Source organism: Chenopodium album, chromosome 8 (genome assembly GCF_948465745.1).
Source record: "Chenopodium album chromosome 8, dcCheAlbu1.1, whole genome shotgun sequence".
NCBI classification, from domain to species: Eukaryota; Viridiplantae; Streptophyta; class Magnoliopsida; order Caryophyllales; family Amaranthaceae; genus Chenopodium; species Chenopodium album.
In genome coordinates, this window is record NC_137841.1 from 35919253 (window position 1) to 35991341 (window position 72089).

At 36.9% G+C, this 72089-nt stretch overlaps 1 long non-coding RNA gene and 1 other non-coding gene across 2 annotated transcripts; one reads left to right on the plus strand and one right to left on the minus strand.

Annotated features, from left to right (window-relative positions):
• Positions 1-30763: 30763 nt before the first annotated feature.
• LOC145556029 (uncharacterized) lies at positions 30764-32807 on the plus strand. Its single transcript, XR_014091687.1, has 3 exons — positions 30764-30879; positions 30994-31126; positions 32491-32807. It is a non-coding gene; the product is annotated as an uncharacterized LOC145556029 (long non-coding RNA).
• Positions 32808-36571: 3764 nt separating this feature from the next.
• Positions 36572-36678, minus strand: LOC145557141 (small nucleolar RNA R71). Its single transcript, XR_014092197.1, has one exon. It is a non-coding gene; the product is annotated as a small nucleolar RNA R71 (small nucleolar RNA).
• Between the last annotated feature and the right edge of the window lie 35411 nt (positions 36679-72089).

The window sequence follows — 72089 nt, forward strand, 5'->3', positions numbered from 1 at the left end:
TTCCATTCGGTGGGTGGTGCCTTGGTGGAGGCTTACTAGAATGGTTGGCACTAATGATACTCCGTATCTTCACATTCCTAGTATTTCAAGGCTGACTTTTTATTATCCTTCTCGGTTGATGCGACAATATGGAATTGAACAAGTAGTTCCACGCTATAACTATAATCCTCGTAAAGTACCGTTGCATGAAAGTAATGTTTACAAGTACAAGGCTTATTGGATTGGAAGACCTTTGTGGACCGATTCTGCAAGTAACCAAGCTCCTCCTCCCTTATCTACTGCATACAAGGCATGGTTGAATCCTAGAAGTAGAATGGATCGAATTAGATCACGCAACTTTGATGTGAAGGGCCGTCTTGGAAGTAAGAAAGCGCCTCCTAAAGATCGTCTAGGTCCGAGAACACATGGGATTGAGTTTAAGACTCCTATAATGCCTAAAAAGAAGAATTATGTGAAAGGAAAGGGTAAGGAGAAGATGGTTTATAGAGAGAAGCAACCAAAGAATATTAAGAAAGGTGAAAGGGGTGAAAGTTCGACTAGGGGTGTGACGATTCGGGCTACAAAAGACACATTAATGGTGAAGGCCGACCTAATTGAAAAAGAGAAGGAGGTTCCTAAAGTGAAGAAGGATTAGATCAATATTGTTTTGCTTATATGATTTATAATTTTTATTTTTTTTTTTAAAATAAGGCGCATGATGCCAATAATTGTAGTCACATTTATGTCAATAGTAGCATATTTATTTTCGCCTTACAATGACTGTTTTTTATTTTATATATCCGAGTCAAGAAGTCGGACGTAATGGATAATAACAAACATCGAACAGAATTCGCAAAGTCTGTGCCACAAAGCAATTTGCAAAGTCCACCGTGCCACGGTGGAAGCTGCCGTGACACGGTGGAACTCCCCGTGGCGTGGCAAAAATTTATTTATTTTAATTTTAATTTTTATTTTTTATTTTTTTTTTGCTGCAATTCCACCGTGGCATGGTGGTAGCTGCCGTGACACAGTAGAATACCCTGTGCCACGGTGGACCTTAGATGCTGAACTTGGCGAATATTCTTGATTTTAGCTCTATTTTGTCATGGTGCAATGCTGAACAGGCGCATGTACTTGATCTACTGAGGAAGGATTTTTTTTTTAAAGTGGCAAGGCCCCCTTGAGGGGTTGCCTACGTAGCCTTAAAAAGGAATCAGGCCAAACGTAGCTCTATTTGGTCATGAACCCATGCAACTAGGCATAGAATTTCTTGAGTTGATCCAAGTTGGTTAAATTATGGAAACTGTTACCGTCCATGTCTACCAATTGTGCCGCTTTGCTAGACAAGATGGATTTAACCATGTACGGAACCGGCCAATATGGTCTGAATTTTCCTCTTGGATCCAACACATTTTTACGAAGTGCCTTAAGCACCAAGTCTCCTTCCTTGATGTTCCTAGTCTGGACTTTTTTTATTGAAATGTCGCGCCATACGCCGTTGGTAGGTTTAGACATGATGCAAAGCTGCCAAGCATTTTTCGTCAAGTAAGACTAGTTCATCATATCTTGCTCTAATCAAGTCGACTTCATCTAGTTGGCTTTCCAACGCGATTCGAAGAGAAGGGATTTCGAGCTCTATTTGTTGTACAACTTCAACTCCATAGACCAAAGAGAAAGGGGTAGCCCCCGCTGATGTACGAACAGAGGTTCGATAGCCCCAAAGGGAGAAATGTAGCTTACTTGGACAATATTTGTAATTTTCCGTTTTCGATGATAGTTTTCACATTTTTGTTGGCCGATTCGACCAACCATTTGTGTGTGGCCTGTAAGGTGATGATCTGTGATGCTTGATATGATATTTCTATAATAGTTCCGCGCACTCAGCTTTGAAATGCGTTCCATTATCACTGATCATCTCATGAGGTACCCCATAACGGCATATGATATTTTTCTCAATGAATTGAGCTACATGTTTTGCTCTTAACTTAGCATACGAGGTAGCTTCGACCCATTTGGTGAAATAGTCGATTGCTACGAGGATGAATTCATGTCTCCCTTGTCCTTGTGGCGTTATCTTTCCAATGATGTCGATACCCCAAGTAGAGAAAGGCCATGGAGAAGTATATGTATAGAGAAGCAAAGGTGGAACGTGCTGTATATTTGCATAGACTTGACATTTCATACATTTCTTGACGTCTTTGTGACAATCTCTCTCCATGGTAGTCCAATAATAACCTTGTCGTTGAAACTTTTGGACTAACATCTTAGTATTCATATGCGTTCCACATATGCCTGCATGAAGATTTTCCATGGTTTTGTGGGCTTCTTTCTAGGCTATGCATAAGAGATTTCTCCCTAGTGCAGTCCTCTAATGGAGAGAAATATTTAAGTACATATACATAAAAGACATACCGACTCAACCGTCTCAGTTACGAACGGTATCCCCTTGTCATCCTCGGCCGCTGGAAGGGTCTCACGAATTACCGATCCGACAGGAACGGTATACGTGATCTCCGCTGTAGGAGGCACCCAACCACCTAGCTCGACCCGCTAAAAATACAAGTGACAAAAAATGATAAAAGGGTCCAAATTCCGAAAATTAAATAGAAACACGAAAAAAAAAGAGTTAGAGTACTAACCGGAACAAAGGCTGGAAAAGGAGTCAGCCTGGATGCTATAAAAGCCGGATAAGAAGCATCCAGCAGTACCAGCTGGTCCGCTGGATAACCAAGGAGCGCCTGAGCTCAATCTTCGGTAGACAACAGGTCCGCACGCAGCATCCGGATTGGGGGATCCGCTGGAACCATAGGCTCCTCGGACGAAAGCTGCCAGAGAACACGCTCGCCTAAAAACCAAGCGTCGGTCCTCTAGAACACTGAGAGTCGCGTATAGAGGGCTCGAAAACGGCAACGAACCATGCCAGACCGGATAGCTTCAGGGACTCCGACGATCAAACTCCAAGGATGGAGATCAATCTATAAAACACAACCACATGAAAAATCGTTAGAAAATGAATAAAATAATAAAACAAAAAGAGAACATATAGGTGGAGTACTCACCGACGCACGAGTGGCCGAATGAATCCTCTGGCGAAAGTCGCCGGCAGAAGTAGCTCGTCTCCTCTTAATAGCGACCAATCATTGGCCAATAGGAAAACGAGTAACCCCAAGCACCCTGGGGGCTAAGAAAGGCAGGTACGAGTATCCCTAAGCCTGAAATCGAGAAAAGATAAGCCTTAAGGAAAAAACGAAATTAATAACTGTAAAAAGCTTAAAACACGTACCTCAAGGATACGACCATGCCATGTAAGTGAGATAAGAGGCACCTCAGTACCTGCCGCGGAATCAATGAACCGGGTCACCTTGCCCATAGCCGTAAGCATACGGGCATACGACACCTCCGCCCAATTCAAGTTACCTACTTGCCCCAAATTGCTTAGGCAAATAAGTAACCCAATGGCGAAACGCTCTCCTCGATCACTCAATATGGTGACGGAAAGAATGTGTGCAATGTATATCCGAGCCAGCTTCTCAGGTGTACACTGCTGGTCAAGCTCGTCAGTTGACAACTTGTCGGCAAGAACCGCGTACGGACAAGATTACGTGTACACGTGAAGGGCCGACGCAAGACGGTCCCCCATAAGGTTGTGCAATCTCTCGTCTGACCCCTTAACGAGCTCTATAACTAAAGGCTCCCCTCCGAAAGGAAAACCCATAATCATAGAGAAATCTAAAGGGGTAACTGTCATCTCTCCCCATGGAAAGTGGAAAGTGTTGGTGGAATCCCACCAAAACTCCAGCAATCCACTAAGGAAAGCAAATGATGCAGACTGGATTGATAAATCCCAAAGAGCCGCCAGCTGGGAGTCAATCCCAGAAAGTGCTACAATCTCCTTTGCCACCTCGGACAAACTCTGGAAACGGGCTCACAGGTCACCAGAGCTGCACAAACGCATGATACGCTCACTCTAAATAAAAAGAATAAAAAAAAAGGGGGTAATTGTTTTAAAAGGAGAAGAAACAAAAGAAAAGAGAAAGAAACAAAAGCGCGGAAAACTCACGATGCCGCGCCACCCTCTAATCGAAACGTGGTGGTCTGGATCCCACTTAAGGACCCTAGGGTTCTAGTTGGGAGGAGCCTCCAAACCACCTCCTCCTAGCGACGTCAATCGGACGCGACGTGTCGCTCTCGAACCGCCTCTCGAGGACGGGTCACCCTCTTCCAAGGGTGAACCGCCTTGTCCGGACCAACGAGAACCTCCTCAGCATCGATAAATGGAGGCGAGTCCATGCTATGACGGATAAAATTTCTTTAATAAGTTTATTTTATTTCCTAAACTAAACTAATATACGTATTCAAGACCCATTTCGACAGCATAGCGGCTACCGATAGGGCAAAAAAGGAAAGTCGAATACCACCCATACTTTGGGGCTACGACACCTGCAGCTAAACTCAGTAAATGGGGGCTTTTAACACCCACAAAGCCATCGTATACCAGTTTCAACTAAGCATTTAAGGGATTATATTCCAAAATCTCAAAGATTCAACTAATTTTAGGCGAATAATAGTAATATAATCATAATTATCATCTTCTAAAAAATTTTGAAGTTCTAATATGGCAAAATGAGCAAAGAGTATGTTTCACGCCATTTTTCAACAATTCAAAATTCACAAAAAATGAATTGTGAAAGTTATATTAATTCCATCACTATAATATACTTCATAATCAGCAATTATAAACAAAATGATCAAGAAAAACAAAAAAATCAAGCAAAAATTCGAAAAAAAATAAAGCAAGAACGAACTTGATGAAAGAAATGCTCATACAAGGTTCAATACTAAACCATTTTCCATGAAATTTTAGCAAAATACTCCTTAAATATAGCATAACAACATGGAGCAAACAATTTCAAGAAAAATAAACCGAATAAAAAACCCCCAAATTTAAAATTTGGGGTTTAACGATTCGAAAATCGTTCGAATTCAGCCAAAAAAAAAACAAATTTTAGTAAAAACCTTACATTGGATTACGGAAACTATAAATTGAGGACGAAATTTGCTTCCTGTAGCTTCTAAAATCACAAAAAACTGAGCTTCTTAGAGAGAGAAAGAGTAAAAAATGGCGAAGGAAGGAGAAATGGTGAAGTGAAAAATTGCGTCTGCGATTTTCACTGTACTGACATAAATGTCGCGCGTAACAAAAGATATTGCACATGACATACCAGCGCAACTCATAAAGATGCGCGCGCCTAGCCAGGGCGACCTTTTGAGTTGCGCACGGATACTGGTCAGTTAACGACCGGGATTTTTTATTTTAATCCGTTTGATCATTTTTTGAACGATTTTTTTGCTCGTTATTAGACGTAATTGCGCGCAAATTATCAAAATATTTTAAATTGCTTTGCATATTGTAGTTTGTTTTCTTTTTTGTTAGCGTTTTTGCATCATATTGCATGCACACTGTGCTTTGTGCCTTCCCCAAGCATACGTTTTGAACGTTTTTTGTAAGAGTGCCTTAAGACGTTCCATGGTGGTGCTTTACGTAAAAGCACCCATAGACAGGTTTGTCATTTTACTGTACTGACGTTACAAATGACCGGGTTTTATTCTTTTATCACATCCGAAGCAAAAAGGAAGGTAATTTCATCCAGAGTAAAAATGCAAATGGCGTTTCGTACGACGCAAAATTGTACGGCGTAGGTGTTGTGTAAAATTTTACTCAGCCCAAGCTATGCGAGATCTACCTCTCGGGACTAAAAGGTAGAGAATTATAGTAGGCGTTAGCTCAACGAGTCGACAGGCGCGCCGAACCTACTGGAACAGACACTTTTTGAATAGATACTGTAGTTAGTGCGCTTACTAACTTACCAAACAGTTAGGGTGTCGAATCCACCCCCTCTATAAAGAAGCGACGAGACGATGTCGCGCCCATGTAGTCACGTGCCTCTAGTCCTGAGACACGTGTACTCATCTTGTGGACAAAACTGATGAGAGAGTTGCTAACTTTCTTCCCTCTCACTAAATTTGGATATATGCTTCCAGTCCTGAGACATGTATTTCTATCTTGTGGACTTTTGGCTCGAATAACGGACCATTTTGGCTCTAATACCGAAAACTCTTTTTAATCTTTTACGTTGTTAAAGTCATGCTGAAGTTTCAATGACATATCGAGGGACTTTATACCTACGATGATAAGATTGAGAGGACATCCTCCCCTTTTATCCTTTTAAAACCGATCTCTTCTCATGACCTGACATCAGCCAGAACACTTTTACTTGTAAAAGCGTTCTATAATTGCAAAGGATCAATCTAGATTCTTTAGCGCGTTAAGACTAGGAAGGACTTTTTCTAGCCTTAATAGCTACTTGTTTCAGACACTTAGCGAACCAAGGATTGTTTCGACATCCTTAAACATTACTGAAAGATTCTCTATCCTTAGAGAACTTCGCAGAATGAGTCTCGGGTTTATTACCTTGACTACTTTGATCATCGTCTATTCTATACTCGATCAAAGTGGGGGCTAACTATAAACATCTACTTTTGGCCTCCTGTCCCGACAAGAAGTGCAATAACGTTAAATAAATCCATCTTCATGTTGGATCGAAGTGATGAATACTTATGGATAACTAGTTAAGCCACAAAACACAAAATCTAGCCCAAATTATAGAAAAAAACAAAAACAAAGGTCCAATTAACTAAACCCGATCATAATTAGGCTTAAGCCCATTCTTAAACCCTAATAATGACGGATTTAGGAGCGCTTAGGTTAAAACTTAGTGCTGCCGCAGAAAAAGCCGCGCGCATCTAACAAAGTCGCCCTGGGCTTCCACGCGCAACTAATTCAGTTGCGCGCGACACCCAGCGCAACCTTCAGAGTTGCGCTGTGGAAGATTCATAATTATTTGGAATTATACAGAAAAAATAAAATCGAATCTTACCATAAAGTCGCGCGCAAGACAATTAGTTACGCCGCACATAGCTGCGCAACTCTATAACTTGCGCTGGGATGCCGCGCGCAACTCCATCTGTTGCGCGTGACACCTGCTGCGGTAGAATGCTCGAAACCCTAACCCTAATCATTCCCTATAAATATAAGCTTAAACCGAAATTAAGCTAAAACTCTAGCGAAATAACCTAAAACTCAGGCGAAATAACTTGTGAACTTGTGCAACCTAGCCCTCTTGTCCTAAACACTCACCCTTTTGATACTTTGTTACTACGGTGGAGGTTCCCCAACATGAAGGAGTCCATAAGTGTTCTACACGGAGATCTAGCAAAGAGAAGTGGTAAATTCACGAGCACTTAGATAAATCACCTTTATTTTCTTGTTTAAAAGGACTTTAATTAATTAATTAGTGTTGTTAGATCACCTTTAAAATTATTAATTAATCAATTCCACATAGTATCTTGCGTTAAATAAAGATTAGAATTGAATTAAATGATTGTTGGTTGATCACTTAAGCCAAGGCGAATCTTGTTTATTTTCTTATCCTTTTCACGAATTTAATTAAATAAGAATAACGACATTACGATGTAATTCCTACGTGAATTAATGTTTGTAAATAAAATCAACTAACATAGTTTTAGGTATCACGTTGCATATATTGTTAGGTAATGAAATTGTAAAAAAGGAAGGGCTAGTAGAGGTCGTACTAGGGCTAGGATGACGATTCCCCTCTAAAAGGAACGTTATATTAGTACCCTCGCTCCCGAACACATTTCTGGTTTATAGACCAACTTGGGCATGGGTAAACTTATGATTTGTGCTAATTATTCCATGAACTCCACATGGAAGAAAGGCATGAATGAGGTTTATGAGTTTTCCTAAAACTCATTGGCGACTCCTACTTGTTTCTTACAAAAAAAGTGTGATGAAAGAATCAATTCTAATTCAAGGTCCCCCAAACAGTCATGAATTCAAATCCTACTACACCCTAACAAGTGTAAAGTCCTTGGCTTTTAAGTGGACAAGGGAATTAAAGTAGAGTACCCTTTACGATGGGATCACCCTCCTTACAAAGAGACATTAAGTGACATAGGAAAAGGGCTATACACTAAAAGCTCAATTGTCTGGAAGGACAAGTGGGATATTGAAAGGAATGGTGTCCTTCGAACAAGTGTATTATTCCGATAGGGGTTCGAAATTATTAAAAAGCTAATTATTTAGTGAGGTCTAGTGATCGGAATGCTTGGGTAGAGGCCGCTTCCGATCACTAATATTAATGTATAATTAATATTACAGCTTAATCTTAACTAAACCCTTCGGGTCACATCCATGAAACTCACGAGCCGACGCGGCGATTTAATTTAGAAGGAATTAATGAGTTGCCCGAGTAATTAATATTTAGACGTCGGAAATTCGAGCATGGAGTGTAGAAACCGAGCGTCTGAACAAAATATCAAATTTCGTGCCAAAATTAAGGATTTAGCGAGACGGGAAAAATGCTACAATTAACAAGTAAAACCCTAGCCACGCAAAAGGCTAGGAAAGCGCGCAAAATAGGAGTGTGCCACGTAGCAGCGCACATGGCAGTACACTATGTGGCAGTACACGTGGCATCGCTACATGGTTGCCACGTTGGCAGTCGCCAAGTGGAAGCAGCCACGTTGGCAGCCCCCAAGTGGCATTTTGCCACATTGGCAGCACGCCATGTTGCATCGTGCCACATTGGCAGCACGCCACGGTGGTAGCGACATGTGGAAAACGGGGGGCGGTGGAATCGGGTGATAGGTCATGGACATGGGCCAAAAGGAAGTGGCCGAACCGAACCCAAATTTGGGCTCAAGGTTGGGTGACACATTGTTAGCTCACAATGCATGTGAGGTACCTTGGGGACCAAGTGAGAAAGTGGTCCTTACCTAACCATGTGACACTTGTTACTTGTTCCTTGGTTTATTTACTAAGGGTTGAATTCATCAATCTTTGCATATAAAATCTTTTTGTAAAAAAGTCCCACATTAAAAGATGAGTGGAATTAATAAGAAAGCTTTCCTTATAAATAGACAAGGCATGGCTTGGGATTGTTCACTTGAGTAAGTGTTGAAAAAGGCCCCATAAGTGAAAACCTTTTAACACATTTATTACTCGGGTTTTGGTCGGGTTGTGGGTGGACTTTTGTTGGAGGTCGTCATACTTTTGAGATTTGTTTTTGAAGTAAGAGCCCCTTGAGGTCGGGCGAAGCACGCGTCGAAGGTATAATTATTACCCTAATCTTGTCATTAAGTTAATTATGATTTGTGGTTTTATTTATTGCGAGTGCGGTCTAAGCTCGGGTTTTCTTATGCGGTGATTCGGACTAACCAAACCCCAACAAGTGTTATATTAATTCATATTTTATTTCTTAATCCATTGCATCTATTGCTGTCTACTTGTCTGGTTTTGTTGTTGTGTTGGATCCAGAACTGAATTTTAGAACTGAAAATCATATTTGAAATCAGAGCTGAATTCAAGAACTGAATGTAGAGCTGAAATCCAGAAATGAATTCAGAGCTAAATTTCAGAACTAAATTTAGAGCTGAATTTCAAAACTGAATTCGGATCTGAAGTTCGAAACTGAAAATCAGATTTGAAATCAGAGCTGAAATTCAAAATTCTTGTGTGTGTGTGTGTGTGTGTGTGTGTGTGTGTGTGTGTGTGTATGTGTGTGTGTGTGTGTGAATTCAGAGCTTGTGTGTGTGTGTATAAGCGTCAATTATCCTTTTTATTAGCTTTATCGTTGTTTATCTTTACTTATGTACTTGTTGAACCTCATTTAAATTGTTTTATCTTATGCTGTGATATTTATCATGGTATAATTATGGTGTTTCATTATACTTGGTTGACACAAAGACTTTTATTAGTTTCAATTATGGTTTAATTCTTAATATGCTCTGAAAGTTGTAGTTTTTTCAGCATGTGTATATTCTGGTTTAAATACATTAGTCTTTTCATTATTGTTTAAATACAGCATGTTGAATCTTGAGCCTATATTGTGTAATGTACTAATATATACTTTGTATATTTTTTTTTTTGGAAGATTGGAAAAGGCAATGTAGGTGCAACAAGAGAATAGGCCGGGACACTTGGGCATCAAAACAAACGACTATATTGTCTATAAGGTCATCATCTATCTATTTTGGTTTATAAATTAGTCCTATATTTGTGATGTATTTATTTAGGGACAAGCTAATATAATATGCAACATTTTTTTTAATAATTGTGTTGATGTTTTCTTTTATAAATTTAGTAATTAAATACGTACTCTTATTGTTGTTGGTTAATTATTAATTTTTTTAATCTAGTTAAATAAAATATTTATTTATTTTAATTTTAATGTTATTAATTTAATTTATGATAAATTTAAATTAACTATAATGTATGTATGATGGTAATAATTTAATAAAAGGAAAAAAAACTTAAAAAAAAATTCTAGACGCTTTTTAATGTCTACATATTTTGCACATTTTCATATTTAAAGATTTTCCCGCCATACCATAGGCTGACACGAATAAATGCAAGACAACAAAAAGCGTCGCTAAATTTGAGTACGTAGACATGTAAAAGTGTTGCCAAAATACTACACAAATTAGGGATAATGCGCGAAACAAGTATATTCCGACACTTCGTATATAAGTTAGGACACATGAAAGGGTCGATATTCTTGACGCTTATTTGTGTCCCACAAAATTCTTGACTCACGTATTCTCGACGCATTTTAGCAACGTTGAGAAATATTTTTGAGACGCTTTTTAGCGTCGCAAAAAGGCCTAAAAAGTGTCCAAAAAACACGCTTTTTGTTGTATTGCACGTATTGTTCCTCCTCACTAGGACCTTCAAAAGAACTTATTGATTAATTTCAGGAACCTAGGTTTCCTTGGGTTCCTTGGATTTTGAAGCAATGTTAGATTTTCTGACCCAAACTTGCTTAACATTCTTACTAACAGATTGTTCCTTCTTATAACAAGTATCCACTAAGTGGCCTGTCTATCCACAGAAGGAACATTCTTTGTAACTAGGCAAGTCAACATACTTCTTTTTACCTTTATGTTTAGTTTGAATGAATCCTGGTCCTTCAGTTCTTTTTGTTAGAGCATTCACAATCCACTTAGGTATACCAAGCTGACTAGTGCTTCTTTCTTTTCTGATAGCAAGTTCCTTTTCTAATTTATTGGGTAAACATGTATGATTGATTGTTGAGATTGATTTGGGAATTTGAGTAGTTCTTGTGTTGTAATTAAATTGATTAATAGAGATTTGCATATTATCTAGTTTAATTGGAGTAGCTAACCATGATACTAAACTTGATTTCATGACTGAATTGATTCACATGACCACTTGATATCGATTTCATCATAATTGATTGAGTATTTGATTATGTTTCTTCTTATTTTTTAGCACTAGAGATATCTAGGTTAGAGATTATGAGGACGATTAATTGTATGCCCCTAATTGCTTCTACTATTTGTCTTCACATCGCTTGCATTGCTTGATTCCCTAACTAGCTTGATTATCATGAATGCATGTTGGTTTCCATTCCCTAGTGTTTCATTTGTTTAGTAGTTTTTTAGTGTTACCTCTTTACTCTTTACTACGACCTAGCTTAGGCATTGATTGGAAAATTTTAAACATTACTGTTCCTAGTGGTTCGACCCTTGACTTATGTCTATTCTTGTATTTAGGTTTGTGAAGTGATTATAAATATTTTTGGCTTTACAGAAGATTAGATAACGACCTACTTTTCCCCACGTCAGGTTGATCAACAATTCGCAGGCGCTCCATGAGCCAAATATGGGAAAAAGAAAAAATTCATCTAGAGACATTACAACAGCAGATGGCGCGCGTAAGCCAGTTAGTCGCGTGGCCACCCGTGCGCATCTATTATGATTGCGTTGGGAACCATAAAAAAAAAAGACATACGTTTTAAAGGAGTGGACTTCCGGTGATACCATTCTCGTTTGGATCTCCCCTAAGTCGGTTCAAGTAGAGTATAGTTTCCTTCAAAGCCAATGGAGTGGGAATGAGATCCCTCTATTTGCTCAACTATGGACACTGTCAAATAATCTTCCTAAATAAACAATTGACAATAAAACAAAAACATAAAGCATAAAATTTAAAACTTTGTTTAGTTAAATTGTTTTGAGGAGTAACAAAATGTTCGATAAATTTAATTAAATTCATCCCTTGCCCCGTTTCAATCGTGACTATATAATTGTCATACAAGTAAAAGAATCGCCGAAAAGCAGGTTTTGAATCCGACAAGTTAGGGGCATAAATCGCTGATGGGTGTCATAAATGGCACCCTTTTGATGAGCATTTTTGTTGTTTTTACCTTCTTTTCATAGCTTTTCTTCTTAATAAATGCTTAGTTTTATGCTTTTGCTCTTTGTTTTACCTTTTCCTCTCTTATTTTGTGGTTTTGTGCATTTTGATGGTTTTTCTAGTCTTTTCTCCTTTATTTTCTCTCATTTCGTGGTTGTAGGTATTGTACGAGGTTCGGGTCTTGATATGGATGGATTACTAACGTGGGAGGTGCTTTTGGAGCAAGCTCGTGGCAATAGGATAGCTCAAGATGCAATGAAGTGGGTTCTCCAAGTTCTAGCTCTTGCGTTTTCAAGCCGTGCTCTCATGAAGATGGGGTGTTGAACCTACTATCAAGTGCTTTTTGGGACTGCCACTCTTGGTGTCCATCATCATCATTCGATGCGCCTTTTCGAAGACCATAGCAAAAGCACGAATCTGCAAGAATAATAGAAGAAACCCAGGGGAGCGCTGGTGCGCAACGCTACTGCGCGGGCGCGCCTTCCTGGGTATTCGCCTTGCTTGGTTTCATTTCGCGCCATCTATAATTACTTTTGTAACCCGATTTTTTGGGCATGTTTAGAAGAAGATTTAGATTGAATTGAGATGATAATTTTAGCTTAGTTGAGAGTTTCTCTCTCTAGATTTAGGGTTAGTTTAGGAGTAGATTTTAGAGAGAGAAAGTAAGGAATTTGAATGGTAATTGAGAGATTGAAAATTCAATGGTGAAAATTGTGTTGAAGATCTTCTCTATTATCAATGAGCATTTCTAACTCTATCTCATTTTATTGCCTTCTTTAATATTCTTGTTTGTTTAGATTTATTTTGATGTTTAATACTTGATTAGTGTAGTTATTCTTCATATAATGTTGATTCTTGATTTCCTTAGTTGTTTGTTGATTAGATGATAATGTTAGATAGTTGTTTGGCTAGGGATTGGGTAAAACTTGTATGATTGATTGATTGTGTTTATTTTCGGGATTATGTTGATTAATTGTTGAGATTAAAGTGATTAATGGAAATTGTTCATGTGTGTAATTCGATTAGGCCATGAGAATTATGCTATATTGCATTGTGAGTCTACATTGATACAGACCATTAATTTGGAGTTTACAATTATCGATTGAGTTTGATTAGTGGCGTTCCTAGTTAGTGTCTCTCATAGTTCGCGCTAGTTAGACCATTAGGAGTTAGCTTGTCAAGCTCTTTTGATTTCTCTTACCATTAGTCTTCGCAACCATTGATTTGCATGTTGTTCCCGAATTGCTACAATTGTCATGATTTCTTGTTGATCCCCGCTCCTAGTGCTTTATTTGTTTGGTTTCTATGTTTGTTAGTTGTTAGTGTTCTCCTTTTATCCTTAGACATCGACCTAGCTTAGACACATAATTGAGAGCACTTGAACATTACCATTCATTTGGGTTCGACCCTTGACTTGCCTCTATACTTATATTTAGGTTGGTTATGTGTTTATAAATTTTGGTTGACCCTCGTCAAAATGGCGCCGTTGCCGGGGAACGGTGTCTATGTTTGAGTGTTTTTTATTGCTTGAGTCTAGTTCTTTGTATATAATTTTCTTTTATTTTATTTTCGTTTGCTTTGTAAAAAAATGGCACGTTTTTCTTTTCCTCAATATAATGGTGAGTCTTTTCATGCATATTTCCATAGACTTATAAGGTTTTTGAATTACAATCACTGTAGTCTTTGGGAGGCTTGTGAGATTTGTTATTTTGGTTTGAATGAGAAAACTAGGAATGTAGTTGAATGCATGCACAATGGCGACTTTAGGGCATTGCCAATTGATGATGCTTGGTATTTCTATGCTAGGCTTGCTAGGGATGTCTATAATAGGGGCAATCATGTTTCTAATATTGATGTGCAATGTGTTGATTCTTCTAATACTAGCATGATTTCCCATGATTTGTCACATGATCCCATAGTTGAGCCTTGAACAAATGCTTTCAATTTTATGTCCCCTTTTGTTCATGATAATGAGGTGCATGCTCAATTTTACAAGTCTCATATGATTGATTGTGCCCCCACTTCCCTATTTATTGAAAATGCACATATTTGTAATGATGATGATCCTACCTTTGGTTGTGGATCTTCTTCTACTCTTGATCCTCAAACCTCTTCACCTTTTCATTCTCCAGATTATTCTGATGTGTCTATAATCCCTTATAGCCAAATTGATGAAACTTTGAAGGAGTTAGAGATGAATCCTAACCTAAGGCCCTTGGAGAGACAAATGGATGAAACTTTAAGGTGCCAAATGGAGATGATTAGAGAGCGTGAGGGTATTTTGAATGAAGAATTGAAAAGAAGAGATGAGTTGGAAAGCCAATTGTCATCTTTGATGCTTCTGTATGAAAATTTCAAATCCAATGTGTGTGTTGAAGATGATAATGATAATTTAGAGCAACCAAGAGAGTGTGAGGATCCCTTTGATGAGCATATGAGTGATGGTAAAAGAGTTGAGAATGAAGAGAGAGTTGAATTTGAAAATCCTAACCCTCTTTCCCATCTTGATAAGTCTCAAATGTATGTTTATGACCCTTCAATCTATGAGTATATAGACTCTTTTAAGGAAATGTCCCATTTTTTTTTTTTGAGATTCATATGAGGACTTATAGATTTTTGGATGATTTCATCGAGAACGGTTCTTGGGACTTGTGGGGAATATTTCAAGCGTTAATCCCCTAGCTTGAACCCCACTGTGATCATACACTAAAGTACGGTGGCGTCCAAAGGGAAAGAAGATAGAGCAAAAGAGTCGCCAACCAGTTTTTTAGGAACTTGTAAACCGTTCACGAGGTGAAGGTTACACCCCTTAACGATCCAAGAGTTCGTCAACTCCAATAAGGTCTTGAACCAAATAGGGTTCGGGGATGACGGTACAAATTCAACCTAAAAGAGATTGAACCTGCCCTAATAATAGGCCTTTAATTTATTCTGATCGTATTCATGTGCGCTTTTTGACTAACATGCAATCAATAGGATTATCCCTAAACCTGTTTATCTATGTTGGGTAAGTATTAATGCACAAATAAATCTATTATTGGCGATCACTTGAATTATAATCAAATTAACCCTAATAAACAAGATTATTAAATATCTTATTAAGCGTGATTACAAGTACCAATTCCCTTTAAATATGCATAAAGGCGTGATCAAGCAATAAATAAATATCAAGCAACATAATAATAATCATCATAATAATCATAATCATAATAACAATCATAATAATTAAAAAAATCATGTTAAAGCATAATAATAGCAAGTTCCTAGGCATGATACTAACAAGATTAATAACAAACCCTAGCATGTCACTAAACAATAAAAATCAAAGATTTATCCCTAACATGATACTAACAATCATAAATATTAGGAAGAACATAGGAACCATAATACTTTTAATCATACTTAATTTTAAAGTTACCCTAGACATGATACTAGGAATCAAAATAACAATCTAAGCATGAACTCTACATCATAATATTAAAAAAAATCATTAAAATACTTACTTTGATGCCTCGTACCTCTTTCTAATAACAAAATACACACGTTAGTAACTTCAAGGAAATAATAAACAAAACAATTAAATTAAATAATAATTGAAAGAGAGATTTAGGACCAAACCCTCATAAATTAAACCTTTCACGTCTAGGGCGAAGGGAACTTCGAATATGGCTAGGTGTATCTAGATCTAACGAATGCGGAATTTTGTATGTAAAAGGCTAGTTTAGAAAAAGATAGAGAGAGAGTAATCAAGAGAATCTTGATGAGAGTTAGTGAATGATTATAGAAGAGAATGATAGAGAATTAATGATTGTTGATGAGAATTCATGAAGGAAAACGGAGTTTTTACGACGTTATTTATAAAGAAAATCAGCCAAAAAGATAAAATATCAAAACAGAGTTCTGGCGCAGATAAAATCTGATTAGCGCCAACGCTTGCTATTGGCGCCAGACGCCAACGCTTGCTATTGGCGCCAGACGCCAAGCGTAGCGCCAGGCACTACAGCTGGCGTTTGGCGCAGATCTGGAAATTCACGCTTTTTCTTAAAATCAGATAGAAATTGTCGTACATGAGGATAAAATCTTATCTTTCCTCAAAAAATGCTCTTTGATTTTAATTAAAACTCTAAAAAGTCAACAAAAGTCAATTTAATAATGCTAATTGAATTAAGAATGAAAAGAACCTTCTAGAAAAATCTAGAAGACTAAAACCATTCCTAATTGCATTAGGAATGATAAATCTATATTAGGCCCTCTTCTAGATCATTGGGCCGCATATAAAGCTCAAACCGGGCCAGTTCAGTAAATTAGCCATAACTTCCTCAATATTCATCGGAATTGGGCTTATAATATATCGTTGGAAACCTCTTGTTAAGCCCTATCCAACTACACTGCTATTGGACCCATATCATGGACCAACTAAACTGGATTGACTGTTTTACTTAAAATAATTTTTCAAAAACAGAGAGAAGAGAAAAGAAATTAAAACTATCCGCAACACTAGTCTTTCCACACTTTCACTTCATTCGATTATGATTCGACGTGAAAGGTACTCATCACTGGGTTTGGTTTTGGGGAGACACAAATGGGTGTCTACAGAAGCCCCCACTTTGACTGAGTTTGGAGAAACGCAAGTTTCGAAAACGAAAGTCAAAGTATCGATAGGGACGGAGAATGATTCAGAACGTTCTGCGATCCTAAATCATTCTTGTAACACCGATACCTGCAAACTAGCATTAGTTGAAACAGATAAAAGAATTAAGATACGCGTATCTTGCAATGTCGAGCACACGTCTCTGAAGGTAACCGATTTGCTGCCGCTTTACTGTTTTGATGACCTCCTGCCAAGAGAATGTCATCCCGCTTGAAAACCGCTACGCTTGTAACTGCTTCCAATATTGAAGATTGCTTCGCTTGAAACGATCCTCTTCTGCTTTGATAATATTCCACGTCTAAGGGAACACTATCGAAGATTGCTTCACTTAAAACAATCCTCTTCCGCTTTATGACCATCCTCCACGTCTAAGGGAACATGATCGAAGACAACTTCGCTTGAAATCAGCTTCAGTTGTTTGTGACAACTCTCCACAATTTTAGGGAACGCCATCTTGCTGTTTCGATGTTCACTCGTCTCTGAACAAAGAGCTTCTTTTTTGGATATGTCCACGCGTCTCTGAACAAAGAGCTTGATAATAGGATGCCCACGCGTCTCTGAGCAAAAGAGCTTCGATGATATGTCCATGCATCTCTGAACAAAAGAGCTTCGATGATATGTCCACGCGTCTCTGAACAAAAGAGCTTGAATGATATGTCCATGCGTCTCTGAACAAAAGAGCTTGAATGAAATGTCCAAGCGTCTCTGAAAAAAAGAGCTTCTATAATATGTCCACGCGTCTCTGAACAAAAGAGCTTGAAAGGATTGTCCGCGCGTCTCTGAAAAAAAGAGCTTTGACGAAATGTCCACGTGTCTCTGAACAAAATAGCTTGAAAGAAATGTCCACGCGTCTCTGAACAAATGATCTTGAATGTTTATTGCGATAATATTCCGAAGAAAAATTTCCGAAGACCAACTCTTGTCGATCTCTAAAGCTCGCTTAAACTTTGCTTCCGCTATGCTAGTACGTCGGCGGTTTGCTGCTATGTTGGTGTCTCCGTGATGAGCCAATGCTTAGGCGCTTTAAGCTAAGTGAGACGATCTTTCGTCAGGTCAATCACTTATTGCGATTGTAATCAAACCAACTACTTAATCATGTCAAATTGCTTATAGGGGCTAACTGGCGTACCAAGGAACATGAAATTGCTGTATGAGGTCGAAATCACCTTTCTGAGAGGCTTTGAGATCTATCGTTGCTGAAATATCTCTGGCGCCAAGAATTGGCTCTGTCACCAGACGCTGAGATCTAGCGCCAGGCGCTGAAATCTATTTCCAGACGCTAGATGTTGTCGTCCGGCGCTGGAGTAGGGTCTTCCCTATTCTACTGCACCTGTATTTATTTTTTACTATAGGACTTTGCTAATCTCTTTAATTTTTTTAGGGTTGACCTAAGGTTTAATGTCGCTTGACTCATTGATTTGACATGACTCAAGGTATAAACTTGACTCGCTGTGATTGACTCGACTCAAAGTGTTTGACACATGTGTTAGACTCAAATCAAGGTTATATGACACGACATGACTCAATGTGTACATGACTTGTGTGTGCATTGTAATGTGATCGTGTGACTCAAAAATGCAAAAAAGCAAAAATTTTCCGTCATTTTTGTGTGGAGGGTACCGACTTTCTCCCGAAAAAGAAAGACGCGAAAAAAGAATCGAAGTTTTTTAAGGTGCATGTTGAATGAGATTAGTCAAACGTTGTTTGATACTATCTCTCAAGGTGCAAGGATTAATCCATCTTAGGCTATCTCAATGGTTGACTCAATGATGAAATTATTTGGATAACTTAGGCACGGAGGCTAAGCACTTCATACTCCGTGATGCAATAATGATTGATAAGCAATTTTGACATGACAATACATGTTTCAGCGTTATGTTAAGATTTCATGACAAAGGGTTCCTAAGGAAAAGTATATTTGGTCATGTATATGTGATGTGTGTGAAAGTGATACTAAAGTTAGGCCGCAAAGGCTAAGTGTGTGGAAAGATATTATTTTTAGAAGAGTCAAATGACGGTGACTCTTAGGCTAGGTAAGCTAATGATGTAAGGATCAAGCCCCCAAGTCTAGCTCTAAGTAGATAGGGATGAGCATTGGAGATCCCTTGATATGATGATGGTGTGTGAATGTGAATATGAATGCATGTTTATTACGGCCGCACCTCGATGTGAGGTTGCCTACGTATCCTTTAGGAATCAGGCCAAACGTAGCTCTAGCCGAACCACGCACAAGTATGTGTACCTCAAAAAGGCCTTTTAAAGGGTTGTAACGTGGTTAGGCTAAAGTTTATAGAAGAAGGGGATAAAGGCTCAAGACCCTAGATAAGCCCCCAAGGTGTGCAACCTCGCTTTTGAATCTTTATATTTTTACGTCTGAGTTTCTACTCTTTTTTAGCTCTTTTTTTTTTGCTTTATTTATTCTATTTTAATAAGTGTGGGAAATCCCGATCATGCGGTCTATCATTCACTTGGCATTAATGTTTCTCAGGCACGGTACCGAGCACTCGGTTGAGACGCAATCTGAGACGTGTTCATATCAAAGACATGTTTATGTCAATGACATTGGAACACTTACCCTTTTTGTACACTTTTATTTATTATTTTCTGCTTTTGCTTATTTTTGCTATTTTAATTTTTTGAATTCACTCAAGCCTTTTTGAAATTGCATAAGTTACACACCATCCCATCCCAAGGTTAGGTAGATATGGCTTGAAAAAAGAAAGGTCTATCGTTAGACGAGGCTCAAAGTGGTTTACCAAAAAAGGATGTATAATTGAAGGGTGAAAGTAATATGATGTGGCTACAAGGGGTGCCTCAAATCATTGGTATACCTTGTGCATAATTTGACATGGAATTTTTTTTTTAATGCAATGCAATGCGATGATTATATGCAAGGAAATAAATGCTCATTTTATTAAAAAAAGGAAAAGGAAAGAATCTACAAAATTAGTCTAAGAGAAAAGAAAGGTGCCTATGCTAGACTTATTGGGGAAAAGAAAAAATAAAAAGAAAAGAAAAAAGATGTCATGGAATCTCGTCGTTGAAGCTCGCCTCTTGTCTTGTGTTGTTTTCTTTATCATCACTCGCTCTTCTTGTTAACTAGAGGTATGGGAAGCTTGTTATTATCAATCAAATGTTAGATAGCCTCCTTTAGCTTCCAACAGCTCTCAGTAGCATGACCCCTGCCTTGATGGTACTTGCAGCGCACATTTGGATTCCAACTAGGCACTCTCTTCTCAAGCGGGGGATCTTGAAGAGGTCCAATAGGAGTAATGATTCCCTTGGCATGGAGTCGATCGAAAGCATCATCGTAGCTAATTCCAATAGGGGTAAAATCCCTTCTTTGTTTCTTTCTAAATCCTAAGATCTCATTAAGGTCAAAAGTACCAACACTATTACTAAAGTAGGTGTTTTTGGAAGAAGAAGGATAGTCGTTCTTCTTTCCTTTACAGCCACTGTTACCATCGTTATTAATCTTGGCCTTCTTGTCACGCGGAGGAACATGAAGGGGATTTGAATTAATGAAGTCTTGAACACGATCCTTGAGGGCGAGACACTTTTCAGTAGTGTGACCGCGACCTTTATGGTATCGACAATAGGAATTTGGATCCCAATTAGCAAAACGTTTTTCAGATGGAGGGTCTTGACTGGGACCAATGGAGTGAATATGACCTTGATTATGAAGACGGTCAAAAGTTTCATTGTAAGTCATTCCTATTGGTGTGTATTCTTCAATGGTCCGTTTTTCCCGTGGCTTAGGAGCATTGAGTTCTTCATTAAACCCTTGGCGAGGATTCTGTTCGATGACCATCACCCGATTTGCTAGTCCTTCTACCACATTCAAGAGCATGGCAACGACATCTTGCAGTTTTCGGACATCCTCTTTTAGACTTGACGAGTCTTCCCTGGTATTATCTAAGAAAAGACTTTCATCCTCCTCAATCATGGCTACTTCATCGAGAGAGGTTATATAAGCTGTCTCGATCATGGGCTCTCCTACAGGTGTGATAAGAAGTGATGGATCGAAGGATGCTTGGTCATCTTCGATGGCTAGAATATCGGAAGTTTCATTGTTATCGATCAGATCTTGAATAGCTTCTTTGAGTTTCCAACACTCCTCAGTGTTGTGACCCTTTCCTTGATGATATTTGCAGTGCTTATTGGGGTCCCATTTGGGTGGCCTGGCTTCTGGAACTAGATCTTTGATAGGCCCTATGGGCATGACTAGTCCTTTGTGATGTAGCTTCTCGAAAGTTGTTTCATAACTCATACCAAGTGGAGTGAACACTCTTTTTGACCTTTGGATTCGTGATTTAGAGGTGTTCGTGGCATGTAACTCATTAATGGGAGAGGAAGAAGAAGGATGGTCGTTCTTCTTTCCTCTCGCACAATTATCTTTCAGAAGGTCATCTTCAATGTCAATGCCTATATTATAGACAACCTTGAAAGTATTCAAGTTGTGTTGGTACTTTAAGTGCCTTGAGTACTTCCCTTGGAGATTCTTGATAAACATCCTCACAGATTCTTTTTCGATAGGAGCCTTGACCATATTAGCAGAAGTTTCCCTCCATTTGTTGAAGAAAGAAGTGAACCCTTCGTTTTCTTTTTGTTTTAACATCTCGAGTTGTCTGTGGTCTGTTTCGTCTTGGATGTTGAACTTATATCTATCTATGAAAGCGTTTGCTATGGACTCCCAGATGAAGGTCTTTTCTTTCTCGAGAAAAAAGAACCATTGCTGGCAAACAGTCTCGAGAGATAATGGGAACAGAGAGGGGAAAACCTTCTTGTCGATACCCTTAATGCTCATTTTAGTTTCAAAATCTCTTAGATGAAAGTAAGGGTTATCTGTTGCCTTGAATTTAGGGATGCCAGTGGCGTTGAACTTATGCGGAAGAAGTTCCTTGTCCAGCGAGACCCCTTGTGAATTAATGCCCTGAAATTTATAGTCACTGGATAGCTTTCTCAAGCTTTCTTGTATGAGGTTCACTTGTTGTTGCTTCACAGGGTCATCAATTTTGAGGGTTAAAACCTTTAACACCTCAGTCACGTCATTCAATTGATTCCTAAGTTCATTGACCACTTCTTGACTTGCCATTATCTTTTTAGCCTTCCTTTTTTGACGAATTGGTTTATCAAAAAGTAAGACTTGAACAAAGGTGTTGTCCTTGATTAATCGCCCTTCTCTCCTCGACCAAGTACTGTGGAAAAGGAATTTGGGGATATTCATTATTAATTATTTGACTCAAACTTTATTCAACATGCAATAGATGGAGGAAGTGAAGAAAGATTGGAATAGAATGTGAAGAAAAATGATGTAGATGGAGGGATATGAAGGATTAGGAATAGGATGTACCCCCCAAATCAAATGACGTAAAAAACCGACTCATGCATGAACCTAAGACATGGTCACAGTGATATATACTCAAAGTGTGTGCTAAGACTAGTGAGTGTAGGTGACATGTTAAGACTCGTGTCATGACCATGTGGCTAGACTATGTGACTAGACTCAATTAATTACTCGACAAGGTTTTATTGACAGCGAAATTGAACCGAATTAATTGGCAAACTGGTTAATTAGACACTAGGTGATGACTCGACCAATAATCCGAACTGTCGGCAAAACGATAGGACTGGCGTCGCACTGTGTAGTGTAGCGCCAGACGACAGAGCTGTCGCCAGGCGCCACACTCCACAGAGTGGCGCTACAGTCCAGACTTTGGCGCCAATGCTGGAGCTTCAATTCGAGACTATTTTCGGTGTTATTAATCAACAGGGGCATGCCTAAAGTCGTACTAGGTCAATTCTGATTAAAATATTAGACTTTATTTACTCAAATCAATTAATTAATAAGGCAAAGTTCTTTTAGTCATTAACTTATTTAAACTCAACACAAGTCAAACAAACGGTTAAGAAATCATATTTATGCACGACAAATAATGCACAATTAGTCAAATAGGCACAATATGATGCAATGAGTTTGCAACCTAACCATGGCTCTAGTTCTCTAAAGTTCAGGATATGGTTTATTCAATAAAGGGTCCATGGTTAATTGTCCGGATGCACTGCGCGGAAGCCTAACCGTGAAGGGTCCTAGTTCCTACATGCCTCAGCAGCTTTCTGTGCTTGATAAAATTTTCCAATTTCGCGCAGTGTTATTTCGGTCCTAGTTGTGAAAGATATTTCTCAAATTTCCTATGTGTAAAATCCTATGTTTTTAACTCATTACGGATGGTCTTTCCAATGAGATCTTTTTTATGCATATGACAATAATGTTAATCAAAATTATGCACATGAAATACTTAGAACGTTTCGAGTCTCATCCACTCATTCTAAATCATTGCCGAAACAAATTCAGGAATTAAAATAGAATTCCTCCCCAGTGCAGTCGCCAAAAACTGTGGGGAATATTTCAAGCGTTAATCCCCTAGCTTGAACCCCACTGTGATCATACACTAAAGTACGGTGGCGTCCAAAGGGAAAGAAGATAGAGCAAAAGAGTCGCCAACAAGTTATTTAGGAACTTGTAAACCGTTCACGAGGTGAAGGATGCACCCCTTAACGATCCAAGAGATCGTCAACTCCAATAAGGTCTTGAACCAAATAGGGTTCAGGGATGAAGGTACAAATTCAACCTAAAAAAGATTAAACCCGCCCTAATAATAGGCCTCTACTTTATTCTGATCGTATTCATGTGCGCTTTTTGACTAACATGCAATCAATAGGATTAACCCTAAACCTGTTTATCTATGTTGGTTGACTATTAATGCACAAATAAATCTATTATTGGCGATCACTTGAATTATAATCAAATTAACCCTAATAAACAAGATTATTAAATATCTTATTAAGCGTGATTACAAGTACCAATTCCCTTTAAATATGCATAAAGGCGTGATCAAGCAATAAATAAATATCAAGCAACATAATAATAATCATCATAATAATCATAATCATAATAACAATCATAATAATTAAAAAAATCATGTTAAAGCATAATAATAGCAAGTTCCTAGGCATGATACTAACAAGATTAATAACAAACCCTAGCATGTCACTAAACAATAAAAATCAAAGATTTATCCCTAACATGATACTAACAATCATAAATATTAGGAAGAACATAGGAACCATAATACTTTTAATCATACTTAATTTTAAAGTTACCCTAGACATGATACTAGGAATCAAAATAACAATCTAAGCATGAACTCTACATCATAATATTAAAAAAAATCATTAAAATACTTACTTTGATGCCTCGTACCTCTTTCTAATAACAAAATACACACGTTAGTAACTTCAAGGAAATAATAAACAAAACAATTAAATTAAATAATAATTGAAAGAGAGATTTAGGACCAAACCCTCATAAATTAAACCTTTCACGTCTAGGGCGAAGGGAACTTCGAATATGGCTAGGTGTATCTAGATCTAACGAATGCGGAATTTTGTATGTAAAAGGCTAGTTTAGAAAAAGATAGAGAGAGAGTAATCAAGAGAATCTTGATGAGAGTTAGTGAATGATTATAGAAGAGAATGATAGAGAATTAATGATTGTTGATGAGAATTCATGAAGGAAAACGGAGTTTTTACGACGTTATTTATAAAGAAAATCAGCCAAAAAGATAAAATATCAAAACAGAGTTCTGGCGCAGATAAAATCTGATTAGCGCCAACGCTTGCTATTGGCGCCAGACGCCAACGCTTGCTATTGGCGCCAGACGCCAAGCGTAGCGCCAGGCACTACAGCTGGCGTTTGGCGCAGATCTGGAAATTCACGCTTTTTCTTAAAATCAGATAGAAATTGTCGTACATGAGGATAAAATCTTATCTTTCCTCAAAAAATGCTCTTTGATTTTAATTAAAACTCTAAAAAGTCAACAAAAGTCAATTTAATAATGCTAATTGAATTAAGAATGAAAAGAACCTTCTAGAAAAATCTAGAAGACTAAAACCATTCCTAATTGCATTAGGAATGATAAATCTATATTAGGCCCTCTTCTAGATCATTGGGCCGCATATAAAGCTCAAACCGGGCCAGTTCAGTAAATTAGCCATAACTTCCTCAATATTCATCGGAATTGGGCTTATAATATATCGTTGGAAACCTCTTGTTAAGCCCTATCCAACTACACTGCTATTGGACCCATATCATGGACCAACTAAACTGGATTGACTGTTTTACTTAAAATAATTTTTCAAAAACAGAGAGAAGAGAAAAGAAATTAAAACTATCCGCAACACTAGTCTTTCCACACTTTCACTTCATTCGATTATGATTCGACGTGAAAGGTACTCATCACTGGGTTTGGTTTTGGGGAGACACAAATGGGTGTCTACAGAAGCCCCCACTTTGACTGAGTTTGGAGAAACGCAAGTTTCGAAAACGAAAGTCAAAGTATCGATAGGGACGGAGAATGATTCAGAACGTTCTGCGATCCTAAATCATTCTTGTAACACCGATACCTGCAAACTAGCATTAGTTGAAACAGATAAAAGAATTAAGATACGCGTATCTTGCAATGTCGAGCACACGTCTCTGAAGGTAACCGATTTGCTGCCGCTTTACTGTTTTGATGACCTCCTGCCAAGAGAATGTCATCCCGCTTGAAAACCGCTACGCTTGTAACTGCTTCCAATATTGAAGATTGCTTCGCTTGAAACGATCCTCTTCTGCTTTGATAATATTCCACGTCTAAGGGAACACTATCGAAGATTGCTTCACTTAAAACAATCCTCTTCCGCTTTATGACCATCCTCCACGTCTAAGGGAACATGATCGAAGACAACTTCGCTTGAAATCAGCTTCAGTTGTTTGTGACAACTCTCCACAATTTTAGGGAACGCCATCTTGCTGTTTCGATGTTCACTCGTCTCTGAACAAAGAGCTTCTTTTTTGGATATGTCCACGCGTCTCTGAACAAAGAGCTTGATAATAGGATGCCCACGCGTCTCTGAGCAAAAGAGCTTCGATGATATGTCCATGCATCTCTGAACAAAAGAGCTTCGATGATATGTCCACGCGTCTCTGAACAAAAGAGCTTGAATGATATGTCCATGCGTCTCTGAACAAAAGAGCTTGAATGAAATGTCCAAGCGTCTCTGAAAAAAAGAGCTTCTATAATATGTCCACGCAACCAAGAGAGTGTGAGGATCCCTTTGATGAGCATATGAGTGATGGTAAAAGAGTTGAGAATGAAGAGAGAGTTGAATTTGAAAATCCTAACCCTCTTTCCCATCTTGATAAGTCTCAAATGTATGTTTATGACCCTTCAATCTATGAGTATATAGACTCTTTTAAGGAAATGTCCCATTTTTTTTTTTTGAGATTCATATGAGGACTTATAGATTTTTGGATGATTTCATCGAGAACGGTTCTTGGGACTTGTGGGGAATATTTCAAGCGTTAATCCCCTAGCTTGAACCCCACTGTGATCATACACTAAAGTACGGTGGCGTCCAAAGGGAAAGAAGATAGAGCAAAAGAGTCGCCAACCAGTTTTTTAGGAACTTGTAAACCGTTCACGAGGTGAAGGTTACACCCCTTAACGATCCAAGAGTTCGTCAACTCCAATAAGGTCTTGAACCAAATAGGGTTCGGGGATGACGGTACAAATTCAACCTAAAAGAGATTGAACCTGCCCTAATAATAGGCCTTTAATTTATTCTGATCGTATTCATGTGCGCTTTTTGACTAACATGCAATCAATAGGATTATCCCTAAACCTGTTTATCTATGTTGGGTAAGTATTAATGCACAAATAAATCTATTATTGGCGATCACTTGAATTATAATCAAATTAACCCTAATAAACAAGATTATTAAATATCTTATTAAGCGTGCTTACAAGTACCAATTCCCTTTAAATATGCATAAAGGCATGATCAAGCAATAAATAAATGTCAAGCAACATGATAATAATCATCATAATAATCATAATCATAATAACAATCATAATAATTAAAATAATCATGTCAAAGCATAATAATAGCAAGATCCTAGGCATGATACTAAAAAGATTAATAACAAACCCTAGCTTGTCACTAAACAATAAAAATCAAAGCTTTAGCCCTAACATGATACTAACAACCATAAATATTGGGAAGAACATAGGAAGCATAATACTTTTAATCATACTTAATATTAAAGTTACCCTAGACATAATACTAGGAATCAAAATAACAATCTAAGCATGAACTCTACATCATAACATCAATAAAAATCATTAAAATACTTACTTTGATGCCTCGTACCTCTTTCTAATAACAAAATACACACGTTAGTAACTTCAAGGAAAATAATAAACAAAACAATTAAATTAAATAATAATTGAAAGAGAGATTTGGGACCAAACCCTCATAAATTAAACCTTTCACGTCTAGGGCGAAGGCAACTTCGAATATGGCTAGGTGTATCTAGATCTAATGAATGTGGAATTTTGTATGTAAAAGGCTAGTTTAGAAAAAGAGAGAGAGAGTAATCAAGAGAATCTTGACGAGAGTCGGTGAATGATTATAGAAGAGAATGAGAGAGAATTAATGATTGTTGATGAGAATTCGTGAATGAAAACGGAGTTTTTACGACGTTATTTATATAGAAAATCAGCCAAAAAGATAAAATATCAAAACAGAGTTCTGGCGCAGATAAAATCTTATTAGCACCAACGCTGGCTATTGGCGCTAGACGCCAACATTAGCGCTGGGCGCTAATGCTAGCGTTAGGCGCTACAACTGGCGTTTGGCGCTGATCTGGAAATTCACGCGTTTTCTTAAAATCAGATAGAAATTTCCGTACAGGAGGATAAAATTGTATCTTTCCTAAAAAAATGCTCTTTGATTTTAATTAAAACTCTAAAAAGTCAACAAAAGTCAATTTATCATTGCTAATTGAATTAGGAATGAAAAGAACCTTCTAGAAGAATCTAGAAGACTAAAACTATTCCTAATTGCATTAGGAATGATAAATCTATATTAGGCCCTCCTCTAGATCATTGGGCCGCATATAAGGCTAAAACCGGGCCCAGTTCAGTAAATTGGCCATAACTTCCTCAATATTCATCGGAATTGGGCTTATAATATATCGTTGGAAAGCTCTTGTCAAGCCCTATCCAACTACACTACTATTGGACCCATATCATGGACCAACCAAACTGGATTGACTGTTTTTCTTAAAATAATTTTTTAAAAACAGAGAGAAGAGAAAAGAAATTAAAACTATCTGCAACACTAGTCTTTCCATACTTTCACTTCATTCGATTATGATTCGACGTGAAAAGGTACTCATCACTAGGTTTGGTTTTGGCGAGACACAAATGGGTGTCTACAGGACTTAGATGAGTTTGAGATGAATCTACGTCCATTCATGAATGGTTTTGAGGCCTTGGGTTTTGAGATAGTTTAAGGAAAGGATGTTTATTGGTCTGGAAAGGAGGATAAGGTTGATTCCCTTGGAGTTTTTTTAGCTTGAGGGAGGTGTAGATTGTGAGAGTTCTTCATTTGAGGTATCTATGATTGATTTTCATGCCCTCATTGGCGATGTGAGACCTTATGTTGAGGAAGTAGCTACCCCTTTTCCTATTTCTCATACCCCTTTTTCTCAAAGGTTTGACCACATCTCTTCTTGCCCTATTTTTCTCCCTTCCGATTACAAAGAGCCTATTAGGGAGCCGATTTCTATGGACGATCTTATTATCCCTCTTTCGTCTATTGTTGAGGAAAAGGGTGATGTTGTCACCCATAAATATTTTAGTGAGGAGGATTTGCCTTTTTATTTTCATTCTTTTATTCCCCCTTCTGCTTATTTTCTTGTTTTTCCTTTTGATCCTTCTTCTTCTTTCTTTTGACATCTTCCTTCTCACTTGCGTGCAAAAATCTTGTTGCATGTTCTTATCTCGTCATTTTCCTATCGTTTATCTTATGAAATGATTAGTAGTGCATTTGACAAGCTCTTGCGTTCGTTGCAATAATATTTTATTAGAGCTGTCAAGCTTGGACCTTAAGCAAGCCTTTCTCGGGAAGTAACCCGTGCTTTATTGCTTTCATTTTCTTTTCTTTTTAGAATAGATTTTCTCTCATGGAAATGTTTGTGTGCCTTTTGCTAGGTACATGACTTGATATACTTTGGTGCTTCGATTTGGATCAAGAATCATAGAAGTTTGACTCCTATTTTAGCTAGCATATGGAAGGTAAGGTTCAATTCTTGAGGAAATTTGCTTTGAAAGGTTTAATTGGGTAATTTACGGATATTTACACCCACATATTATCCGGTAATATCCTTCCTTGCTCTTTCTCAAGTGGATGATGACTTGTTGGACATATGTTGGTTTGTTGGATTGATCTCCTTGTTTTCCCCTCCCATGGTTTCTGTGATTTATGTTTGAGTGTATTGTCTCACTCAAGCTTGGGGGAGGGTATTCTATCATGTTTGATGGGATGTTGATTCATATATTCTATGCACCTTTGTATATGCTTTTCCATGTTTTTACATTTTGAAAAACCCCAACAAGATCTTTGCTTCTTTCATGGTAAATTTGCAATGTGTTTTGTTTTGTTCTTGCTTTGGACATAATACTTTTGGACTTGTATAGCTGAATGCTTTTCTTCTTAAATGGTTACGGTGTGCACGGTTTGAGAGTATGTTTGGTTGACTTTAGGATTGAGTATGCTAAGGTAGTTGTTTAGACATTTAGGGACCTTGAAGCCGGATTCTTTTGTTTTTGAAAATTTGCAATTGCTCCCTTTTGGTGAATCCTTTTGGTGAATTTGAAGCTAATAGTGAGTTTTTGCTACAACCATGTGAGGTATCATAGTTTTACGGCCTTCTACATATCTCGCATGAGCGGTATGGATCCTTGACTATTTCAAACCTAATCTTGAATCTTGACTCATAATTCTCAAACACGAGACCGAACCATCTAGAGACGACAAAGGCATCTTTTCGGGGTGGTATTTTTCTTTTCTATGATAATCTTCTTTGTTTTTAGTTCTTAGGTTTGTATTTTCCTTCTTGCTAACCATTTAAGCATTTTCCCTTCTTTTCAAGCCACATTTTTAGAACTTTGAGCCTTTTGTTTCTTTTTGTTCCTTTTTTGGTTTTTGTGAAGCAAATGATCATGTTCTTGGAGATTGTGGTATATGAGTTTGGATCACTCGTAGTAAAAATGCTCATTTGCGTCGCCTTATTTGCGTCACTTGTTGAAATAAATGACGCAAATGAGATATTTTTGCTTCATTATAAGTAATTTGCGTCGGACATTAGCTATAAAGCGAAGCAAAAGTCAGATACATTTCTGCTTACTATATTTGCGTGACTTTTATAAATAGGAGCAACGCATATACTATTGTTATTTGCGTCACTCATTTGCTCATAAATGACGCAAGTAACTTTGTGGACTAAATTGCATCACTTTGTCTTTATTAAGTGACGCAAATGACTATTCAGTATACAAAAAAATGAAATAAAAACTCATGCTGTCGTTCAATAGCAAAACCCCAAAAATTCATCTAGTAAAACCCTAAAATTCTCCTTTGCTGCCGTTCAACCCCAAAAACACCAGCGAATTCAATAGCAATACCTCGAGAAATTCGACCCCAAAACCTACAAATTTGACCACTAATTGAAAACCCCAGCAAATTTGAGGCAAACCCCCCTATATTCGAGCAAATCCGAGCCAAAAACCCCTATTTCTTTTAGCAAAAGATCGACCTAAAAGCCTCCCACAAAATTTAATCTATAAGAACCGCAGAAAATCGAGCAAATATACCCTAAATTCGAGCAAATACCAACTGAAAATTCAAATATAACCTAGAAATGTCGACCAAACATCCAAACAATTGGTTTATGTTCAAATTAGTAGCAATTTGTTTTGATTATTTGAAACAATTGGTTTGTACTCAATTATATGGGATTTTGGCTTACTTTTGCTGAAGTTGCAAGCTCGATTTATCCAATGTAAGACCTCTTCATCTCTTTTTCTTATTGTTCAATAATCTACATAGACATTTGGAGTTAAATTGTAAATGAATTGCACGAATTTAGAATTACAAGTAGATTTCTTTATTACAGATTTTTTGGGATTGTTTTCGAATTTAGGGCTCATCAATTGCAATATGCATTGCGCACAAATCGAAGAAATTTATGGTTTTTTACTCAATTCTAAAGAATTTTGGTGAAATTTATATAGTCGATTTCAACGAAGGTAAGTTATGTTCTTTTTTTCTACTATTTTTGTACTAGATGGAATTAAGGGTTCAATTTTGCATGAACTTAGTTTAATTTTACTATTTTGTTGTGATTTTTTGCACAAATTTTTGAATTTTATTGGGCAGATTATCTTTTTTATGCTTAGTATATAGATGTCTATTAACCTAATTTTGAGCTGCTGAAGTGAAAAAGATAACTCTGTTATAAGTTGTTTTTCAAATGCAGCTTGCCTATTAAAATGATGTTCAACATTGTCAAGGTCGATGGTCTTTATACTGTCCTATAATTAGGAAGTGGGATATGTCCTTCCCTCAGCTTAAGGCCTTTATGGAGTTTTTGCTATCATTTTGTGCATTTGATGATTTGGAATAATGAATAATGAATGGTACACTACTTTTCTTGGACGACTTTGTGCACATCATGATCTTACAGATAATGCCTAATTTACCAAAACCTTTTTTTTTTACATCCACTTGTTCTCTCTCGTAGTTGAATGGGTAAAATGACTTCATTGAAAAATATTGGCAGCCCAGTAGCAGATATGCTCTCTATACTATTCATGGAATTGGTCATATTGGCTCCCCACTTTTCTTTGCTAATCTTTACTGGTTCTATGTGTTTAGTCTTGTTCTCACTGAGCTTTATCAGTCTTCCTGTTTCCCATTTTAAAGTTCTGTGCTACAAAAATAAAGCCTTGAGTATCTTATTTATTAGATACAGATCAAGCAAAAGTAGAACATAATTTAAAACCTCCTATTGAAATCTAAACCCAAGGGGATCCCTCTTTCAATTAGATACAGTCAGTCGACTTTGGGATTGAGTGTTTTTTGCTAGCTTCTGTTAAAGATGTGATCAAATATGTTTTTGCATATAACTTCCATTTGGCATTTAAATATATGAGCTACAATGTACTCTGCATTTTTTGAGGATTCTTTATCAATCTTAGGCTGTAACCTACATCTTTAAATGTGCAAAATTTTGCTAAATCTATGCCAGACACTAACAAATTGTTTTTTGTTTTTTTTTTTTGATGTTTTGCTGCTCATTTTACTATTTTTAAAAGGGTGGAAAATTAGTTCTAGTGAAGATTGAATATATAAGATGGTCATGTATGCATTTTTTGTAGCTCTTTGTTCTACTAACATACTAAGAGAAGCTCTTTCCCATATTTTTTGTAGCTCGAAAATGTTCGTTGAAATTAGCTAGTTAAACTATGATACAATGTTTATATTCAAATAATTTTACCAAGTCGTTTTGTTTTTATTTTAGTTGTTTAAATAATTGTAGAATTTTATTTTGCTATTTAGATGCTTATTTTTCATCTATGATTGTTTATTGGTCCATTGTATTTGATTTCAGGAGCCGGTGACTTTAAACTTTTTGCAAGAGAAAGAGGAAGTACACTTCCATTATGGACTTGTTCGTGGTAGGAAAAATGCAGAATCTGTTTCTATTATAAACTTATCAAATTCCATTTATTTATTGGATTATTTTGTTTTAGTTCTTAGGCTTGAAATGAACACATTTGGTTTTACCAACATATGGGTTGGTCTTGGTGCTTGTGTTGTTAATGATGAAGATGTCAATATTGTTGAGTTGTAAACTTATTTGATAGGTTGTAAAACAAGGTTTCTTCATTCCCAAATTAATGGGTAAGCCAAAATATAAATGAAATTCTGCCAAAATTTGTACTTGATCTTATTATTTTAATTTTTTGTCTTGCACTACTACATTATACGAAGGGATACAGTTGATGAAAAAATTTATTGTTGTTTGAACGTGTGGTATTATAAAAAAAATGTCATTTGAATCACTCTTTTAAAAATGAGTGACGTAAATAGCTCATTTTCTCTTCCTCAAACCAGTCATTTGTGTCACTCGTTCATTAAATAAGTGACGCAAATAACAGAATATATGTTACTAAAAAGAGTCATTTGCGTCACTCATTTAACAAACGAGTAATGCAAATAACTCTTATTTGCGTCGCACATTGTAAACAAGCGACACAAATAACACTTATTTGCGTCGCTCATAGAAGTGACGCAAATGACTTTGAAGTCATTTGCGTCGCAAGCAGTTGTGTCGCTCATAGAAGCGACACAAATACACCCTAAATGAGCGACACAAATGAATGTTTTTGTACTAGTTGATATTGGTTCTTGTTTGTAAGAAAGCTTGTGTTTTGTATATCTTGTGAATAATGGCAAGTGAATAAATGAAAAAGACGTCCAAAGTCAAAAAAAGGCAAGGACATTCAAATGCAAAGCTGAAAAAGCAGTCCATAGTTAAACGAGGCGAAGACAATGAATAAAGTGAAAAATGAAAATATTGAAAAAATATGAAAAATCAAAGCTCATTCAAGAAGCTTTGGAAAAAAATTTTAAAAAAAAATTAAAAAAATGAAAAGTTCAAAAACATTTTGATGAAAATGTTTCGGCCTATTTTGAGCATTGAGGACAATGCTTTATTAAAGCTTGGGGGGAAGCGTCTTACGCTTTTTGTATATATGATTGTGGTTATAGCTTTGAATAAGCTTGGGGGTGTTAGTCTGTTTTTGTTTGGTGATTACTTGGTTTTGGTGTTGAGATTTAGCCAATCTTTGCTTCACAACTTAGGTGTACCACCAAATTCTAAATTTTAAGCATACCCTTAACCTTTTGCCCTTACATTACCACCTTTAGGAAACCCCTTTTGACCTAGAGGTTGAGTCAGATATCGGGGGAGGGCATTATGAGTTAAAGCCTAAGGAGAGGGGATGCAAAGTCAAGATGTCGAGAAACCTCAAATCTATTTGTTTTTCCAGTTCCTTCGAGCAACTATAGAGACGCTCACTAAAAGTAGATTTGAAGCTAATTGGGAGAATGTGCTAAAATGTTTTCAGATGAAAGTAAATTGTGTTTCTTTAGTTTTTTATGCTTAGCATGTCCTATGTTTCAATCAACCTTAGATATCTTAGAACGTGCACTCCCTTACTTGTTTAGAAAGATTTGCATTCATTTATGCTTATACATTTACAAAAAGTCCTTTCATGAACATTTGTTTGTTTTTCTTGTATTTTAGTTTCTTTTTCATGCTTTCCCTTGTTTGTATTATGATGAGAGTTATAGGTTAATCTCTTAAGAAACCTTTACGAGAGCATCACTCGTCCTCTAGGGCGATCTAGGGTTTAAATGACTTGTCTTTAGTTGCTAAAATTGACCGTGATTCCGACGAAAGTGAGTTAATGTATATTCTAGTCTCCTCTATTCTATTTGTTTGTTTGAATAAGCTCATCATTTCTCCCTTGGTTTTGTTTTGCTCGAGGACGAGCAAAAGGTAAGTGATGTGTCTATTTCATATAGTATTTTACCCCCGTCCCTTAGTCAGAATTAGTAGTGTTTTTGGCTCTTTAGAGCCACTTTTATTACTAATTGGTGTTTTCTAGTGTTTTCGTAGATTTGGTTGACTTTTCCAGGGGATTATGCTTTTGGCGTATTTTCCCGAGATATTTTGTAGCAATCACGAACATTGGAGAAGCACGACCAGATTCTATAGCCCAGGGCCGGTTAGAACCATCAAACCGGTGATTAAGGGCTCGGTATAGGTGATACCGGGGCATTTGGACCAAGTATTCAAGACCGAAAGAGGAAACCCAGATTGGCCCGAAGAATTGGAGCCCAATCGTAGTCCAAATAGTGGCCCAAGTAAGCCGCCCAGCCAAAGAGGCTGGCGCCCGGAGGCACGCCCGGCCGGGCGGGAGAAGCTAAGGCTGGCGCCCGGTGACGCGCCCGGCCGGGCGCGAGATTAGTATTAGGGATAAAAAGGCGCGCCCGATCAGGCGGTGCCTCGCCCGATCGGGCGCGTGTATTTATTAGTTGACGATTAGCGTCGTTTTAGTTTGTTTTAGTTTAGGATTTGTACGGAGTATAAATACTCCTCCGTAATACGATTTTAGGAGATCTTTTTCCTCTCTCTCTTTTTCTCTTTCTTTACTCTCTTAAATGCTCTCTTAGATTTCTTTCTCTAAAACCTTTGTTCTTAATCTACTCTTAGTTCCAGATTTATTTTGGTAACGATTTCTCTTCTCTTAATCTTAGTTGCTTATTTTATTCCTTTCATCATGAATTATTTTATTGCTTTGATTAGTTTAGTTTTTAATATGTGTGAGTAGTTTTATTTCTAGGGTTTAAGGGGATCCATAAATAATATGAAGGGGTAATTTATTGTTGTTAATTATCAATGCTAGATTAATTTCCTATTGATTGATTTAATGCTCTGTGACTAGATTAGGCCTGATCTTTTATGCATGAGTTTTGCAATATTAATTCGAGATTCGACAGATGAGAATTGTTGTTTAGGGCTAATTTCAATAGGCAGGTTAATTTATAAATGGTTAGGTCGAGATTCGAAAGATGAGATTTAATACCGGTAAATTAATTGTGTGATTATAATACGAAGCGAAAGGCCTTTATAATCTGATTAATATATGCTTTGATGAATGATTATTATATTCTACCCTGGAATATTATTTATTGGTGAACCTGTGCCCTAGATCCTTTATATATTTTTTTCTCCCTATTCTTAATCTCTGTAGTTTAGTTTCACATCCAAACTTACATATTGGTTACTTTATAATTTAGATTACTTTATTTAATTAGAAATAGAAAGACTCGTTTCTCTGTGGATTCAAACCTACTTCCCTATCTACATTAGTTAGAGAATTTAGGAATTACTTTTGATTAGGGGATACGACTTTACCCTGTCAAAATTTGGCGCCGTTGTCGGGGAAACGGTTTTATTTTTATTTCTGATTGTTTTTGTAGTCTAGATTATTTCCCTTTTGTCTCAGAGAGCATTAGTTCCCTGAGACAAATCTCACATTTGCTTCTAGTTTTTGTTTATGCCCAGGTGTTCCAGATCAGGGTACATCCCATTCGATCCTGAGATCGAACGTTCCTTCCATAGACAGAAAAATTTCTACAAGCAAATCCTGGCGGATTCTGGTGATAATAACAATAATCACCGCGATCCTCCGACTGGTTCTAGCGATTTAGAGACATCATCAGACGCGGAATCAAAAATGACAGCTCCAAAGAAGCTTAGTGATTACTCACAACCCAAGCTTACAGATTTTCCACATCTCACCCCTACTCCGGCTCTTGATGGGGTTCAATTCGAAATTAAGCCTCAATTTATAATGATGATAGAGAGGAAGCAATTCAGTGGAGCCAAGGGTGAAGACCCGAATCTTAACATTGCCGACTATTGTCAATATTGTAACACCATCAGGCAAGCCGGGGTCACTCAAGACCAAATCAGGGAGATTCTCTTTCCCTTCTCTTTAACTGGAAAAGCTAAATTGTGGTTTAATAGCTTAAATAGAACTACACTTGGTATAACTGACTGGGAAACTCTTGTTTTGAATTTCTATAAAAAGTATTATCCTGTAGAGAGAACAGCCGTACTACGGAGTGCGATTCAGAACTTTGCCCAAGAAGCCGATGAGTCTTTATATGAGGCTTGGGAGAGATTCAAGGACTTACAAAGAGAATTCCATCACCATAATTTAGCGCAATGGTAGTTAATCCAAGCCTTTTAAAACAGCATTGGAAATTCCTCTAGAATAATTTAGATTCTGCATCTAGTGGGAGATTTATGAATCTTTATGTTGATGATGCAGGTCAGGTTATTGAAGACATGGCAATACACAATTCCCAATATGGGAACCCTAGAGGATTTGCTAACAAGGGGAAGCATAATGTCGACTCTGTATCCTTTTTGCAAGCTCAACTAACCTCTATTTGCCAAAAATTAGATAATCTGAGCACTGCTAATGTAGCTAATGATTCTGCGATTAATAATAATTCTAATGAGGCTTTCTGTGAAAATTGTGGTATTGTAGGTTACTGGGAGCAAGATTGCAGGAGTTCCATGGAGCAAGTTAATGCCTTCCAAGCTTATAGGCAGAATAACCCATACTCCAACACCTACAATCCTGGGTATCGGAATCATCAGTACCTATCCTACCGGAGCACTAATGTTCAAAATCCACCACCACAAGAACCACAGGCGCCACAGCAACAGCAACAGAAATATTATCATCCCAATGCTAGCCAGAAGAACCAACCACAACAACCCTCCTCATCTTCTGACCCTTCTCTGGTGGAAATTAGAGCAATGTTGGTTAATATGCAAAAGCACATGGAGAGCAGAAATGCGACAATTGATCAAATTCTAGCGCATAATAAAATTGTAGATAATCAAATTGCGCAACTCTCTGCTACCCTACAAGCCCGCCAACAGGGAGCTTTGCCGGCACAGCCGACTAGGCCTACGGATCAAGCGTTCACAATTACTCTAAGGAGTGGTTCAAACTATGAAGGGCCCTCTATGCCTAGAGTTGATGAACCTGTTTTATTAAATAATGCTTATCTTCATTCCGTTAAACCAAACAATGTAGTTGATAGCCCTGCAGGGCTAAAGGATAGTACTAACATATCTAATTCTACATTGCAGGGTACGACTCCAGAGAAGGTGGCTACTCCAGATAAGAGTAATAATGCTCCAAAGCCAATTATCAAACTTCCATTCCCTAATCGTCAATTGAAGACAAACTTGGATAAGCAGTTTGGTAAGTTCCTAGAGGTGGTAAAAGATTTGAAGGTAACAGTTCCCTTTACTGAATTAATCACACAAATCCCCTCGTATGCAAAATTTATGAAAGAAATATTGACGAGGAAAAGGTCTATCAGTGAGGTAGAGACAGTAGCTTTCACTGCAGAGTGTAGTGCCGTAATTCAAAATAAGTCTCCACCTAAATTAAAATATCCAGGTAGCTTTTCTATTCCTTGTCATATTGGCAATCTCTAGACTGATAATGCATTATGTGATTTGGGTGCAAGTGTTAGCGTCATGCCATTATCTGTGTGTTCTAAGTTGAATATGGGTACATTAAAAGCTACCAATATAACTCTACAAATGGCCGACCGTTCTTTCAAATACCCCTTAGGTGTTTTAGAGGATGTCCCCGTTAGAGTAGGTAAATTTTACATACCTGTAGATTTTGTTGTTCTTGATATGGCTAAGGATATGCAAATCCCAATTATTTTGGGTAGACCATTCCTTAACACTGCAAGAGCAGTCATAGATGTAAGAAGTGGTAAGTTAACATTATCAATAGGGGATGATAAAGTTGTTTTTAATCTGAATAATGCCCCTAAGAGCTCCATGATTGAGGAGAAATGTTTCAGTGTTAATGTGGTTGAAAATTATTCTAACAAGCCCCAAGCTCTTGAAAAAGATCCCTTGAAGGCGGTATCTTGTGTTACATCCTTTACAGATGAGATAGACAAATGGCAGAAGGAAGTCGATGCAATAGAAAGAGCACTCTACAATGTTGGTCTTGGTTTTGAGGATGAAAAGGTGGAACCGATCAAGCAAGTTGTGCGATTTGAGCCTACGGTAAGTGTTCCGCCAGATCGAGTTGCATGTGTTGCATGCAAGGAAAATTTGAAGCAATCCTCGATCAAAGATGGATCTTTAGTGCGTAGCATTGAAGATCCACCATTCCAAGTCAAGGAGGATCCACCAGATAAGTTGATTTGGCGTCCCACAGAGTATGTCAGGAAGCCGCACCGCAGCCTAAACACCGCTAGACCGGGTAAGAAACCACCCGACCAAGCGTTAGGCCAAGGGTCCTAGTTATTGTACTTGGTAAGAAGGTCGTGCGGGACCTAGATAAACCAGCGCTTTGCGGGAGGCAACCCGTATTTTTAATGCTTTTTAGACTAGTTTTTTCTTTCCTTTTTCTCATGAGAGGAGAGATGAGGGAATTTAACGAGTTTGATGAGTGTTTGTACAGGTTTAAAGAAAAAGAGTTAGCCAAATTTTGGAGAAAAGAAGAAAAATAATATTTCGCTGATTTAGACTCGGGCCCGACCGGGCGAAGCTCGCCCGACCGGGCGCGAGAGCAAGGGTCCAAAAATTAAGTATTTTCGCCCGATCGGGCGATGCTCACCCGACCGGGCGCGAAACTCGTCATATACGGACTTAATTGTCTGCCCGATCGGGCGACTCTCGCCCGACCGGGCGCGAGATGAGGCAAAAAAATTTAACATTAGATCGCCCGACCGGGCGAACGGCGCCCGATCAGGCGCGAGAGCTTAGCAAAATTTAAATATCAGATCACCCGACCGGGCGACCCACCGCCCGACCGGGTGCGAGCGGCGTCCGCCCCCTTCTGCTTCTTTCTTTTCTTCTTTCTTCCTTCATTTCTTCTTTCCTCTATTACTTTCTCTCTCTAAAACTCAAATTCTCTCTACCTTCTCTCTAAGATTTCTCCTCCATTTCTCACCCAAATTCAAAACTCTTTACATATTTGTGATACTCTCTTCATCCTCTACATTCCCGTATAAAAAAATTTCAAATTTAATTCAATAAATTTTCAAACCCATTTCCTAACATGGCTTCAAAGAGGGCTAGGTCCATTTTAGGTAGGAGCTCCAGTTCGAGGGAGGAATACGACCCAGACTTGCAACTTCCGTACTGGCCGACGATCCGGATTGCGAGCCGAGAGCAAAAGGAGCGGCTAGAGCACTTAATCGGTCGTGAGGTAATTCCTTCTCGGTGGCTACACTGCCCTACCCTAGAATCATTTGGTTTGTATGATTTTGTAAAACGATATTTGAATGACATTGGCATGAGAAAATTTGTTGATATGCACTATCCTACTTTTCGAGAACTTACTTGTGAATTCCTGTCTACGTTCCATGTTGTTAGTAGTAGAAATGGGCCAAATTTATTTTTCAGGTTGAACAATAGAAATATTAGTTTAACTTTTGTAGAATTTTGTAAAATTTTTGAATTAAATTCTGAATTATCTTACCAATGGCATGCGGACTATAAAATGGGTGACATATATAATGCTTTGACTGGTTTGCCTACCCCGACCCCCAACATGCTAGTACCAAACCTATTCACCACCCTGTCCCAAAAATCTGGCAAAGATTTACGGGTTTGTGTTTTTTAGGTAGGGCCGAGCCCCATAATGCCCAATCTAACGAACTAGCTGTCATAGGACACTATGTGTATGGGTACGGGAAATTGAACATAGGTAGGTTTATAGTTCACCATTTGAGTAGGCATGCCACGGCCAGCACCACATCCAAGACCCCTATCCGTTTAGGTGGCCTTATCACTCGAATAGCAGTGAAAAAGGCCAGTTTTGTAGTGGACGGACCCCACCAGCTGACAAACTGTGGATCAGATAACTATATGACTGCTAGGTATTTTGAGGAGTTGGGGTGGGTTAGACCGGATAGCGAGCAAACACCCTTTTGGTGTATTCGGACTGGGAGCGAGCAACCTTTGCCCATTTTTCCCCTACCTAGTCCTGACTTGACCGCCTTTCCTCCAGGGAAACCTTCTTACACTTATGATGTTTTAGTTGCCAACGCTAGGGGGCAGGCACCACCACCACCAGTTCCACCACCCCAGCCTCAGCCTGAGGTGGCTTACTCTCCACCTCATATGTCCCACTCCGTCCCTCATGTTGACTCTGACCCAGTTTGGGATCTTCAGAGTATAGGTCAGGCCTTAGGACGTATCGAGCATTCCCATAATGACCTTAGGAGGATGGTAGGCTCCTTAGACCAGAGGTTAGGGTACCTAGAGAGGGACCAGGGTAGAGCTCTCTACCCTATGTACGATGATTATGCTCGTCGGGGCAACATTCCCGACGACGCTATTCACCCTGACTGGTTTCAGCCTCCAACCCAGGGATACGATAGGGATCCCACTGCCCGTGGTATTTACACTGACTATTCTTCTTTCTTCGGGTACGGCCAGGACATTTATTTCGGGGGACCGGCGGGGGGGAGTTTTCACGCTGATTATTTTGGTGGTAGCTCTTCTAGTGCAGGTGGTGCAGGTGGCAGTGGAGGTGCAGGTTTTGGCTCGATGGATGAGGATGATCAGGACTAGCTATGCTGGGCTAGTTCCCGAGCCAATGAGGACATTGTCTAATTCTGGCTTGGGGGAGATTTTGGTGTTGGTATCTTTCTTTTTCTCTTTTCTTGTATTTTTGGTGTGTTTTCTTAGGTTAGATTTCTTGCTTTCTAGGTTAGTTTTTATTGCTTTCTTATTTTTATAAAACTAAAAAAAATTAAAAAATAAAAAATCCGAAAATTCGTGCCAATGAATTGTAAATTATGCTTCCCTGTGCCCCTTACTTGAGAAAATTGTTTTGATTCTTGGTATTTGATGAGCATTGTGGATTAGGTTAACATGCTTTGATGTTTGATTTCCTTGAAACCTTAATATGCGTCAATTTTGTCCAACTACTTGTGAATATAGTGCTTGACTAGTTGATTTGGTAAGGAATGTGTGATAGTTCCATAGTTCCTGGTATGTCAATGAATTTGAGTATTGGTTTGCAACTATTAGTAATGTTTATATGATTCATTATTATGTACATTGTGGAGGACGAAGGCATTTGTTCTTTTAGGTAGCCTCCAGACATTGTAGATACATTTGTTCCCTTCTTGCCACCCATGTTGTTGCCTTGACTTTTTGTTGTATATTAGCCGCATTACAAGCCTATTTTGCCCCATTGGTTACTAGTCTCAAGCTTGGCTTGGGGGAGCTATTAGTGAGTGAGGTGAGGGAGTTTGTAGTGTGCTTATTATTTGCACAATTTGGGTGGGTTTTTGAGAAGCTGTTTTATTTTTTATCATGTTTATTTTTGATGAGTTTGTGAGTTATATTTTCTTGAAAAAAAAAGCATGATGTTATGAAGAAAAAAAAAAGAGAAGTTCAAGAAAAAAATATGAAAAAAATAAGTGAACTTCGAAAGAAAGAAAAATGTTCAAATGTTCTAGTTGGAGGTTGATCAAAAGAAAAATAATAGAGCTTCAATGAAAAAATATTCAAGTTTGAAAATAAAGTTTGTTTATTCACTCTACTTCTTCATTATTATATATTATGAGTGAAATTGTAAGAGTTGGGTTTATTTATTATGATTGGAGTGTATTTGGTTGATGTTAGAGTTGGTTATGTAGGAGATGTATGATCATTAGTTATTTTGATCATGGATTTTATTAGGATATGGCTCCTTTAAGCATAGCTTTTCTCTCACTTATTCCCAAATTTATCCCACCCTTTACCCTAGCCTTACATTACAAGCTTTAAAGACCTTCCGACCTTTGTGCATAGAATTGCATGAATGTGAAAGTGTTGTTTATCAATGCAAGTTATGATTTGACATATTTCGAGTCGACTAGTAGGATTGAGCGTTCATTGTTTTATACACACGAGAGTGTGAGTTGGGAGGGCATTGTTCACATAAAGGGGTTGGATGGAGAGCGATCGAGTACATCTTTTACTCGCCACATAAATGAGAGTTGAGTGTGTGAGCACTAGTCTTGAATTCTATATGCTCTTGTGGTTTGCTCTGTTTGACAATTGTTAGGGAGATTGGTAATTAGATGGATTTGATTGGTTGACTTTGAAGCATGTTTATTTGATTTACCCTGGATCGTTTGTGCTTGATTTTTACTTTTTGGGGTGAAGCATATTTATTGATTCATTGATGAGATCTTTGCTTAGGGAAAAGCAAAGGTTTGGCTTGGGGGAGTTTGATGTGTCTATTTTATATAGTATTTTACCCCCGTCCCTTGGTCATAATTAGTAGTGTTTTTGGCTCTTTAGAGCCACTTTTATTACTAATTGGTGTTTTCTAGTGTTTTCGTAGATTTGGTTGACTTTTGCAGGGATTTATGCTTTTAGAGTATTTTCCCGAGATATTTTGTAGCAATCACGAACATTGGAGAAGCACGACCAGATTCTATAGCCCAGGACCGGTTAGAGCCATCGAACCGGTGATTAAGGGCTCGTTATAGGTGATATCGGGACATTTGGACCAAGTATTCAAGACCGAAATAGGAAACCCAGATTGGCCCGAAGAATTGGAACCCAATTGTAGTCCAAATAGTGGCCCAAGTGAGCCGCCCGGCCAAAAAGGCTGGCGCCCGGAGGCGCGCCTGGCCGGGCGGGAGAAGCTAAGGCTAGCGCCCGGTGACGCGCCTGGCAGGGCGCGATATTAGTATTAGGGATAAAAAGGCGCGCCCGATCAGGCGGTGCCTCGCCCGATCGGACGCGTGTATTTATTAGTTGACGATTAGCGTCGTTTTAGTTTGTTTTAGTCTAGGATTTGTACGGAGTATAAATACTCCTCCGTAATAAGATTTTAGGAGATCTTTTTCCTTTCTCTCTTTTTACTCTTTCTTTACTCTATTAAATGTTCTCTTAGATTTATTTCTCTAAAACCTTTGTTCTTAATCTACTCTTAGTTCCAGATTTATTTTGGTAACGATTTCTCTTCTCTTAATCTTAGTTGCTTATTTTATTCCTTTCATCATGACTTATTTTATGGCTTTGATTAGTTTAGTTTTTAATATGTGTGAGTAGTTTTATTTCTAGGTTTTAAGGGGATCCATAAATAATATGAAGGGGTAATTTATTGTTGTTAATTATCAATGCTAGATTAATTTCCTGTTGATTGATTTAATGCTCTGTAACTAGATTAGGCCTGATCTTTTATGCATGAGTTTGACAATATTAATTCGAGATTCAACAGATGAGAATTGATGTTTAGGTCTAGTTTCAATAGGCAGGTTAATTTATAAATGGTTAGGTCGAGATTCGAAAGATGAGATTTAATACCGGTAAATTAATTGTGTGATTATAATACGTAGCGAAAGCCCTTCATAATCTGATTAATATATGCTTTAATGAATGATTATTATATTATATCCTGGAATATTATTTATTGGTGAACCTGTGCCCTAGATCCTTTATATATTTTTTTCTCCCTATTCCCTATTCTTAATCTCCGTAGTTTAGTTTCACATCCAAACTTACATATTGGTTACTTTATAATTTAGATTACTTTATTTAATTAGGAATAGAAAGACTCGTTTCTCTGTGGATTTGACCCTACTTCCCTATCTACATTAGTTAGAGGATTTAGGAATTACTTTTGATTAGGGGATACGACTTTACCCTGTCAGTAAGCTTGGGGGTATTTGATGCGTGTCATAAATGGCACCCATTTGATGAGCATTTAGGTTGTTTTTACCTTCTTTTTATAGCTTTCATTCTTAATAAATGCTTAGTTTTATGCTTTTATACTTTGTTTTACCTTTTCCTCTCTTATTTTGTTGTTTTGTGCATTTTGATGGTTTTTCTAGTCTTTTCTCCTTTATTTGCTCTCTTTCGTGGTTGTAGGTATTTTACGAGGTTTGGGTCTTGATATGGATGGATTACTATGGTGCGTGGAAGATGCTTTTTGAGCAAGCTCATGGCAATAGGAAATCTCAAGTTGCAAGGAAGTGGGTTCCCTAAGTTCAAGGTCTAGCGCTCTCAAGCCGTGCTCTCATGAAGATGAGGTGTTGAACCCACTATCAAGTGCCTTTTGGGACTGCCACTCTTGGTGTCCATCATCATCATTCGGTGCACTCTTTCGAAAACCTTAGCGAACGCACGAAGCCGCGAGAAGAATCGAAGAAACCCAAGGGAGCTCGCGCGCAGCCCACTTGTGCGGGCGCGCCTCCCTGGGTATTCGCCTTTCTCGGTTTCGTTAACATGATACTAGGAATTAAAATAATTTAAACATCCTTTCTAAAGATATATAACAATAAAACAACTTACTTTGTTGCCTTGTATCTCTTTCTATCAAAATAATACACACGTTAGTAACGTCAATAAAAGTATTAAATCAAAGAATTAATTTTAATAATTGAAATAGGGATTTGGGACCAAACCCTTAGAAATTATAAACCTTTCACGTCTAGGGCTAAGACAACTTCGAGCTTGGTTATGTGTGTCTAAGTCTCATGATGGACAATATTGTATGAAAAGGGAAACCTTAGATTTGAGAGAGAGAAAGAAAGAATAAGCTTTTAGCTTTGAGAGAGAGAAAGAATACAATACATGATTGTTGATCAATTTATAGAGAAAATTGTCAAGAAATGATATAAAAGAGTCTGAAATTGAGTTGGAGTAAAACTGCTCCCATCGCGATGCGATGGCTCTATCATGATGCAATAGGCTTATCGCAATACGATAGACTACTCGCAGCACGATGGCCCGTATACGATAAAAAAAATGTATGGAGTCCTTTGCCAAATATAATTGGGTAATTAGACTTCATAATTATCCCAATTACAATCAATTCATCATTAAAACACTTGTTTTATTCCAAATTAATTTTTTTATCTTTTCTAAATAAAAGTTTAATTTTTATTGGGAAAGTCTTGTATGTTGCTAGCCCATGGTGTAACCACATTTGTTTATAAGAGTAATCTTCATTTATATGTATGAGTAACCTCAATTTTTCATAAGAGTAACGTCATGTTGTCCATAAAAGTAACCCAAATTCATTATACGAGTGAATTCAAGTAATTTAGAAATAAGTAACTCCATTTGTTCATTCGAGTAGCCCATATTCTTTTGTTTTAAAAAATGAAAGAATATTTCCACTTATTTAAGAGAGTAACATCTATTTCTTGTTTAAGTAACCTGCATACATATTACGGCAATCCCACTTGCTCATCATCGTAACTCCCTATTACTTACAAGTAATTAATTATCTTGTATGTGATTATGTGAAGTGGCCACACCATGTGGCTAGCCACATATAATACTTTGTGATAATTATTAATCCAAATTCCACTAGAACTTAAAACAACCTTCTAGATTATTCTAGGAAATTAAATTCAATCCTAATGGCTTTAGGATTAACAATTAATGGACCCTTAACTAGATGAATGGGCCATATATAAAATTCATTTTTGGCCCAATTAAGTATTTTTTCCATAACTTCCTTATTATTCATCGGAATTGAGCTTATAATATATCGTTGGAAAGCTCTTTTTGACCCCCATTAAACAACACAATTATTAGACCCACATAATGGACCAAACTAAAATTGAACAAGTCATTTTCATAAACAGGGTACAAAATGAAATATTTTGGAAAGCAGAAAGAAGTATTTTTATTTAAAATAAGTGCATCAAGAGACTCCACCAAAACAAATCGACCTTTGTGCCACGAGTAAAATCATGGAACAAGTTTAAAATACCCGTGGCTATGTAATTTATCCATGCAAATTCAAAAATTTACTCCCGTTGCACAAGAGGCCGTGGCAAGGAATTTTCCACGCGGGAAAATGGATGTCGTGACAATTCTTAAATTTTATGCCACGGGTATTCACGTGGTAAACAAATTAATTTTCCACAAATATTAATGTGGCTAATAAACTATTTGCTACACATTTTACTGTCGCTAGTTATAGGGAATATTTCAAGCCATCCCACACTTGAACCCCACTGTGATCATACACTTAAGCATGGTAGCGTCCAAAGGGAAGGAAGTTAGAGTAATAGAGCCGCCAACAAGTTTTAGGAACTTGTAAACCGTTCACAAGGTGAAGGTTACATCCCTTAAAGATCTAGGAGATCGTTAACTACAATAGGTTTGGAACCATGACTTGATGTTCGGGGATGAAGGTACAAATCCAAACTAAAAGAGATCGAACCCGCCCTAAAAATAGGCCTCTACTTTATTCTTCTTGTATTCATGTGCGCTTTCTTACAAACATGCAATCAATAGGTTTACACTAAACCTGTTTAATCTAAGTTTGTTGAATATTAATGCACAAACAAAACTATTATTGGCGATCACTTGAATTATAACCATATTAGCTTAAAACAAGATTATTAATTATCTTATTAAGCGTGATTACAAGTACAAGTTCCCTTTAAACATGCATAAAAAGTGTGATAAAGCAATAACAAAATAATAATCAAGCAACATCATATAACAGTAATAATAATCATAATCAAAATAATCATGATTAAAATAATCATGTTAAAGCATAATATTAATAGCAAGATCCTAGGCATGATACTAACAAGATAATAATAACAAACCCTAGCATGTCAGTAAACATCAAAGATCAAAGCTTTAGCCCTAACATGATACTAACATGATATTAGGAAAGAAATAGGAAGCATCATAATAATCATACATGATATTAGAAATATTAACTATTACCCTAAACATGATACTAGGAAGCAATAAAAGCATTCTAACATGATACTAGGAATCAAAATAAACTACGCATGATTTGTATATCAAAAGATCAATGAAACAATTAAAGTACTTACTTCAATGCCTTGTATTCAATTAACTATTTTTTTTCCAGATGTTTGCTCTTTATACCTTTAGTAGGATTTTGTCTTATGAGTATGCATTTTGTTGGAGCCGGCCGTAGAGCTTCGGCCGTGGGCCGATTTTGACATTCCTGCGCTTGCAGCGCAATACACCGCTAAGCGTCGCTATTTCGAGGGGACTTATGATGCTGCGGTGTATCTTGGCGAGAGAGTGGCTAATCAGCACTCCTCGGAGGCCTTTGTTGTTCCGGCTCGCCCACCTCAGCATATATTCGATAAGGCGAGGTTGAGGACTTTCGCAAGTAGGGCGCTAGAGGGAACATCTTGGCGGACGCATGCTCGTGCGGAGCTGTGCTATACGGAGTTCTTGCTGCCGCTTTTGGCTCCACCACCGGTTTTTCCAGAGGGAGTAGAGGAGGTATTATTCATTCTTGTGCATTCGTCTCTTGTGTAGCCCCCAAGTAGATGCTAACTACTAAGTTTATCTTATAGGATGTGCACGCGGAGTTTGTCGCTCCACTTGTGTCCATCACTAATCAAGGGGTGTATGGCCCTGTTGAAGAGATGATTACTCTAGTTCCTCCAGATCATTGCTTTACCGAGTAGTCAATGTCGCGTCGTCAAACTTGGGTGAGTCATTTATTTGCCTTTTTACTTCAATGTTTACTGTCGTCGCTACTGACTTGTCTTTTGACAATTCTCTCGTGAGGTGGTGACAATGATGGATAGAGGCTTGGATGCCTTTTGTTTCCAGCTGGTGAGATGGAGGGATCGTGCTTCTTGTCGTCGTGATGACCGCGGAGGTATCTCTCTTATCCTTATTTCATGATTTTGATTTCCTCATTTAGCATCTAACATGTCTTACTTTTGCAGGGTCAGCCTATTCCTCCTCATACCCGGTCAAGACCTAAGGCTAGTAGAGGAAGGTCCGACTCGAGGCGTCGTCGTACCTCTTCCAGGGGTGGTGATAGTTGATCGGAGACAACTACTCCAGAGAGACCGGATAGTTAGGGCTCTTCATCTAAGGGTGCGCATGCTAGGTCAACAGGCCAAGGAGGCATGCCATGACTCCTTTAGGGGGTGGTGGGATGTATGAGGTTGGCTCGTTGTCGCAGCAGCCGCCGCAGCCTCATCCATTGGCTATTGAGCTTCATAGTGAGCCTGGATGGGCTGGTCCTAATCTGTCAATCCCAAATGTTGGCAATCCTAGGGTCGGTGAGGGGCATACTCCACGATCTACCTTGTTCTTTGACACTTTGGGAGTGCCTCCTCATTTTCGTCCTCCGGCACCATAGCTGTACCTGTGCTTATTTTATTTGACTTATAGGACTTTGCTAGTTTGTATTATATAACTTCTACATTAGACATATTGTATATACAACTTTATTATGCTTATTTTATCTTTGCATTTTATTTTTTATTTTATGTGCATGTGAGTGTGTGCAAAAAATTGTGATTAATTTTTGCGCTAAAAAATTTCTGTCATTTTTATTATTTATGGAGGGTATCCGACTTTCTCCCCCAAAAAGAAAAAAAATAAAAAATAAAATTTTGACTAACATAAGACTAAAATTAATTAAGCTTATATTAATTAAAAAATTTTTGAAAAAAGTCAAAACATTGAGTCAATGCACAAAAATCGAGTCGTAATCGAAGAAATCATATGGTTTCTATAGCGCGAATAATTTGTCGTCGAACCAACTTTCTGTCGCCAAGCGCTAGTGACGTCGCCAGACGCTGATTTTGTCGCCAAGCGACAAGTTTCGTCGCCAGGCGTTGTTCCTGTCGTCTAGCGACAGACTCTTTTTCTCCGAAAACTTTCGGAAAACAAACTGTACCAGTTTTGTCGATAAAAACACCCCCAAATTTGCCGAATTTTGTATATTTCAAGGAGATTAAAAATAATAGATATACCTTTAATTCTCTTTAAGCAATCATGTCTAAGAGTTTTAGTGATTTTACTCGTGAGTGGTGCCGTTCTTTGACTGCTAGGGAGAGAAAATAGCTTGATTTATTTCCAATGGGAGGTATTTATGGTATTAAGGGGGTAGATATAGATATAGAATTTATTCATACCGCCTTTGAATATTAGGATCCAGACACACATTGCTTTAAATTAGGCTATGATGAAATTAGTCCTTTACCGGAAGAATTTGGTGTCATTCTAGGCTTTCCCTACATGGATCTTGCGATAATTCCTAATATAAGTTAATATTATTATAAAGATTTTGAGCGCTTATTTAATCTGAAAGACAGAGATCTAACAAATATCGTAGATGGTAATGTAGTTAATCTAAAAGAATTTGCACGCCACTACTTTGATAGACCATATTTTGAGTCTTTTTCATGTTTATAGAAGAAGGGCTTTTCTCTTTTGCATGCTTAGCCAACATCTCCTCACTAGTGGTAATAATCGTGAGGGTCAAGAAATTTTAGTGTCTGTGATGGAACAAATTGAATCATGGAGAAATCTAATGCCATTAATTGTTGGAGAAACAATGCTTAGTTTGGATGAGTTAAAGAAAATCCAAAAGCACCTTTTCGAGGCTCTCCAATTTTATTACATGTAGAAAAATAATAATTTTAATTACAGAAATAAAAAACATATATTTTTGTATAGTAATACTAATTATTTGCATTGATTTTTTTCGCAGATGTGGCTAATGGAGAAACTAGAATTAATTAGTCCTCCTGACAACACTGAAAAATACACTCCAAACTGCGTTGTGGGGCGTAAGAAGCGCTTTTCCATAAAGATGGGTCGCCGTGAGTGGAGAAAAATATTCGCCTCTCGTTATTTTGCTATCAAATGGATCATCCCATGGTGGAAAATTGAGAAGATGGTTGGTGTCAACAAGCAACCCTTCTGCCGTCTTCACAGCTTAACCAAGATGACTTTTTATTATCCCTGCAGGGTAAAAAGACAATACAGCCTTACTCAAACAATTCTATCTGGAGATCTTTGTCGTCCTTATGAATTCCTTGTTTCACAAGAAGTAGAGAGGTTTGAAACTTATTGGAGTGCTAGGCCTTTATGGGAAGTGGTTACCCAAAAGGTTCCTCCTTCTTTATCCAAGGATGTGAAACATTGGGTTCTTAATAAACCTAAAAAGGACAAGAAGAAAGATCAAAGTAGAACCAATGTGAAGAATCGTCTGGGTGACAAGATAACTCCTGTTAAGGAACGCTTAGGTGAAAGAGTTGAGTTCAAAACACCTATGATGCCTAAGAAGAAGGACACTACTAAAGGCAAAGAGAAAAGGAAAGCTAACTCTATAGAAAAGAAAATTTGGGTAGAGAAGAAACATGGTGTATTAGCTAAAAGAGAAACTATTTACTCCAAAATTGAATGTAGATCCTCTAAGGGATGCCTACTAGGATAAGTAATGGACAATGAAGAAGACGCTGACAAGAATTGGAAGAGAGCAAAGAAGGAGAAGAAAGATTGAAGCATTGCTTAACATTCAATTTATTAGACAAATTTAATTTTTAAGTCAATTTATTTTATTAAGCTTTTATTTTAATTCCATCAATAATGTAATTTTTGTTATGAAATATATATTTGTGGATGCCCATTATACCCTAGTATCATTCTAGAACTTTGTAGATTTTAGGGTTTATTATTTTCCAAGCAAACCCTATCAGTTGTATTGTATCTATATATATATATCTATACCTCCATTTTATGAAATACAAGTGGAACATACAGATTGATTTTCTCTCCATCTCTCATGTTTCTACATATTTTATAACACGTTATCAGCACCATTCTCTAACCAATCACAAAATTTACAAGATCAATCTTTGGAGACGTGATTAATTGCTACTGCTTGATAAAGTGAGAAATAAGATAATCGATTGTCATCGAGGTTAAATATCAATCCCCACTGAGATCAGTACTTAATAAAATCCAGTTAATTAGTATGAAATTCATTGCAAAACATCCCAGTAGTCTTTGTAGAAAGTTGTGGTTATTGGTATCATGTGACTAAACTATATTTTACATATGAGTATGTTTTTATTAATGCAGAATAAATATAGGGGTATAACCATGCAAGACTTTAATTTTGTTGATAACTTGATATGCCAATTTTCTGCCGACAAACTACGACTGATGCATAATCTATTTTTTTATTGAATTAATTAAATAGCTTGTTGTACATATAATTTCATGATTATTATGCTTGAATATTTCTACTGTATTAATTGATCCTTATTCTCAACATATTGAGATTAATTAATTATATGTGACTAGAGTAGTTAATTCTCATATATTTTGATTTAACCTCTATTAATTAAGGAAATTAGTATACTATTGTTAATGATTCATGGTTATCATTTATACTCTTTTATATTAGGACATTTTGTAAGAAACTACCTTTTAAAGCAATTTTTTTGCGAGAAACTACCTTATAAAAAAAATGTTGTAATAAACTACCTTATAAAAGCTAAATGTTGTAAGATACTACCCTTAGTCGGAAAGTGAGAGTTGACTAAATTTTTCCGGCATTGACCAAGTCATGTGCCGGTCACATGACATTGAATTCATCTTGGGTATTATATGGATAGGCTCGGGGAAAATTAGGGGAAAAAATGGGGAAAGATGAATTAAACGTCACGTGACTGGCACATGACTAGGTCAACGCCGGAAAAATTAAGTCAACTCCCACTTTCCGACCAAGGGTAGTATCTTACAACATTTAGCTTTTATAAGGTAGTTTTGTACAACATTTTTTTATAAGGTAGTTTCTCGCAAAAAAAATGCTTTAAAAGGTAGTTTCTCACAAAATGTCCTTTATATTAAATCACTGTATAAGCTTTATTAGATTATGGTTGATATTACTGTACAAGAGTTTAATGATTCTGTTTTTTTTTATACTTCCAAAACGTAATTTGATAACTTTATACATAATAAAGTTAGCCTCATGTTTATTAGAGACAAGAACTGATAAAGTCAACTATATATTTAATTTGTTATGCAACAATATTATAGAATTATATTGTTAAGCTTAAGTAAAAGGCTTCTTTTTATGTGAGGCAATCAAGCAATACTCCTAAACGTTAGTTCAACCCAAAGCCCAAAAATAATGACTAGGAAATCAATTCTAATTTGAATCCTTAATATTGACCAATTGTTTATTTTTACGATGACAAACATAAAGCTAATTGCTTAACAAGTCAAAGTGGTTAGACTTCCTATTTTCTTGGTTTGTTGGGTAGCAGCTAGGAATAGATAAATATAGCTTGTATTTATCTCTAATATCTAGCACAGACTTTGTAAATTATCATTACAATTCGTTATTTTCCTTATACGCAACGAAAAAGATAATTATGTTAAAAGGCTAATGCCATAAAAGTAATTACATCAAGAATCATTAATTTATACAACGAAAATTGATTTGAGAAGACATAATTACAATCGAAATATTGCAGACTATCGCCCCATTAATTATTTACATCAACCAAGTACTGCACATTCTTAGAACTAAGATCCCCAAAAATATAATTCATCCATAACACTCTTGTAAGCCTATTTAATTAAGGCCACATACTTATTAATAGAATAATTCGAGTCTTCTCTACTCTTATACTATATATGTTCATCTTCAACTTATGTTACTAATAATCTTTATTTGTTTGATTGAGGAATGAAATTTGCATGATACCTAATAGTCTAATACTAGTAATATGTGTATTTGTATGATTTATGACTATAAATCCATGATATTTACACATCAATGGATAAGGATAAAATAAACACTATGAGAATAACTGATATTAATTTACAACAATCTTGATTACATTCCATTATGTTGTATGGGTGTGAAGTTATATAGCAGCTTTGACTAATCTTAACCTTTCCTCGTATCAATCGGCCTTAGCATGATTTGCATTGGTTTATCATTGTTAATAATGCAATATACAACAATAATGAAATTTCGTGTAGAAAAGTAATTAAGTGTCAAGTTTGTTGTATATATTCTGGATTGACTCACCCATTTAGGTCTAAGGATCAACCAATATTTTAAGTTACTCCCACATTATTCTCAATTATTTAGGATCAATGTTGAGATGTTGATTAATGTGCCATAGAATTAGATTATATATATGATACTCTATGACTACATTAAGTTGAATTATATGAAAGATGATGAGTAGATTGAACATGAAATACTCATATATATGGACTTCAAATTCCTTAAATTTATGAAGGGTCATAATGATAATAATTGAAGAAAAATGAAGGTACGTATTTGAATTAGAAATTTCTAATAGTTTCTAAAGTATAAGAACGAATTTATGTACAAAAGATTTTGAATAGTAATCTAGATACCAAACTTTGGGTGAGAATAAGTGATACTAGATTAACTCACTCCCAAAGGTGAAAAAGAATTTACATGATGTTTTATTGATCGTATATAACGGAAAAGTTCATAAGAAATGTAAACATGCATGAGTACATAATATTCAGTTGAGTAAGAAATAATTTTATGAATTTTAAGAAAATGAGCAAGACACACTTTTGAGAATTTTCAATGTAACGATTCTTATAATTGGGCAAGAGGATAATAATAACTTTGCTTTGTTTGATATATGCATTGCTAAAAGAATTTATGGCTTAAAAAGAGAATGGATATAAAGATTGTTGGACTATTTTTATACCCCCATATGCAAGGAGTAGGGGGAGATAGTGTTTATTACGTTGTTTTTATGTAATCCTTGCACATGAATAATGAAATATGCTGATGGTCAGTTTGGTACATACACTAGTCTATATCAATGATTTATTTAATAGAGGTGGCCACATGATAATCAAATAACATCTTGAAGATGGATATGAATAAATGTCATTACCTATATACTAGTTATAAATGTACATATTAAGTTGATGTCCTAGAAGGACAAGATCAGTTGCTATTGAAACTAGCACACCTGAAGTATGGTAATCCAAATGGTTACAACTATAGGAATCCTTGGAAGAGGAAAAGAGCAATAATTGACAATGATAAATTTGATAAAGCTATACATTTTGATGCATCTCCTGAAGAGATCATTTCCAGTACATTAAAATGTGTTATGGTTATATAAAGTACTCTAAAAGAATATAAAATATTGTCCAACAAGATTAGCATGTATCAAGATTACAATCAATGCTATAGTGGAGTATGAGTATTAGTTAATTGTCTTGCCAATTGTAGAAAGAAATTAATTGGTGTACTTATAATCATATTCATGGCCATGCATAGAGTATCTCTAATAAGGTGATCACCAATATTATAAAACTGAACATAATTTAAATATTTAAGGAAATGTGATTGGATGTGATATTAATAATTCGGCCATTCGAGGTTTAATAAATTCCCGTTATGAAATCAAATTTTATTTGATATGAAATAAATAATATGTTGACGCTCTCTCATGTTAAATACATGAAATAAATTAAATGGCAAGACATAACATTGAGATTGAGTAAAATTTAGATTGTGATTTTTAATAATTTGTGCTAGAAGAAAAGTTCAAGAGATAATACATTAGTTTTTCTGAATTATTGGTGGCCAGAAGTTCACTAGAATAACTTATATGTTGATAAATATTAGGTGACCAGAACCTCACCACGTACAAGTTATATGTGGTAATTTTAAGTAACTAGTATCATACGGAATAAAATAAGAACTTGGCAACCGTACAATATTTAGGGGGTAATAAATTGTACAGTTGCCAAGTTCTTATTTTATTCCTTATGTGCTGACATACAATATCCCCTTTCATCTTCTACGATCAAGGAGACCTCTTCGTTAAAGCCCTACAAGTACTCGTCATCTTCATCGTGCTCCGCGTTTATTATGGGATTCTGGTGAAGCATCAATTGTGATAGGGATTCCTCCAACTATAGCCTTCAGTTGCTGATGAAGGGATGAAGGGACGACCTATAGGTCGTGAAGCCAAGGGCGTCCCAACAATAGGTTGAAAGAGGCTTTAATGTCTACCACTTGAAACGTAGTGGCTTGTTCTATGACTCCTGTCGTCACATTCATAGTGATAGTTCCAAGAGTTTGGCGGCGAGTGTTGTCATAGGCTCTTATTCCCTGTGTAGACGGGGACAAGTCTTCATCTTTTATCCCTAACATTCTCACGGTTCGGAGTGGACATACATTAATTGCTGATCCATTATCTACAAGAGTCATTGGGACATTCATTCTCTACAAGATTACCGTGAGATTTAATTCTTTATTATGTTTATCACCCTTTGGAGGTAAATCCTTGTCAGAAAAGGTGATCAAATTTATAGGACTAGGAAGATCACTCGTGAGAAAGTTAGCCGACCCCTCAGGAGTGGTTTCGGAATCTATTCCTATCTTATCCAAAGCATTCATTACTGCCAACCTATGTTGATGGGATGTAGCTAAGAGTTTCCATACATTCACGTGAACTTTGGTCTTCTTTAATTTCTTGACATCATCGTTGTCCTCTATTATAGGTATGGGAACTTGCTAAGTTGTAGGGATATGTTGTTGCGCAGTAATGTGAGGTTGCATTCTCCCGGACCTTGTGAGGACATATATTGGTGAACCCTCTTCATCCCAAATATCGTGTACCGGATATATCGTGAAAAGTGGGGTCTATTGTAAATCTTTAAGGTAGAAATCCTCATCCTCACTTTCCCAAACTCCATTAATGGTAGCATCTTTTTCTTGTGGAATTTGGACTATCTTTTTTATCATCAATCAGTTTTTGAATTAAATCTTTAAATTTAAAATAGTGTTTTATTATATGCCCCCCTGATTGGTGATATGGACAGTAAAATCTATCCGTCCTCTTAAGCGATTCAAATGGTCTCGGTTCGACAGGTTTAATCTTGCCACCCTTGGAGAGCATTTTGAACATGTTTGCATAGGAGGTCCCAATTGGAGTGTAGGACCTATGGCTCCTTTTGGGCGTTTAAACTACTTGAAGAAAGAATGGTTTCTTCATAGTTGGTGTTACCTCTTTGTTAACATGTTTATTTTGTTCTTTTTCAGTACGTTCAAGAGTCGTTCTACACAAGCCTACGAATGTTTCTACTGAATATATAAGAAGCAATATATCTTCCTTAGTGGGAGGTTGTTACATTGGGGACGGTTCACTCATGGCGTTGAAAAATACTTCTTCTTCTTCTTCAAGGGCATGAGTTTCTTCAATTGGTTTGATCAAAGATGAGGGATCGACAGAGTTTTCCTCATCATAGATGGACAAGGAATCAGAAAGTAGTGCACTGTTGATAATTGGCTTCTGACTTGCAGGAGGCACTGGGAGTTTATTGTTGTCGATTAAGTCCTGGATAGCTTCCTTTAGCTTCCAGCAATTCTCACTATGATGGCCCATGCCTTGATGGTATTTGTAGTGTGCATTAGGGTTCCAATTAGCTTATTTCTTTTTGACTGGTGGATGCCCGAATGGTCCAATGGGAGTTATAAGACCTTTTGCATGAAGACGGTTAAATGCGGTGTCATAACTCATACCAATAGGAGTAAAGTTCCTCCTTAATGGTTTTTTTTGTCCTTGATTGTTCATAGCGAAGACTTCATTCAAATTAAAGGTGCTAACATTGTTTGAGTTGGTAGTTTTGGAAGAAGAAGGATTGTCGTTCTTCTTTCCTTTCCAGCCAGTGTTGGAGTTATTGATTGCAGATTTTTGTTTTGCAAGGTCGTCTTTAATGTTAATTCCAATGTCATAGACGGCCTTAAAGGTTTTCAAGTTGCTTTGGTATTTGAGATGCTTAGATTATTTTTACTGGAGATTCTTGATGAACATTCTCACAAACTCTTTTTCAGTAGGGACCTCAATCATCTTAGAAGAGGTTTCCCTCCACTTATTAAAGAAAGAAGTAAACCCTTCATTCTTTTTTTGTCTGAGTATCTCAAGTTCCCTATGATAAGTTTCAACTTGGATGTTGCACTTGTATCTATCGATAAAAGCATCTACAATGGCATCACAAGTAGAGGTTTTCTCTTTGTCAAGGGTAAAGAATCATTGTTGATAGACAGTTTCTAGTGATAAAGAAAAGGAAAATTTGACATTACTACCAGCGAAAGTACCTCATGTTACATTTACTACCCGTTTAAGTTTTTATTTTATTTTGCTACCACCCAAATCTCTAAAATATTTATTTCACTACCGACTAACTTATGCCGTTACTATTTCCGTTAGGTTAGGTTTAGCAACCGTTGAACCACCTCACTGCAACCCCTCCACGTCATTGCCACCCTCCCCCTCTCGGCGTGAACCCACCCCTTTCCCCCACCCCTACGCAGCCCCCCTTTCTCCTTTCCCCGTTGTCGCTGCCCTGACCCCCACCCCGAACCAAAACCCACCCCTTTCTCCCACCGAAATCCGCCCCCAGCCCAGCCCCATACCCCCCCCACCGTAATCGGCCCCTTACCCCTTCCCCTACTATTTTCTGCCTTCCCTAACCCTAAACCACCGCCCCAAAACCACCCTAAGCGAAACCCTAAATTCGTTTTAGGTGGTTTTGGGGTGGTGGTTTAGGGTTCAGGAAGGCCGAAAACGGTAGAGGCAGGGGATGGGGTCGATTTCGGTGGGGGGAACGGGGCTGGGGGCAGATTCTGGTGGGGGGAAGGGGAAAGGGGTGGGTTTTGGTTCGGGGTAGGGGTCAGGTAGTGAGAACGAGGAAGAGGAAGGGGTTTTGTTGGCTGCGTAGGGGTGGTGGAAAGGGAGGGGGTGGGTTCGCGCCGGCCGCCAGTAGGGGGGAAGGGTGTGGCAGGGGTGACTGGATTATTTTTTTTAATTTTTTTTAATAAAATTAACGGAACCTTAGCGGATTCCGTTTAGTGGTAGTGAAATTTTAATTATTTGATTTTAGGTGGTAGCAAAATAATATAAAAAATTAAACGCGTAGCAAATGTAACACGAGGTACTTTCGCTGGTAGTAAATGTCAATTTTTCCAAAAGAAAACAATGTATGAAAAATTTTCTTATCTATCCCTTTAAAATTCATTATTGTTTCAAATGCTCTTAAATGGAAGTAGGGATTGTCTGTTGTCTTGAACTTAGGGATGTTAGAGGCACCGAACTTTTGTGGAAGAAGTTCCTTATCCACCAAGACCCCTTGTGAGCTAATGCCCTGGTCATTGGATACATTGCTCAAGCTTTCTTACATGAGCTCTATTTGTTATTGGCTTATAGGGTCATTAAATTGAAGAGCTATGTTCTTCATCAAGTCAGTTAGGTTGGTTACATCCTTCTTGAGTTCATTAACTTCTTCTTGAGTAGTCATGATCATCTTATCTTTCCTTTTCCTAGTAATTGGTTTTTCAAAAAGGAGTATCTGAAAGAAAGTGTTGTCTTTGATTATCCGTCCTTCCTTTCTTGACCAAGCGCTGTAAATTAAACCATTTATTTATTTTAATTACTTTACTTGAATTTGGCTTTGACTTTATTGGTTTTAAAAAACAAAAAGAGCAGAAAATGGGATGTATTTTTGAACACCAAATAAGGGTTTAAATAAATATGGCTTTATTGTAGGATTAATATACGGCTTACCCCCCTAAAAAATGACGGTAAGATGCGCATAGAAGACTCTTTAGACATTGTCAAGATGTGACATGTTATGTGTGTGCTTTAATGGTGAATGTGAGTCACATACTTTGACTCTATTGTGAGACCATGGGACTATGTGCCTAGACTCGATCAAGGACTGAATATAATTACTGCCATTAATGAACTGATTAAATTGTATTAGCAAATTGATTAAACTGACACATCGTGAAGACTCGAGCAAAATTACAGGTTGTTGTCAGACGACAGTACCGTCGCCAGACGCTAGCAACCATCGCCAAATGATGAGATCGTCGCCTGGCGCCAGACACTAGCGTGTGGCGCCACAGTCCAATTCTTTGCGCCGTTATGGAACATCGACCTAGGAGTGTTTCCAGTATTTTCCTTTAAAGGAATTAGCCTAAAAGTCATACTAAGTCTAGTTTGATCAATTTATTAAACTTTAGTCATTAATTAATTAATTAATTAATTAGATTAACAAAGTCCTTTTAGTCAGTATTTTATTTATTTAACTCATACACAAGTCAAACAAACGGTTAGGAAAAACACATAGAGTATGCACAACAAATAATGCACACGTAGTCATATAGTCAATATGATGCAATGAGTTTGCAACCTAACCATGGCTCTAGTTCTCTAAAGTTCAGGATATGGGTTAGTCAAAAAGGGTCCATGGCACCCATTTGATGAGCATGTAGGTTGTGTTTACCTTCTTTTCATAGCTTTACTTCTTAATAAATGCTTAGTTTCATGCTTTTCCTCTTTGTTTTACCTTTTCTATCTTTTTTTGTGCTTTTATGCATTTTGAGGTTTTTTCTAGTGTTTTCTCCTTTATTTCTCTTCTTTTTTTTGTAATAGGTATTGTACGAGGTTTGGGTCTCAATATTGATGATTTTCTAAGTTGGAAGATGCTTTTGGAGTAAGCTCATAGCTTTGAGAAAGCTTAAGATGCAAGAAAGTAGATGCTCCAAGTTCTAGCTCTTATGCTCTCGAGCCGTGATCCCATGAAGAAGTGGTGTTGAACCCACCAAAAGAGTTCCTAGCTATTGCCATTACCATTATGCATCATCCGGAGCCCGTGAGGTCATTATCCAGCGCACGAGCGGCAAAAGAAAGTCGGAAGAAACCCAGATTAGAGAGGGAGCGCTAGCCAGCCGCGCGAGCGCGTGTGGCTCGTGAGCGGACTCGCACCTCTGCTTTCGTGGGCGCTCCTCCCTGTTTCTAGCTTTGCTTGTTTTCCTATTCCGTGCCTCTAGAAATACCTTCCTTTATCCGATTTTTGTAGCAAGTTTTGGAAATTTTAGACATAATTTTGGTCATATTCTTAGCTTAGTTGAGAGTTTCTCTCTCTAGTTTTAGGGTTAGTTTAGGAGTAGATTTTAGAGAGAGAAAGTGAGGGATTTCAATGGTGATTGATAGATTGAATATTCAATGGTAACAATTGTGTTGAAGATCTTCTCCATTATCAATGAGAATTTCTGACTCTATCTCATTTTATTGCTTTGTTTGATGTCATGTTTGTTTGGTTTGATTTTGATGTTTAATTCTTGATTGGTGTAATGATGAGATTTGAGTAGTTGTTTCACTAGGAATTAGGTGATACTTGCATGATTGATTGATTGTGATTAATTTAGGAATTGTGTTGATTGATTGTTGTTATTAAAGTGATTAATAGAAATTGTGCATGCATGTGTGTAATTCGATTATGCCTTGAGAATTATGCTAGATTGCATTGTAATTGTTAATGACACGAACAATTGATTTAGAAATTGAATTATTGATTGGTTTGGATTGTGATTCTCTTATTTCGTTATTCGTAGAGACATCTAGCTTAACGATTAGGAGATAGCTCTTTGATTCCGATTGATTACTCTAATCATTAGTCTTCACAAACATTGATTGGAATGTTTGTCCCAAGTTGTTGCAATTGTCATGATTACTTGTTGATCCCCATTCCTAGTGTTTTATTTGTTTGTTAGTTGTTAGTGTTTCCTCTTTATCTTTGGCTTTGACCTAACTTAAACACAAAATTGAGAGCTTTTGAATATTACCGTTCCTTTGGGTTCGACCTTTGACTTGCCTCTATACTTGTATTTAGGTTTGTTAGTATTTATAAATTTAGTTTGACCGAGGGAGGTTTAGTCAACGACTTAGTTTCACCCCTCGTCACACTCGCAACAGGAAGGGGAGGGGGAAAGGCAATGGCAGGAAGTAGGGAGGAAAGAAAAAATTAAAAAAGAAAGATTAAAGTCCAAGACTCCAATTTAAACTAAACCGCACTAATCACAGGCCAGTAGATAGGGGAGGGGGAAAAGCAATGGCAGAAAAAGGGAGGAAAGAAAAAATGAAAATAAACAAATAAAACTACAAAAGTGTCATTAATAATGCATAGTTCATTAACTGATTGATAGGAAAGAAGTAGGATTAACACCATTCAAACACCAAGGTGCTTTGAAGGGAATGGATAATAATAATTTGCTGGCAATCCCTTTGGTGCTTGAATTAAGTCTTGATCCTAAAAACATAATGTATGGGACCGTTTTAAACATTTTAAAATAATTTCAACACTTATGAAATAAATTGAAATGATCAAGTACACGCCATTTATCTCATGTAATTTAACCTACCGTTTTGGCCTTGCAAAAAAGGATAGCTGCCAGCACTGTAACTTTTCTTCTTTCTATCAACAAAGGAGGGGCTAACTATCCTCAAGTTCAAATCATCGGTTTTAATTCATATAATTGATTTCTAAAAATACATAAATTATCACTAAGGTATATGTCCATGATCCAACTTGAATATATGAGTGTGGATTGTTGAGAGAGATAATTTCACAAGGTACAAATCCAAAGAATAATAGATGGATGCATAAAAGTGATAAATGTAGTTTTTTTTATTTTATTGATGGATGATAAATGTACTTCACACCTCCATAGTATATAGTTTAATGATATAAAGTCGGGGTCTATAAGTCTATATTAAATGGAATAAAAGTAAAGGAAAAAAGAGCTTCAATTTTTCCTAAATGCATATATTGGTGACATTTCCACCAGTATACTAAATAGAATACACGTACAACAATAATCCAAATTTATTATAGGTTTATTATATACAATATCTTGTTAAATAAATTAACAGTTTACATGCATGGATTTTCTAATCAACAATTAGCTATAACAAATTCAGACCCTAAAGTACATACCCCTCCATTTACAATGAGTTTCATGATTTCTATATCAAATTCAGACCAACAAACAGACATAATACTCCACATTTATTGCAAAATGTTACCAAAATAAATGAAACCCAAAAAAACTTCAATAAATCTAACAACTAATCACTTGAAAAATATAAAACTCATTCAACCATAAATTAGCTATACAATCCGTTAATCCAACAAATAGATGATATCATGATACAAATTACAAAATTGAAACTTGAAAAAAAAAAAGTAGAATGATATGGATGAAACATTGAACAAATAAAAAGATTTACCAAGAAAGGTGTGAAACTGACAAGCTGAGATAGGGTTGTCAGGCCCTGTGGTGCCGTGCGTTCTCGATAGCTCGATATGCCGGCCTGGCGGAGTTATGAACCTCTATTTCCTAATTTCCCCCAAACTCATCCTAATATGGATCCTAATTTCCCTATTTCATCAATTATTAACGAATTCCATCGTTTTGAAATGAGGCAACGTCGAGTCGGCCTTGGTAGAAGGAACATTGGTGGAGTAGACGGCGCGGTGGAGTGAGCGGTGCAGTGGACTGAGCGGTTGTATGTGGTGAAATGAGGGAATTTGAGACTGTACTCCGTAAAATAGTAAATCACGAGAACGAGACTTGGGTTCTTTTTGGGATTTTTAGTTTTCGTTAAATTAGTTTTTTACAAAAATGGTAATTACTACTCCATAAGAAAGAGGAAAGACTTAGAAAATAAAATTATAGAAAAAAACATTAACATGTCTCTAGTCATATGGGTCTAATGAAATTTTATATTCCCATTAATAAAACAATAATTTAATATTATAAGAACTGAGATTTTTATATACAGAGTAACTACTGCATTTCATAGGAGTCTTTAAATAGTGACTAGTAATCCCTCTATTTTTAAATACATGGTAGGGAGGTTTCCGGAAGAATAAAAAAAATATAAAAAAATAAAAGTAGTGGAGAGAATTAGTGGAGAGATTATATATGTTGGGTCAACTAGGTGAGAGAAATTAATTAAGTATTGTAAAAGCTTTCTAAATAAGAAAATGAAGCAAGTATTTTAAAACGGCCGCAAGTGGAAAGTGGAGCAAGTATCTAAAAACCAAGGGAGTAATAAATAGTGATATTCACATATTGGCATGGTACTGAACAAAAAAAAAATAAAAAAAATTAAAGCCAACCATTTATATAGTAAAAAAACTAAGTGTGTATTAGAAATAGACAATAAATAAAGCAAAATTTTTTAAAAAATTATGGCACCTCTTAAAATGAGGTTTTAGTTAATTTTATTTCAATTATAGGGACTGAGTAAAACTATTGCATTTAATTTCTTTGGTGTCTTTTAATATTTTACTTTATATTAATTCTAAGTAAAGTTATTGTATGCTATGATTCCTATTCCATTTCATGAGAAGATCTAAGCTATATACAAATTTTTTTGTTGTAGTCAATACCATGGCATACGTGAATGTTTATCATGGGAAAATTCTTACATGTGACACTAGTGCAAATTTTACGTCGGGAAAGAACTACTCGTGGCACAAATGTAGAGTTTACCACAAAAAAATAGCTACTCGTGGCATAAACGTAAAGTTTGCCACGAGAACTACACTACTTGTGGCACAAGTGATACATTTGCCACGGGAAAATAAATACATGTGGCATAAATAGTTATTCTTATTTAGGTTTTGTATCATATTCATTTTTCCCGTGGCTATTAAAAATTATGCCACTAATTTTAAATTTCTGTGGCATAATTCGTGGCACAAATGATGATTTGTTGTAGTGCTCTTTGACTTTTCACCTTGTTTGATAATAAATGACGTGAATGATATTCATCATTAGGTTTGGTTTTTAGTGAGACACAATTTGGTGTCTATAAAAGCCCCCACTTTGACTGAGTTTGGAGAAACATAAGTTTCAAACACAAAAGCCAAAGTAGCGATAGGGACGGAAAATGATTAAGAACGTTTTGCGATCCTAAATCATCCTTACAATGCTGATACCTGCAAACTAGCGTTAGTTAAATAGATATGAGAGTTAAGAAACGTGTATCTTGCACCGTCGAGTACACGTCTCCGGGGTAACTGATTTTACTACTGCATTTTTAACGACCTTCCTCAAGCCATGGGATATCACCGAAGACCGCTCCGCTTGTAGTTGCCTTCAATTTTTGCTGCGACAGTCCTCCGAAAGCTAGGGAACACCATTGAAGATTGCTCTGCTTGTAGCGATCTTCTGCTATGTTTATGACAATCTTCCGCAAGCTAGGGAACATCGTCGATGATGACTCTGCTTATAGCCGTCTCTCGTTTCTTGTGACTATCCTCCAAATCTTAGGGAACATCGTCAAATGATATCAAGAGGATAGAGAGGAAAGAGAGGATAGAGAAAGAAGATAGGGTAAGAGGAGAGAGAATAGAGATGAGAATAGAGAGGGGTGGCGGCTATATGGTATTTAGGGTTAGGGGAGTTATGGGCTATGGGTGTTTAGACTTCCTATTTGTAACCAATATTCTGTTGTCCGTTACAACTAAGATGTATTTGTAACCAACATTATGTTGTCCGTTACAAGAAATTGCAATTATGGATTGGTTTAGATTGTGGTTCTCTTAGCTTGTTATTCGTAGAGACATCTAGCTTAAAGATTAGGAGATAGCTCTTTGATTCCAACTGATTGCTCTTATCATTAGTCTTCACAATCATTGATTGGCATGTTTGTCCCAAGTTGTTGCAATTGTCATGATTACTTGTTGATCTCCGTTCCTAGTGTTTAATTTCCTTGGTTGCTTGTTTTGTTAGTTGTTAGTATTCTATCTTTATCTTTGACTTCGACCTATCTTAGGCACCCAAATCGAAAGCATTTGACATTAGTAGAAAAAATGCTATTTGTAACGCCTTATTTGTAACCAACAAGTTTCTATTATTTACAAATACTATATGTGTAACTAACATTAGCTATGTCTGTTACAAATAGAATAGTATTTGTAACGGACATGAGATAGAGTTAAAAATGCTCATTGATAATAGAGAAGATCTTCAACACAATTGTCACCATTGAATCTTCAATCTCTCAATCACCATTGAAATTCCTCACTTTATCTCTCTAAAATCCACTCCTAAACTAACCCTAAAACTAGAGAGAGAAGCTTTAAAACTAAGCTAAGAATGTGATGCAAATTATGTTTAATTCTTCTCCAAAAATCAGTTAGAAAAAGGAATTTATAGAGGAGCGAAAAAGGAAATCGATCGAAGCTGGAAACAGGGAGGAGCGCCTGTGCGGGTAGTGGCGCACTCCCTCTCCCGAGCCACGCGCTCCGCGCTGCATGGTGTTGCGCCCACACGGCTAGGCTATGCACTCGCGCACCTGGCTTGCGCGCCCTCTCCGATCTGGGTTTCTTTCGACTTTCTTTGCCGCTCGTGTGCTCGATAATGAACCCGCAAACTCTAGATGATGCATGATGGTATAGGCAGTAAGTTTAAGCACTTTTTGTGGGTTTGACACCACTTCTTCATGGGAGGACGGCTCAAGAGCTAGAACTTAGAGCATCCACTCCCTTGCATCATGAGCTTTCTCAAAGTTATGAGCTTACTTTAAAAGCATCTTCTAACTTCGAAAATCATCAATATCGAGACCTGAACCTCGTACAATACCTACTACCACAAAAAAAAGAGAAATAAAGGAAAAAACACAAGAAAAACCATAAAAACACAAAACAATAGAGAAAATGGAAATAAAGGGAAAAAACATAAAACTAAGCATTTATTAAGAAAGAAAGCTATGAAAAGAAGGTGAAAACAACCTAAATGCTCATCAACTAAGTGCCATAAATGGCACTCATCAAATGCCCCCAAGCTTATCCTTTGCTCGTACTCGAGCAAAAAAAACCAAGGGAGAAATGATAAACTTATTCAAAGAAACAAAACAAGAAGAGAAGAGACAAGAATGTACACTAACTCACTTTCGAAGGAATCAAGATCGATTTTAGCAACAATCGAAAAGCTATTTAAACCCCTAGATTGCCCTAGAGGATGAGAACTTCTCTCGTAAGGGTTTCCTAAGAGATTGACCCATCACTTTCACAAACCAAACAAACAAGGCAAAGCACGAAAAAGAAGCAAAAGAAAAAAGAAAGAAAACAAATGTTCACGAGTGGACTTTTTTCAAATGTACAAGGATAAATGAATGTAAATCTTACTAAACAAGTAAGGGAGTGTACTTTCTAAGATATCTAAGGTTGATTGAAACATAGGATATGCTAATTATAGAGAACTAAAGAAACGCAATTCACTTTCATCTCAAAACATTTTAGCACATTCTCCTAATTAGTTTCAAATCTACTTTTATCAAGCATCTATATAGTCCCTCGAAGGAATCGGAAAAACAAATCGATTTTAGGTTTCTCAACATATTGACTTTGCATCCCCTCTCCTTAAGATTTAACTCATAATGCCCTCCCCCGATATGTGACTCAACCTCGAGGTCATAAGGGCTTTCCCAAAGGTTGTAACATAAGGGCAAAAGGGTGAGGGTAGGTTTAAAATTTATAATTTGGTGGTATTCCTAATTAGTGAAGCAAAAGGGTGATCAAACCTTCTCCTTATAACCAAGTAATCACCAAAAAAACAATCTAACACCCCCAAGCTTATTCAGCTATAACCACAATCATATATATATATATAAAGCGTAAGAATGCTTCCCCCCCAAGCTTGAACAAAGCATTGTCCTCAATGCTTAAAATAGGGAGAAATATTTACATCAAAACATTTTTGAACTTTTTCATTTTTCACTTTTTTCAATTTTTACCAAAACTTTTTGAATTTGCTTTTCTTTTTCTCATTTTTTCAATGTTTTCATTTTTTACTTTAATCATTGTCCTCGCCTCTTTTAACTATGGACCGCTTTTTCAACTTTGCATTTTAATGTCCTTGCCTTTTTTAACTTTGGACAGCTTTTTCATTTATTCACTTGCCATTATTCACAAGATATACAAAACACAAGCTTGATTACAAGTAAGAACCAATATCCAAACTCATAAACCACAATCTCCAATAGCTAGCATGATCATTTGCTTCAAAAAAGCAAAAAATGGAACAAAAAGAAACATAAGGCTCAAAGTTCTAAAGATGTGGCTTGAAAAGAAGGGAAAAGGCTCAAATGGTTAGCAAGTAGGCAAATGTAAACCCAAGAACTAAAAATTAAGAAGATTATCCTAAAACAGAAAATTACCACCCCAAAAAGATATCTTTGTCCACACTTGATGGTTCGGTCTCGTGTTTGAGAATTATGAGCCAAGAATAGGTTCGCAATAGTCAAGGATCCATGCCGCTCATGCAAGTAATTGTAGAAGGCTTGAAAACAATGAAACCTCACATGGTTGTAGCAAAAACTCACTATTGTTTCAAAATCACCAAAAGGGGAGCAATTGCAAATTTTCAAAAACAATATAATTCGGCTTCAAGGTTCCAAAAGTTCTAAACGACTACCTTAGCATACTCTATCCTAGTGTCAACCAAAGATAATCTCAAACCGTGCACACCTTTACCATTTAAGAAGAAAAGCATTCAACTATACAAGTCCAAAAGTACTATGTCCAAAGCAAGAACAAAACAAAACACATTGCAAATTTGCCTTGAAAGAAACAAAAGTAATCTTTTTGGATTTTTTTTTCAAGATAAAGAATCATGTAAATTCATATACAAATGTGCATGGCATATATGAATCAAAATCCCATCAAACATGATAGAAAACCCTCCCCCAACCTTGAATGAGACAATATTCTCAAACACAAATCAAATAATCCACGGGAGGGAAAAAAAGAAATCAAACCAACAATAACAACACATGTCCAACAAATCATCAAACATTAGAGAAAAAGCAAGGAAAGATATTACCGAATTTAAGAGGGTGTAAATACCCTCAAATGACCCAATTTAACCTTTCAAAGCCAAGTTCATCTAGAATTGTGTCTTGTTTTCCATATGCTAGCAATTATGGATTTTACTTCCTTGATTCTTGATCCAGGCCTGTGAACCAAAGTATATGAAGTCATGTACCAAGCAAAAGGCACACAAACATTTCTATGAAAGAAAATCTATTCTAAAAAGAAAAGAAAATGAAAGCAATAAATGATGGGTGTTATAAATGGCACCCATTTGATGAGCATTTAGGTTGTTTTCACCTTCTTTTCATGGACTTCATGCTTAATAAATGCTTAGTTTTATGCTTTTGGTCTTAGTCTTACCTTTCCTCTCTTATTTTGTAGCTTTTGTGCATTTTTATGGTTTTTCTAGTCTTTTCTCCTTTGTTTGCTCTATTTTCGTGGTTGTAGGTATTGTACGAGGTTCAGGTCTTGATATTGGTGATTTACTAAGGTGGAGGAAGCTTTTGGAGCAAGCTCATGGCAATTGGAAAGCTCAAGATGCAAAGAAGTGGATTCTCCATGTTCTAGCTCTTGCGCTCTCAAGCCGTGCTCTCATGAATATGGGTGTTGAACCCACAATCATGTGCTTTTGGGACTGCCTCACTTAGTGTTCGTCATCATCATGATTGTGCGTTCATTAGAAGACCTTAGCGAACGCACAAAGCCGTGAGAAGATCGAAGAAACCCAGAGATGCGCTGGCGCGCAAGGCATAGGCGCGCCACCCCTGAAGCATGGGCGTGCCTCCCCTGCAGCGTAGGCGCGCCTTCCTGGGTATTTATTTGCTCGGTTTTTGTTTTTGTGCCTCTTTAAATACCTTTGTAAACCAGATTTTTTAGGCAAGTTGTGAAGCATGTTTCATTTTAGATTTTAATCATAATTTTAGCTTAGTTGAGAGCTTCTTTCTCTAGTTTTAGGGTTAGTTTAGGAGTAGATTTTAGAGAGAGAAAGTGAGGAATTTTAATAGTAATTGAGAGATTGAAGATTCAATGGTGACAATTGTGTTGAAGATCTTCTCTATTATCAATGAGCATTCTTTACTCTATCTCATTTTATTGCTTTGTTGATTTCATATTTGTTGGTTTGATTTTGATGTTTGATTGTTGATTAGTGTAGTTGTTCTTCATATATTGTTGATTCTTGATTTCTTTAGTTGTTAGTTGATTATATGATGATGTTAGAGTAGTTGTTTGCTAGGAATTGGGTGAAACTTGTATGATTGATTGATTGTGCTTAATTTAGGGATTGTATTGATTAATTGTTAAGATTAAAGTGATTAATGGAAGTTTGCATGTGTGTAATTCGATTAGTCCTTGAGAATTATGCTAGATAGCATCGTAGTTTCTAATGATACGGACCATTGATTTAGAAATTGCAATTGTCGATTGAGCTTGATTAGTGATGCTCATAGTTAGAGTCTCTCGTAGTTGGCGCTAGTTTGACCTCTAGAAGATAGCTTGTTGACTCTTTTGATTGAGCTTGCCATTAGTTTTCACAACCATTGATTTGTATATTGTTCCCGAGTTGCTACAATTGTCATGAATACTTGTTGATCCCCGTTCCTAGTGCTATATTTGTTTGGTTTCTTTATTTGATAGTTGGTTAGTGCTCTCACTTTATCTTTGTCTTCAACCTAGCTTAGGCGCATAATTGAGAACGCTTGACCATTACCGTTCCTTTGGGTTTAACCCTTGACTTGCCTCTATACTAGTATATAGGTTTTTTAAGTGTTTATAAATTTTGTTTGACCGAGGGAGGATTAGTTTCAACGATCTAGTTCCACTCCTCGTCAATAAAGCACATGTTACTTCCCGAGAAAGGCTTGCTTAAGTTCCAAGCTTAACCGCTCTATAAAATAATATTGCAACGAACGCAACAGCTGGTCAAATGCACTACTACACATTTCATAAGAAAGTAAGTATGCGCATGACAAAATGAAGCATGAAACAAGCATAATGCACACCTATTAGGTTAAGAAGAGGTATTCTAAGAAGTAGGAGAGAAGGGAAAAACAAGAATATAAGAAAAAGGAAGCAAAATAAAAGAAAAAGAAGAAGGCATACTCTTCTCAACAAAATATTTTTATGTTGGAAATCCCACCATCATCTTCAAAAGTCATCAAATGAGGCACTTGGGGGACTAAAGGCTCTTCAAGAAGAGGGATATGAGAAAAGATGGTAATGACATAGGTTAGGAGGGAACAAAATCAAGCTTTCTTGAAAAAGAGGTGTAAGGTAAAGAAAGAGGAATTGGTTGCTCACTTACACCACTATCCATTGAAACACAAGCTCTCTCATCCAATGAACTCACATCAAAGGGGCTTTCCTCCAACTCATCATCATTCAAATTGAGATTAATCTCGATCACATCCTCCTCATAAACTTCACACCTTAAATGAGCTCTCAAAAGCTTCAAATCATGATCAAGGTTCAAGGGAAGCTCATCAAAGGGTTGAGGGTCGAATTTGGGAGGTAGCTCAAGCTAAACATGAGAAGTGCAATCTCCCCCCAAAAAGGCCTCATCCATCTCAATGGTGAAAAATGTAAAAGAGAAGGGGTCATCAAAGGTGAAAAAGGAAGGTAATAGTTGAAGATTTGAGATAGGAGTTCGAGGCTTAACCTCACCAAACACTTTACTCTCATCATCATAATCATCAAAAGTAAGCTCCACCTCCTCTACCCTCTCATATTGAATCTCATCTACATAAAAATCATTTAAGCTCAAGGCATCACCCTCAAAGAAACCATGGTTATCATGTAAAAGAGATGGGGTGGAAAAAGATTAGTTTAAAAAAAAAAAAGAATGGGGGAATGAGATCACCATCAAGGGAGGTGGGTGGGGGAATTAACTCTCCCATTAGTTTTTCAACACTAAAAAGCTCTTGGTCCTTATCACCCTCAAACTTCCAACTTCCCATGGAAACTACTTCATCCTCCTCATCATCTCTCTCTTTCTTCACAACTTCTCCACGCTTCAAAAATTGCAATGTCCCATCCTTCATTACTTGAAGGAAATTTTACCAACAACTACCTTTTAAATGACAACTTTTGAGAACAACTACTATTTAAAATTTTCTTTTAAAAACAACCAAAAAGTCACAAAAACTTTGAGTAGCACTACCACGTTTTATTTTCCAGGAAGAATTTTCGGTTAAGAAAGCCTAGTTTATAAAATTTCAATCAATTGTGGTATAGAAAACAAGAAATTTCGATAGTAAAACACAATTATAGGTCAATTATCTTTAATTTTGCATTATAGTTTATTTAATTTCTCAATTAAATCTTAAAATTAGGGTTTATGATCAAAAAATTGAATTAAGGGCTTTACGAAATTGGGGGATTTAGGGCAATTGAAATGTATAATCAAATTTAGGGTTAATATAGTGCAATATTATCATTTAATTTGGGTTTTTTGAGGGAAATTTTATAAAATATGCCCCAAAAACGGAGATTATTGTCGGAAACAATAAATGTGGTAGTGCTACTCAAACTTTTTGTGTTTTTGTAGTAGTTTTTTCAAAAGAAAATTTTAAATGGTAGTTGTTTTCAAAAGTGGTCATTTAAATGGTAGTTATTCGCAAAATTTCCTTGAATTACCATTTCTTCAACAGTAAGAGAATCTAAAAATTTTAGTTTCTCTTCAACTCCATCTTATGGCTAAATGGAACGAAATTCAAATTGGAAGGAGGTTCAAAATGCATACTCTCTTTAGGAATATTCATCTCCACACCCTTTTCCTCACTCGTATGCTCTCTAACATTCTCCTCACATGCTTTGGAGATTTTAAAACAATCATCATCATCATCTTACATATCTACTAATGTGTTAGAAACTTCATTTACATTCAACATTGATGACAATTGACTCTCCATATCCTCATTCTTCCTAAGAAAGCCCTCATTAATCTCTTCCTACTTTTTCAACATTTCCATTTGGCTTCACATAATTTCAAAATATCTCGTCTTATGAGGAGACTCAAAGCTAGATTCTATAGATTGCAAAGGTGATGAGAATTAAGGAGCTTCATCGGGAAAGGAATCTTGTACAAGCATGCGAGGATC